Source organism: Amborella trichopoda, chromosome 3 (genome assembly GCF_054954075.1).
Source record: "Amborella trichopoda isolate Santa Cruz 75 chromosome 3, AtrichopodaSantaCruz75HAP2 v2.0, whole genome shotgun sequence".
In the NCBI taxonomy this organism is placed as follows: domain Eukaryota; kingdom Viridiplantae; phylum Streptophyta; class Magnoliopsida; order Amborellales; family Amborellaceae; genus Amborella; species Amborella trichopoda.
The window spans coordinates 16,362,223-16,424,919 of NC_142338.1; the positions used below are offsets into that span (position 1 = coordinate 16,362,223).

Genomic DNA, 62,697 nt, shown 5'->3' on the forward strand with positions numbered 1-62,697 from the left:
TGATTGAATTTTCCCAAGTAGCCTTAATTAAATCCACCACGTCAGATTCATCCAACCATCCCAACTCCATTCTGAAAGGCTTTTTCCCACCACAAATTACCTTCGTATTGAGCAAAAGGGGAATATGATAAGAAGATAATCTAGGTAAAGCCTTCACAGATGCTAGTGGAAAAGCTTCCATCCACTCTTGTGTAGCCATAAATCGATCCAACTTTGACATAACCAGATTGGTCGCACTATTATTGGACCAAGTAAACTTAGTTCCCGCAATGGACAAATCAAACACCTGGAATCGCTCAATAAAGAAATTAAACATTCTCATGGAGGAATTCAGTGAAATATTTGAAGAAGTATCATCTAGCCAACGAATAAAATTAAAATCTCCACACAAACAGAAAGGTATGTTGTGGGACAACACATCACCCAAAGAACTTAGAAACTCTTCTTTAAGTGCAGAAATAACATCACTATAAACATTAATAAGCCCCCAAGAAAATTTACTATTAGGCCCTTAAAAAAAGACTACCAGAAACCTATCAGTCCTCAAAACATCCACATGTTGAAGAGTTAGGGGGTCCCGCAAAACCCATAAACTCGTAGAAGCCCTATAGCATCAACACCGACAAACTTGACTGCACAATGACCCCACATATCCTTAACTAAAGCAAAAGAAAGAGCTACAAACTTTGTTTCTTGCAAAATAACAACCTCAGGCCTAAACTTCTGAATTAAAAGCTTAACATCATTCCTACATCTGGGATCACTCAGACCTCTAACATTCCATGAAAGTATAAATATTAAGTTTACTTTGGCAATTTTGTCAGCTTATCTTTCATTGTTTGCAAAACTATTGCCAAAGGAACCTCAATAGATAACCCCATATCATCCACCATAGCCTTTATTGGATCTATCTTGCCTCCATCTTCTTCACTACCACTACCATCGATCGCACGTGGGTTCTTTGGGTTTGAGGAAGCCCCCATAACCTCATCCATCACAGCATCAGATGGGTTATAGCCTGCATCAACTCGTTCGAAACAAAGGAAAAGAGGCATCACTTGAGGGACCATCTCAATAGGCTGCTCCCATCCAAACTCCACCATCGCCAAACCATCAACTGCAAATGGTTCGTCCACCACATCTCCCTCAGTCGGCACCTCCATCTCATCTCCAACCATTCCGGTTGCTTAACCTCATCAATGATCATCAAGGCAAGGGGATCAATGGAACCTTGACCCACAATCCGAAAATGCTTCTTCTTTGCTGCCCTGCGCAAGGGAGGGATTATCATCTTCGCTGCAACACTCCACCACAAAAACACCACTAGCAGTAATTGCTTCGTCTAGAGAGAGCTCCACTTTTTGGCTAAACATGGCTGAGCGTTCCACTTCTTGGCTAAAAATGGCTAGGCAAGATGAGGGTTATTTAACCAACCCACCACCAAATCCGCCTTTCTAGCTTCCCTGTCTTCATCCTCCAGCGAGAAAGATGGCATGTCCTTTTGTATAGCGTCCCTTTCACCACGTTTAACCTCAAGTCCACCCTTCCCAAAAAAGGTGGGATTTTCTGCCCCTTTCAAGATTTTACGATGAATATGGACAGGTGAGCCAGACAGATCACCAACAACCTCTAAAGACTCCAAAGTAAACCCTTGAGTGGCGGACCCTGATTTGATGAACATGAAGGATCATCATTGTTAAAAATAGGATGTTTTCCCCTACTCTTGGATAAATCAGGGGGTAGAAGATAATCAAAAGTGTTGCTAGGGAAACGGCTCACTTGGACCCAAATCTTTTTGAATTTCAACTGTTTTGATCCCAAAAAGTCTCCACGTATGTTCTTCAACCTCAAAACGTGGGGATGGAAATTCGAATTGGCCTTCTGAACCTTAGTCTCCCCACCATGATTCCAAATCTTCTTTTTGTTATGATTGACTACCCGTCCACCCATCACCATATATCGCCTGACTACACACGTCAACCACCTCTGACTTCATAGCTTTCTAGATTCCTTCTTCTACAATTACATCAATTAGAAAGCTATCAGGGCCCACTTGAAGAGAAATCTTAAAAGGAAGAGGATCATGTATCGTGCTACACCACAGCTTAACACGTATAAAATCTATAGAATCCCCTATGAGCATCTCCTAATCAATATCACAGTACGTGCCACACACATTTGCTACTTTTTGAAAGATGACCAAGTTCCAAGCATGTAATGGGATACCCCAAAATCTGACCCAAAAAACATTTCCTAACAACAAAGGACCCATGAACAGAAGTACTCCAAGAATCTAGAGAAAGGAGTTTCCCTCGAATTCTAACAAATCTATGAAGAGAAAGCACAAATCTAACTTCCTCCACTGATTTGAGAAATAAGATCACCTTATGTCCCCCTAGAGGGCGAACAACCGGCACATAGGGAAGGCCCCATCCCCTCTTAGCCCAGTCTTCCAAGCCAAAAACATCATTAGAAGGTGGCGAAACTGAACCTACGATCACCGACTTAGTTTTCAGGCTGGTATCCTCCACAAACTTACTCTCGACCTAAACTTTAGGAATGCTGGCCATTACCTACACAACATTCCTCTCTAGATTGTTGTTGGTTGCTCCTGGGTACATGTGCATGCCTCTTAGCGTCGTGGTCTGCCATGAAAGGCATCCAGAACATCCGCCATGTCCTCTGTGTCACCACAAAAAGAGCAATTTTGCAAAACAGTTTGGGATGGCTCTCTTCTCTCTTTCAAATGTGTATTCCCCACTTGTGAAGTAAGTAGCAAATCATTGCTTATCATTCGGCACAAGAGGGGATAGAGAGAGACAAAGAGCCCTTCTTTTCCACCCTTTCTTATGATCGAAACAAATTCTTGTTTACGATCAATAGTTGCAGCAAGAAAACATCGATAGAAGTGGGCAAAGAAAGAAGAAGAGTGGAGAGAAAGAAGAGTAGAGAGAGGAAGAGAGGGAGGATGAACACTTAGGTAGAGTAGAGGGTTGGGTAAAGAAACAAAGAAAGCCAAAGTTAGGGCAAAATCCAAAGATCACAATCAAGGAAGGCAAAAGCATTTGGTAGAGAGAAAGACGGTTCATGGATGAGGAGAAGGAGCCTGGGTGCTGCCGGCGAACGGACGGGAAGATGTGGCAGTGCTTGAGAGACTAATCTGCATTCAGCCCTAAATCTTCACCAGTTACAGGAAAGGTTCTAGCAGACAAAACAACCTAACCATTTCATTGTTATTCTGCATCTTCAAAGCTACGCCCAAAATTCAATTAGATGATCTCGAAAACCAAGAGACAACACAATTTTTATTTTCTCCTTTTTTATCAGAAATCACAGTGAAATCATGGGACTCCATGATTCTCTCCTCCACCCGCCATCTCTCTCTACTCGCCCTCTCTCCTCCACCTGCCATCTCTCTCATTCTCTCTCTCTCTACCCTCATCCCTCCTCTCTATCTGAAAGAGTTTCATGGGTAGAAAATGACAGGAAGTTCATAATGAAGGGGTTGAGGGGGTGCCAAATGGCTGGGAAATTGAACACGAAGGGCTTAAGCACATAGGAAAAGACCAGAAATTTGATTAGTAAGGGGTTGGTTGGGATGGGGCTGAACGGGTTCATTGGCCAGAAAATGGAAAAAGTTTGATTATAGAGGGGCTGGTTGGCTGCCAAATGGCCAGCAAATTGGTCGTTGAGGGGTTGTGTAGCTAGCAAATGCTCAGAAAGAGGGGTTGCATAGCCTAAAAGTTGCCATAGACTTGATCGTTGAGAGGCTCAGTGGTCGGAAACTGGCCATAAATTTGACTGGGAAGGGGTACAGTTGACATAATACCTTCGAGGCCTACCACATTTTGTCCTAGAGCAGCAGCTTGGATCTTTCTTTGGGCCACCCTTTGGCAGTTGGCCCAAGGTCCGCAGTGAAGCGGGTCAGGCTCTCTACATAGCTAGCCAGTGGTGGAGCACTCTGCAAATACAAAAGCAAAATTTTCGGTTCTTGAAGAACCGAAATTGGCCTATTTTTCATTGTTCAACAACCGAAAATCCTATGAATTCGTTTGTTCAACAACTAAAACAAGGTAAAGTTGTCTTTTTTTTTTGAAAAAAAAGGATAGACAGATAATAAGTAAAACTATTCGGTAGTTTCGTAATAACAACGGATATGTATGTAGTTTTCCCCTCTTTTTTCTGAGCAGGAAAATTTATCAAATTATTTACAAGAAATGATAAATTCAACAGGTTACCTTTATCTTTTAATTTAATTTTAAAATATGGATGCAATTTTTATAAGGGCCGGGCTTTATGAAAACAAGGTCAAGCCTCACCTTGAATCCTCGACTGAAATGTACTTTGAGCATAAAAAATCTTCATGATGGCTCTAAAATCAATGTCCAACACCAACTATAAAATTTTAAGCTAAAAAAATGGTACATATCCGTGGCAGATCTGTGAACAATTATTTTTGGGTAAACTTGACTGTTTAGATAATATGTAACAATATACACTACTTTTGAGCTTGAAATCCTAATTTTTTATTTTATTTTATTTTATAACCATTTGGTTGAGGTCGAGGTCGAGATGTGGTGCTGACCAAGTATAATACCCATTAGTAGGTGCGAGTTAGTTCAAGTGGAAAGACTTAAAAGGGCAAGGGGTATGACCAAAAAGATGTGGTTGGAAGTAATTCGAAAAGTTATAGAGACTTATGGCCCCAGTAAGGGTATGGCCTTTAATAGAATAAAATGATGAATCAGGATTTGTGTAGCTCCCCTATTAATTATGAAAAAACTATGATGATGATGGTCGAGGTTGAGAATATCGATTTGAAGTTTTTTCTATGCTTGAATTCTATTTATTGACCTATTTTGAAATGAGGCTTATTTTGATAAGGCTGCAACCTATAAACATTTTCCTTTGACAAATTTGCTTTTTAAACACCTAAACTAGACCTTACCTATGATAGGTGCTATGGAAAAAGAAAGGAGATATTCCAATTATGGAAAAAGTTTACATAGAGCCGGGGCTTTAAACAATCAAATTAGAGCCCACCTCAAAAATTTCACTAGAAGAGGTTGTTTTAATACTCAAATATCCTCAATTTGATCATTTCGACATCAAGATGCATGACCATGAGAAAAAAATGGATTTCAAGTTTTGGAACTAGTGCATCTTGTAACGCATTTTTGGACCGTCAATTTTCAAGATTTTCAAGTTTTCATAGATATGCTCGATCTACGCTATTTTTTAAGCTTTAAATTTTATAATTAAAGAAGAACATATATTTTAAAGCTATCACAAAGATTTCCAATATTGAAACCACATTTCTTGATACTATTTGAAGATGTGCTCTACTTTGATTGTTTAGAACCTCAGCTCTATACAAACCGCACCGTTCTATTATTGGCTACTAGGGTTATTTTCAAATCCGATATCTTGGAATATTAAGTCCCTATCATTTGAAAAGTGTACTAGACAAGAATGGAGGATTTTGAGGCTGGAAAAGGTGGACATCTTATCTAGTCCCATTGATAGTGATTGTGATTTCAAACCTTTTCTCTCTTTTTTTGACAAATATTTTTTTATTTATTTATAAAATCTACTCAAAAGAAATTACATCAGAGGAGATAGCTAGAGTGAACAAAGAGGCCCCCCCTTTAGCCAGAAAGTCAGCCAAGGAATTTGCCTAGTGAAAGACATGATAAAAAGAAATTGAAAGTGGAGCAACCAGATCCATAATCTGCAACCAACTAAACCTTAGTTCCCATAGGATATGCTACTCCTTCTTGCACCAATTAATTGTGTTCATTGAATCTACTTCAATAATGCAGCTATTCCCGATGTTTTTAGAGATAAAAAATTTTAACCCTTGAAACAAAGGCAACAATTCTAATCTGTTAACCATGGCTATACCAATAGGGCCAGCATATGAGAAGATGACCTCTCCAAAACAGTCTTGAACCATACCCCCCAAGGCCTGCCAAACCTGGATTGCCCAGAGAGCTCCCGTCAAAATTTAACTTAAATCCCCTACTCTGTGGTGCCACTCAAATACTCATTAGTCTAATTTTTACTCTACTCATAAAAAAAAAATTTGGCAAATTCAACAAAACATCTGGTTGTGAAATCTCCTTAGTAACTGAGAGCCAAGACCAAATAGATAGTTTGACTTTACTCAGTAGTCTATCAAAAAATAAACTTTCTCATTCAAAAGTCCATCTATTTCTTTTTTTCTATAATTCCCATAGAGTAGCCCCTCTCGCTATTTGCCACACCAAAATACCCTCGGAAGGTAAATGATTAAAGGCTAACTATCCCATCGCACTCAACTTCTCAAATTACTTCGTTTATTGCCCCTTGGGAAATATAAACCGAATCTAAGATACCCATCAAAACGTTCCATTGAAGATAAATATCTTCACTCAACCTACTATATGGAAAATTAATACTCCAAACAACACGATTACCTCTCACTTCAACCATATCAGAAACCTTACCATCAGGTTGCGAAACCTTAGCAAAAAGTTCCGGATAAATAAGCTTCAGAGGGGCATCACCTATCCACTTATGATGCTAGAAAGAGATGTTGTCACCACAACCAATATTCCAATGAAAATAACTCGCAATCATCGGCCTACATATGTAAATAGACGTCTACAGAAAAGACATCTCTCTATTTCTACCCGCTTCTAACCACATTCCCTGCCTCTACAGGTCATATTTCAAAGACATAACCCAAAACCAAAGCTGATCTGCATACCGAAACTTTTCCACCACCACTTACAAGGTAAAGCCTCATTCATATATTTTATCTTTCTAATGTCAAAACCACATTCACTCTTAGAGGTACAAACACTATCCCACTTAAGTAAGTGATACTTCCTTTCTTCCTTAAAAGATCTCCACATAAAATTATGCATCATTCATTCAATTTTCTTTATCACTGAGGCTGCCATTTGAATAAGAGACATCAAGTAGATTGGTAAATTAGCTAAACAAGAACTTGGCAATGTTACCTTAGGCAGGTATTTCGATTTCCAAATATCCAACTTCACTTGGACTCTCTTTAGCACCTTATCCCAAACTGTTATAGAGTGCCTAGAAACTTGTGAAAAACTTGTGAAGCAGATGAGACGTAAAATAGAAAGAGCAACCCAAAAGATTTGCCAAATATTGAATCGAGGTCGGAGAACAGTTAATACATATCATTGAGGTCTTATGAAAATTGACCTTCAAACCCAAAGCCACCTCACGACAATCTAAAAATCGAGCAATGTTTTTCACTTACGTCTCATCTGCTTCACAAAAAATAAGCGTATCATTCGCATATTGCAAATGAGAAACTCTTGGACCCATCTCAGCCACTTTAAAACCAAAGAAATTCCCACAACCTTCAACTTTATGAATCATCAAGCTAAAGCATTATGCATAGACAGAAAAAAGGAATGGTGACATGGGGTCCCCTTGGCGATGACCCATAGAAGCCTTAAAGAAACCAATAGGGCTTCCCTTAAAAAGTATTGAGAAATGGGCAGAGGATAAACATCCAAATATCCAATTCCTCCATTTAGACCCAAACCCCATATTCTTAAGAATTTCCATAAGCACTCCACATTCAACTCTGTCATAAGCTTTTTCCATACAGTGTTTAATAATGACTCTAAGAATTTGACTTCTCACTCTATAATGAATACACTCTTGAGCCACCAAAATACTATCAGTGATTTGACGATTCTGAATGAAAGCAGATTGAGTGTTAGAGATAAGAAAAGGTAAGACTGACTTCAATCTTTCAGTCAAGACCTTTGCCACAATCTTATAAAGACTAATCAGAAGACTGATGGGCCTAATATCTGATGACTTTGCTATCACTGATTTTTTAGGGATAAGAGCTATATAAGTGGCATTAACCCCTTTGAATATCTCACCCCTAGTCATAAAAGCTCTAACCGTCTCTAATAATTCATACTTAATCAAGCTCCAAAATCTATGAAAAAAGAAAGCAAAACCATCTAGGCCTGGAGCCTTATCACTAGGTAGAGCAAAAATAGCCCCCTTTAGTTCTTCTATAGAGATGTTATGCTCCAAATTAGAATTCATATCTATTGTCAAAACTTTAAAAGGTACCCTTTCTAGTTTTGGAGTGAACTTCACCGCTATCGAAAAAGCCTTCTTAATATGGCCAATAATAGCCCCTTTCATTGCCACACTATCATCTACCTCAATACCAAGAATAGTCAAACCAAAAATATCATTTTGCCTTTTTCTCACACTCACAATAAAATCAAAGAACTTAGTATTCAGATCACCCTCCTTTAACCATTTTATCCTTGATCTTTGTTTCCAATATAACTCCTCAGCTCTATAAAGATCATGAAGAGATTTCAACTTTGAACTCCTTTCACCCATCAACTCCTCAGTTAACACACTTATGGACTAAACGTGTTGGTCCAAAGCTTCAATTTCATATAAGACTTCATCAATTTTGGACTGAACATTGAAATTGTTCTCTTTCTTCTAGACGATGAGCTTATGTTTAATATTGAGCAGCTTTTTGTGTACTTGAAAATCTAAGGAACCAATAGAAATTGTGTTCTATCATGTGGTTTTAATGACTTCTACCACGTCCTTCTCTTCTAACCACCCAATATTTAGCCTATAAGGCTGTGACCCACCTCTCTCCATGCTAGTGTATAACAAAATGGGGATATGATCAGAAGATAGACGTGGAAGAGCTCTAACATAGACAAGAGGAAAGGCATCCACCTAATTTACAGATACAAAAAATCTATCCAATTTCGACATTGAAAGATTAATGGTAATATTATTCGACCAAGTAAATTTAGCCCCAACAATCGGGAGATCAAATAAATAATTACTTTCTATAATTCTATTAAACAACCTCATCGAAGAATTAATAGAAGATCATGCAGAACATTCATTTGGCCACCTGATAAGATTAAAATCCCTCCTATGCATAGAGGGAAATGAAATTGCTGAATCACTCCATCCATATCATTGATAAAACTTTCTTTAACAGCAGGGTCATTAGGACCATAAATACTCATAATTCCCCAAGAGAACCCCGAGATAGGACCATAAAAGCCAAGAAGTAACAATCTGTATCGAATAATAGTCTCAAAATTTTGTAGCACAAGAGGGTCCCACCATACCCACAAGCCACCAGATGCTCCAATAGTATCAATACCACAAAAAGAAACAACCCCTGAGCCCCAGACCTCCCTAGCCTCAGAAACACTAGGATTAGGAAGTTTGGTCTCTTGAAGAATTAAAATCTAAGGCTTAAACTTAGAAACCAAAAATAAAACATCCCTCTTATGCTTAGGGTCACCAAGACCCCTAACATTCTATGAGAGAATATTCATTAACAATGAGGGTTAGAGGTGGAACCTGGCCCATCAAGACTTGCTCCGAAATAGAGCTCCTCCATCATCAATGCTTCATTAAAAGCAACAGAATCCGACAGCTCAGAAGAGTCTGAAACATGAGAAGCAGAGGAGACCTCCAAGAGGTCAATGATTTTTGGTTCCTTACCCAAAGATGTTTTCAACTTCGCAGTGCTCTTGATGATGCCACAGGCCTCCAGTCGAGCCAAAAACCTCGACCTCAAAGAAGAAAACTTCTTATGCTTTGATGCCTTCGACGATTGGGGTTTTCTCATACCTCCCCACAATGCTCTAAGCAATATCTGCCCCTGAATCCATTGTCCTTCTAACCTTCTTAATTTGTTTCACCTCATCAAATAACACCCTAATGGGGATATTGAAATCCATACCCATATCAGATACCATAGCTTCAACCTTTGGTTCTTCAGTATCAACATTATCAGAATCAGACTCAAAAACCTCAACTTTTGATACAAAGGCATCAATTATAGAAGGTCCCCCCAAAAGCCGCAGAAGGGATGCCTCCAAATGGGGAATGACTCTACAATATTAGAAATAGCCAACGCAGTATTCGGGTCAAAAGAATCATCATCTTCCTGCTCCCCCTTTGTGTAGGCAACTTCTAGTCTCCAAAAGCCAAAGCCAAATCCTCTTCGTCAGAATCCACCACGAACACAACAAGAGGGTCAATGACAAGCGGATCAAACATCGCTCTAGCCTTGGGAGGTTAACCCTTAATAGTAGTACACCGATAAGGTAAGGGATAAATGGTTTTATTTTGCCAAAAAAGCCACACGACAACCCAGATTTTGAGAACCAGATCCAACAACACTCCTTTCTTTGCCAAGAAGAGAAAAATGACTCCAACCAAAAAACCTTTTCTCCTCCACTAGTTTCCAATAAGACTCTTTGTTAAATTTGGAAAAATACAGTTGCAGGAAATCCACTGCAAAATTCTTGCGATCACTTTCCAAATGCAGGTCATCATGGAGATATACCTTGGGACTCTGGGAAAGTGCCACATGCAAATAGGTGCCGCCTTCCATGGTATCCCCACCCATCCCATCTGGCAGGACAACACCGTCGTTCACGCCTTTAGATTTACAACTAACAACCCATGGAATTTGTGAACCGGTGAGACCACCCAAATTTGTAATCTCAGCTTTCATAATATCCAAATTTGAATTTTGCATGGGAACCGCCTTACCCTTAACATCCGTTGTTTCCTCCCCGAGAAGCGGTCCATCAAGCATCATGGAAATGGTACTAGCCACTACAATAGGTGGATTCAAGGCAGGTACCACTCCCGAAGTAATAGCACCCATAGTCTCAATGCATGGCAACTCCCTAGAATAATCAGCAATAAAATATGGAAAAAAATCCAACCGGCACCCATTTCCTTTTCAAATTTGAAATAGGCAAATTCAAAAACTTGTCACTCTTCTTCTTCTTTTTGGAGTGCTGCCTCCGGCGACGGTCATCGAGATTCCCAGCAACATGCAGATTTTGGGTAGTTTCCTTGTGCTGAGCATCTCCACCATTACAACTCAATCCTAACTTCACAACTTTTGCCACTAACCCTATCTTCAATCCCTCCACCAAAATCTCTGAAGGCAATGCATCTTTTCCAGGGTAAGACCGAACCGACCCATCATCAGCCACCACTTTAATAACAAAAGTGTCCTTCCCCACCTAGAACTGAACAGATAGTGGTAGAGGCTGACCTAACACCATTCAAACCTTAACCCTTACAGAGCGTCTGTCAGCCCCTACAAAGGACGTCCAATCCAAATCATAGTATTCACCACAACTATTAGCAATACTCTTGATAACAGATAGTTTCCACACATTAAAAGGAATACCCCAAAGTCTCACCCTTGTACAAACTCTCTGAGCAAAGGACGAATGATCAGAGGGTTTCCACTGATCCAAAGAAAGAAGTTTACCTCGGACTCTGGGAAATCTAGCACGAAAAACTCAACAAACGTCTCCCTCAGAATGAAGAATGAAAACCACTTTATCCGGAACATAGTTGAGAGACCACGCTCTTTTGGCTCAATCTTCAAGACCAAAAATGTCATTGCAAGGAGGCAAGAAAGAAACTACCTCACAGTTTTTGACCAACAAAATGCCCTCATTCCACACCTCTTGATCAATCGTAACTAAATAATGAGGCAGCTCTAACACCATGCTATAGATCCCCTACGATTTTCTCACCAATGAAATCCCTCTCTAGATTTCTCTCAAATTTTCTATCGTTCAGTACTATATTTTCTACTAGAATTGTACACTTAGAGAGAGAGTGAGAGAGGCTCGTTGCATTTGTCCCACTTCTGCAACTCTCTTCATGCCCCTGCTTCCCAGCTCTTCCCCTCTCCCTGCTGAATCTATCTCTCAAACTAGCCCCAACCAAAATCCAATCTCTCTCCGAGCCTCAAATATCTCCAAACTAAAACCCCATTCCCCAATTCTCTCTCAATCTTTCACTCCCCTCCTACCCCAAAGAAAAAAGGAATTTCTTCATCGAAGGAAAGAATTACTCTTCTTCTATTTTGTCTTGTAGTCACATTTTTTCAGTGGATCTTGCCTAAATTTCGTATACTTCTTTGGGAAAAAAGAGGTTAGACTTTAAGAGGTTTTTTTTTTTTCTTGGCCCCCACCCTTGGTAGGAATTAAACTTAGGATGCAGCGTTGCAGATTGTTAATCGCTAACCAATTAAGCCCAGGCTCTTTTCTTAATTCTAGGATCTGTTTTTAAAAGCATCACAAGAGTATTTTAAAGAAAAATTGAATTTTGAGATCTTAAATGCATGGATCAGATCATCTAAAAGCTAGACGGTCTCTATTCAATCTTAAACCCACATTTTTTTTAAGGGCAAATATAGAGTATTTTAATTTTCCTTTTTCTTTAGGTTGGTTGCTAGGCTGGGGACCCCTAGAACTAACTTCTAAATAGGGTTTTATAGGAGAGAGTGAATGGATGAAAAATCATAGAAACTTTTGGCTTTTATATCATGAAAAAGTGTCTTGTTGGTCAGCCGACACACTAGCCCGCACAATCATAAATGTCCATCTTTAAGATGAACATCCACAACTAAAGATTCCTATCCAATGGATAGGAAAATAATCTTATAAAAGTATTTAAAAATTTTATTTTTTATTTTATATTCATGATCATCATAGTGTAGATCATGGATCACTACAATTTTGGCTCCAAGATCGATATAAATAATGGGTGCTCAAGGGAGACTGCATGAATATAGTATGAGTCGGGGACTCATAAAAACTGGGTCCTTATCTGAGTGGCTCTTGTTTGAATGTTATTCGGGAATCTTTCTCCTTGTGTGCACGTGTTTATGTCTCCTGCCCTCATTAGGTGAGAGCATGATTACACGAATCAGGTAAGCCACAAAAGCTTGTTATTCACTTATAATCATAAATAAGCCCATATTATACATAATAAAAGATTTCCTCCTCCTTAGGAATGATACTATTCATTTCCTCCTTCAGGCAAAACACATGCTATGCACAACCTTTGGATCTTAAAATTTTGGGATATAATCTTTATACATAGAATAATCTTGGGCAAAAGATGAACAAAATTCCGAAATAAACTCTTTATGTACTAGAATAAACTTATGCATCAAGATTGAACAGAGACTGTCCAATTTTAAAGGGCTAGATCTTAGTGTCACAAAACTTAAATTCAAAAAATATTCTTTGAAAAATAATCATCTAGTAATTATTATGTGTTTTCCAGAATTTCAGACTAAAAAAATTCTACTAGGTAGGTGTTTTGAACACAGGAGTAGATGCCACGTATCCTCTCTAAGGAGCATAGTATATGCGCTCATTAGACATTCCAATGGGTCCCCGACTGAACCTGCTTGGAGCCACCTGAGCCACTTACCCATGTCTTTAGGGACTCAAAACCCTTGAGCCGCTTCGCTCAGATTTTTTTGAGTTCTTTTTATTGAAAATAAAAGAATAAAATAAAACTAATGAAATTGAGAATAAATCTGGGGATCTCATACCCTAACAGGTACCCATCGAGATAACTTGAAGAATCTCAAGCTGGCTGAAGATTCTTTTTGAAACACTGATATCTATCCATGAAACAAATGATGTTGCAGATGGGCTTACAAAGCAGAGGTAAATTGGCAAGAATTGTCTATTGCATATGATTTGACTTCTTTTATGTCAATGTAATTTTGTATTTGCTCGCTGAATCAATAAAATTCGCAATATTGAAAAAAAAAAAAAAAAATCCATGAATACATGTTGTCCAGGACCTCTCTAATCTCCTTTTCACTCACAAGTAGAGGACATGACGCACAAAGGCAAGCAGCTTTTCACCACCACCCAATTTCGGCTAACCTCTTATCCTTGAAAGAACATGATTGGCCCCTGACGCTCTTCGTACATTATAAGTGAACACAAACGCTTTTGTCCTACACTTATACGGTAATAATATTAAGACATGGAAATGTATAGGGTGAGACCAGTGGTTTAAAAAACGGATCGGTGACTTGAATCGGGCTTCCAAAAAATCGATTCGGATCGGCGAATCGGCGATTCGGATAAGGAATCAGGTGAATCGGTCAGAATAAAACTTAAAAAAAATTCGAAAAAATTATTAAAATTCATTATAAATATTGTTTTTTAGGAATTCAATAAAAAATGAGGGTATTCCATTAAGAATTTTTATGTTTTTGAATGAATATGCGAATATTGATATGTACTTTTCCTGCATGAACCGCCATTCAGCATTTAATTTACAGTATTTCGTGCTCATCCCTACACTGTTGCTGTTGGGACTCGATATGTGAATAATATGGCTGGGATAGGGTGGCCTCAGAATCATCGTATCTCTCATTTTCTCTTTGAATAATATGGATTAAAAAAAAAAATAACAAATTTTCAAAAAAATCGATCATGGATTAAAAAAAAAATCACAAATTTTCGAAAAATTCTATCATGGATTACAAAAAAAAATTCGATCATGGACTAAAAAAAAAAATCACAAATTTTCAAAAAATTCAATCATGGATTACATAAAATTCGATCATGGATTACATAAAATTCGATCATGGATTACATAAAATTCGATCATGGATTACAAAAAAAAACAAACCAAAAAAAACAAAAAATTCAATCGTGGATTACAAAAAAAGAAAAAAACAGTTCGATCATGGATTACAAAAAATTCAATCATGGATTACAAAAAACTCTATCATGGGTTATAAAAAAAACAAAAAACAAAAAATTAAATCATGGATTACAAAAAAAAAAACAAACATTTCGATCATGGATTACAAAAAAAAAACAAACATTTCGATCATGTATTACAAAACATTCGATCATGGATTACAAAGAATTCTATCATGGGTTACAAAAAAAAAAAAATCGATCATGGATTACAAGAAAAGAAAACAAACATTTCGATCATGGATTACAAAAAATTCTATTATGGGTTACAAAAAACCAAAAAATTCGATCATGGATTACAAAAAAACAAAAACAATTCGATCATGGATTACAAAAAAATCGATCAAGTATTACAAAAAAATCTATCATGGGTTACAAAAAAAAAAAAAAAAAAATCCGTACGGACTCGCCAATTCACTGTTCGGACTCGCCGATTCCGTACAGCGAATCGGCGATTCACTGTATAGAATCGTCTGGTTCTCTCTAGAACCGGACGATTTCCGATTTTTTAGGTGATCCGGTCCCCTTTTCACGATTTTCGAGTCGAACCGGGCGATTCCGGTTCGACTCGGCGTTTTTTAAAACACTGGGTGAGACCATTTATTTTTTATTATACCATAATAATATTAAGTGTATATAGTGAGACCATATATTTTTTATAAAAGGAGGTCACAATTTGAAATTGGATAGTTAAAAATGTGTTATTGTCTGGGCACAAAGTCAAAAATAAAAATTTTTAAATGTTGTGAGGCACTTTCATCCATTGAATTTCATATTCAATGGCTAAAAATAATTATGACATCCTTATACTAAAAATAAGTGGTCTCGTAGTATACAATCCCGACATGACGAACATGGCATACTCCTACTCGAGAGGACACTTATATTACCAATTCTTTTGAACTATGCTTCTAAATGAGCATATAGTAGGGCTGGATGTTGACTGGGTAGACCAGCCCCACTGGTAGGCCTGGCACTAAAAAAGGCGTATGCCACAAAATGTGGCATAAGGGATGCGCTGAGCTTGGGACAAGGCCGGCCTGATTCCGCCAGACCCAACACTTTTTTCCTTCTCTTTTTTTTTTTTTTTCTTTTCCTTTTTATTGTATTTGGCCCAGTTGGCCTAGCCCTAATAGGTCCAAGGTCTCTTCGACCTGCTCCGTGGCAAGACCGGCCTAGGCTTGACCTTTTCCAGCTCTAAGCATGTTGTAGACTTACTCCTCCAGTGAAAGAGCCACTAAAGAGGATTGTTTGCATATTAAATTTGGGATCCAAAATTACCTTACGATTATTTTCAAATTCTTCAACAGCCTCCCAAAATTAGATATTCCCTATTCATTCTTGGGACTAAATTTTTTTAGGCACATAAAGAGGGCATTTTGAAAATTGAGGCTACTCACTAGGTTGAAGAGCTTCATCATCATCCAAGTTTTATCTCAATTATTATGACATTATATTTTTAAAATTTAGAATTCTAAAATAATCTTAGGTGCTACGTGACAGAGCCAAATGGCAATATGCTCCCACAGGAGCACAAAATCTTTTGTCCAGCTCTATTTACAAAAGCGGTAATTTTTAAAGAAAAGTTTATATAGAGCTGAAGCTCTAAACAATTAAATTTGAGCTTACATCAAAAATTTCACTAGAAGAGGTTGTTTTTTGATGCCCAAATATCTTCAAATCGTTTAGCTCGACATCGATATATATGGACATGAGAAAAAAATGGATTTCAAGTTTTGCAAATAGTGTATTTTGTAACATATTTTTGGACCATCAATTTTCAAGATTTTTCAAATTTTCATAAATCTGTCGATCTATAGTATTTTCGAAGCTTTAAACTTTATCAATAAATATGAAAAATATTTTAAGACTATAAAAAATATTTCCAATACTAAAACCACATGTCTAGACACTATTTGAAGGTAGGCTCTAATTTGATTGTTTAGAGCCTAGGCTCTATACAAACTGCCCTCATTTCTAGATGAACTTCATTTTTTTGGGTAGATGACCTCTGCAAGAACATGGTGTTTCATTAATAAGTAGTTAAGGTGATGAGGGAGTAACCACATATCGGCTCTGCATAGTGTATGTATGGTACACCATGGGGCCATCACCATTACTTTTTACTGACAAACGATCGATATGAACCTTGTTCTGAAGACATTTTAGAAATGACACCCAACATTATAAGTGCCCCTAAATTGATATATGAGCGCTTTTATTGTGCTGCATTGGGAACAGAGTTTACTTCTAGTCCATCCTTCGGTCAAAAGACCTGCTTAGGAGGATTTTTTTCAATATGAAATTTTGGGAACTACTTAAGCATTATTAGATGATTATTGTCCAAAAAAAAAATTGAAATTTGAATTTTCTAACACTCAAATCTTGCCATCTAAAAATTGGATGGTCATCATTCCATCTCAGACATTATCTTTTCAAATGTATAGGGTAGAATCATGAAATTTTTTATTGAGGTTAATCAAGTGTTGTCAAATTCGCTTTACTTCAGCCGAAGAAGCCAAAGCATTTGGACTTTAGGCCTTGACCGAAGCGAACCTAAGTCTAGTGCATTTGTTTTAGGGAGATTCGGTATGCTACAAGCCGCTTCGGTTAGATTTGGGTATGCTTCGCGCCGATTCAGCCAAAGCTTCAACCTACGCAAAGAAATATAAAAGCAATTTGTTTATTTATTTTTGGCAATTTTATCATTATTTTTATATACAAAAATCTAATTTATTTATATTAAATTAAAAAAAAAATGTCTGAAGTCTTCTCCCAAATAAAAGAAGCACCGAATTGCTTCATTTTCTCACCAAATTAAAGAAGACTTTGAACCGAATCTAACAATATTGGGTTAATTTATAGGTTCAAGAGCGTAAATCTGCAAAATTTAGGTTATTAAAATTAATTCTAAATGATGTTTTACCCGAAAGAGTAATGCCCAGTCTACTCCCTGTTGAGAGAATCTCTTTTGCCTTGATTTGGTAGCTATGAGTAAAAGGACCTGGTTTTTAAGATGAAGGCTTTACTCTTTTGGGACCGCATATGTAGTAGTCATGCGGTCCAGCCCGTATGAAACAATTTTCCTTAGTAAAATAATGGATGCTAAAATGGGTCCCTAATATCTGCTTACTCCTAAGCTCGTTGCTAACCCTCTGTAATTGCATTTTGTCTTTCATTTATTATTTTCTCTTTCTAACGGGGCAGAATTCTGATAATACTGACAGTTTTGTACCGTTTAAATGCCTGTACAAGCTATTTAATTTCATTTTTATAATATTTCTTTATTATTTATGGATTTTTCTGGTTGAGAATGGGTTTCATATTCAATACCCATGTTACTCCTCCTGTCCTCGCACTCAGTCTCTCATGTGCTCTCTCTCTCTCATCATCATCAAAAAACACCACATCTCACCTGCCCCCAATCCTTCTCTCTCCTCCATTTAATCCATGGTGCAAAGCCCCAATCAGTGTAGATGAAGAGAACAAAGGGCCTAAAGCTACTGTAATTCGGTCTTGTTAGCTCACTAAAAGCCCTGAGCTCAAGCTCTGAGAAATGGGTTTGAAGTGGGGTTCATGGGTTTGCAGTATTTGGGTTTTCTCAGCACTGTGTTTCAAGGTCTGCACAGGAGATTCAGGAGCTTTGTCTGTTGTTTTCAAGAGGAGACCTCTAAGTGCAACAAGAGAGAGAAAGGCTGAGTTCTGGTTTGAGGTTTTGAATGGGAGGAATGGAAGCTCTTGTGGCAATTGCAGTGTACAATGCAAGGTCAGTGTGGCTTCTAAAATCATGTAACATGTGTCGGTTTTTTTCTTTTCTGTGAGTGAGAAAATGTGGTTAATACCTTCTTTCTGGTAATGGGTTTGCTTTAGAAACTGGTTTCTTTTTCTTTCTTTGCTAATGAATTTTTTTTTTTTTTTTTATAATTTTATTTTCTTGCAGTGCTTGTATGGTCCTTTCTTAGTACAACTATAAATAGATAAACCATGTTTTTAATTTTTAAAGTTTAAAACTCTGAATCTTTTTGGTATTAGCGTTTATGAGAGAACACCACATGTTTTTGCTTGCCTGTTTAGGAAACAAGACTGCTGTATCCAAACAATAAGAATTTGTCTGATTTTCTTTTCATTTTTTGAGGAAATTTCATACAGTATATTTCCATGATGCTAGAAATGCTATTCCTTTTTTAAACATTATTTTCCGGGAAGGAAAAAGGGAAAATAGGAAATTGAGTAATGATATTGCATTTTTTTTATAGTTCATCTCTATGCTATAATTTTATTTCAACCACTGATCAAAATTTCTGTAATCCTCAAGCCAACCATTTATTTTTTACTAATTGTGTATCTGTGTAATTGTTTTGATTAAGTTTATAGAGTGCAAAGCTGTATTTTTATTGATTTTCTTGCTAGTTTTAGTCTCATATTTTCTTTTGTTCTTCTTGTTTTCTTCAATCGACTGTGGTTGGTCTAGATTATATTAATTAATATAAAATTTTGGTCCGTTTTTTTTTTTCTAGCGAATTTAGCTAAATTTTCTCTGATGTTTTGGTTTGCTGTACCACAATTATTTTAAATAAATTTTCCTATCTTGAAGATATCTTTCCCAATTTCGTTTTGCTAAGTTATTTGGCCCATAATGTAGCTTGCCAAACTTTTCTCTCTTTATAGGCTTATCTTTCCAATTATTCACCATACTTAGGTTGATATTTATTATTCGTATTTTCTTTTTTGGTTTATTCATTCCTATAGTCCATACCATCCACCAATGAAATAAAATGTGAATGGGCTTGAGTGGTTAGCAGATGACCACCAGCAGCACAGCACTATCTCAAGTTCGATTCCTACTAAAAAAAAAAGGTAAAAATAATTTTAGACAATTCTAAAAATGGATTCTATTCACCGACCATGAGCAAAGATCAAAACCTCGTCCAATCGGTTGAACCGCTGGGTAGATTGGTTTTTAAAAGGACTAGCCCCTTACTAGATTGAGCTCCAATCCGGTCTTGTTAATTTTGAAGCTTATTCATAAGCTAAAAACAACGAACTCCATTAATGTTAAGGAAAAAGTTTATATAGAGCTGAGGCTCTAAACAATCAAATTAGAGCCCACCTCAAAAATTTCACTACAAGAGGTTATTTTGATGCCAAAATATCCTCAAATTTATCATCTCAACATCAAGATGTGTGGACATGTGAAAAAAATGGATTTCAAATTTTGGAAATACTACATCTTGTAATGCGTTTTCTTACTGTCAACTTTTCAAGATTTTTATAGATATACGCGATCTACATTAGTTTTGAAGCGATAAATTTTATAATTAAATATAAAAATATATTTTAAGGCTGTCACAAAGATTTCTACTATTGAAATCACATTTCTCCGTGCTATTTGAAAGTGCGTTTTACTTTTTATTGTTTAGAGCCTCAGTTCTATACAAACCGCACCCTTTTGTTAAACGTTCGACTTTGATAACTGACGGTTGAGATGAATACTTCTTCAGCCAAGATAATGCTTAACATCTCATATGTACAATTGCTGTACGAACACGCTATATTAGTTTTTAACTTTTTATATTCATCCTAAAACAATTCTTAGGAATCATAAGTATTGCCAAGAGAAAAAAGAATACATCATTTGCATCAATAAGTTTTTTTTTTTCTCTAGACATTGCTTCATGTTTAGCATGTATTTTCTTCTCTCTTCGAATGACCCGTAATTACGGGTGGCAATGGACTGGGTTTAAGGTTCAGACGAAAAAATTAGGGCTTGAGCTACAAAAATATAAAGGGCTAGGCCAAGACCGGCACGTTCGAGCCCATATTTTTTCATCTTTTTTGTATTGTTTTCTCTTAATTTTATCCAACACCGGACGGACTAGGGCTGGCAGTCAAGAGAATAGGGCCAGGCTAAGACCCGCCCAGGCCCCGACCCCTTGCAAACCCTAAATGTGATTTATGATTAACTACAACATAAGGCACGCCAGTGTCATTTCCCAAGTGAATGTTTGTCATTAATTCTTCTAGTACATCCATCGAAGGTTTAAAAACATGAATCAGTGACTCAAATTGCCCATCGAGATAATCTTTCTCGGTCAAGATCGGCCGATCAGAGGTCCAGATTGGCGATTTGGAAAGTGAACCAGCCAATAAAAAATTAAAAAATTTTAGAATAGTTAAAAAATTCAAAAATCAAAGTGGGATTGTTCTTTGAAAGAACCAGTATCAGAAAACCGGTTGGAACCTATTGGTTTCAAACGAGAACCAGTCAGCTCTCGACGTATTAGCGGAATCAAACCGGTCCTCTGGTTCTCAATCTAAACGGGCCGGTTCCGATCCGATTCAATTAGTCCTTTTTTTAAACGTTGCGTCTATAAAAAAAGGCAAGGACGGTGGAATGTGGATGTAATGGTGCACCATGAATCACACAGGTGTAAGATTTACTTCACCACAAGGATATGTAATTCTCAGGAGTCATTTTGGGTACGTGAAAGTTTGCTGCCCCTAACTTAATTTGCCTAGCGTTCAAAGCGTTCTCACAAAGTTCGGCCGAATTTGATCCGGATTGGTAGTAGTATCTCACACAAGGTTTTCATTCCCATTCCCACCACTACACCACCTCACTGATACTTTCTGAAAATTAACTCCTAATCTACAGGAGCAAACTGTACATTTACTACATCGGGAGAGAAGTGCCTAGGCGCATTTTTGTTTTTAAAATTGGTTCCCTCTAGTGGGACTGTAAATGCACTTAATTCTCTCCGATGGTGTAAAATTTGGGATCCATGTAAGAATCATCATATAATTGCTTTAAAAAAGCGATTAGAATTTAAAATTTTCAGCACTAAGGTCTCACACACAAACTATTGGAAGGTCTCTCTACTTTTTTTTTTCTTTTCAAATAAGTGATAGTTGAAATTTTCTGTTTTGTTTACCTATTAGATAGAGGTTAATTCAGGCCTAAAAGTACCGGATTGACTTCTAGGGTTTTAATAGTGGGAACAACAACAGTATGATCCTGTGGAAGCATAAGGAAAATTAATTTTGGATCTGTATCAGTGGAGCTACTCGGGCGGAGCCGAGTACCCGAGTACAACTCGGATATATTAAACAAAATAAAAAAATTGCAAATATGTTAATTTGTAGGATTGATCTATAAAAACTATATATGCACTTTAGATGTGTTTTACATCGACCTATGAGTTTTTATTGTCAAATGCAATACTTTTGTTAAAAAAAAATTTAATTTTTTTTTAAAATACCCTCAATTGTAAATCAATTTTTTAAAAAGAGATTTTATATGATGAGACTGTTTATCTTTGATACAAGAATGTCACAAGTGTTAATAGCTATTACACGTCAAATTGAATAGCTTGGGTGTGGCACAAAGTTTGAGATTTATTTTTATTTTTTTTGAAGTTGAGTTTAGTTAATGACACACTCACAACCACCATATTTAAAAACCTATGGACAAGAGTAATTATTACCTCTTTGTATACTCTTCCTTTTTAAAATCTATATTTTTATTTTTTTTTGGGTTACTTAGATTCATTGTTTAGTTTTAAGTTTTGTTTGACTTTTAATGTTTTTATTTGTAGTATTTTTAATTTTTAGTTATTTGGGGCCTTTTGGCCATGTGCATTACTCGACCAAACTATTAGGGACCGGACTGAGTTCAAGTCCCAAGACTAGTAGAAATGTAGTTTGTATAAAGATATAACCTTATTTCTACCTTATTTGTAGAAGGAAAATTGTTTCATGTGGGCTGGACTGCATTTTTATGGTCTAGAAAGTGTAAAGCATCTTTTTGAAGATGGATGCAAGTAAATGTTCCATATAAAAACAATGGAAACTAACGATCTAAATGTTTTCTCACTAGAATTATTATTTTTAAAATTTAAAATTTATTTATTTATTATAATTATGATCTTCATATTAGAGATTACATGTTCTTAAAAATTAAATCTTAAAATCTACCTCAAAAATAAATTTATTAAGAGACCCGCATTTCTACATATGCGGACTTGGCCGCATAGAAACCAAGTTCTTTATAAAAATAAGTAATTTATTCATCTAAACTTTTTCCCAATATAGAATTGGGATTTTGAGTTCCCATTCAATAAGGTGATATAGTATCTTTTCATGTTTTGGGATCGTTGAAATACGTCTCCATCAGGTTTTAGCATAGTAGGGCTGAGAATGGATCGGATTGGGTCTCCATTCACTAGGATCTAGATTCGGATCTGAAAGGTATACATGGAATTTAGATTTAGATCTAGACCTAGACCGGATCAGATATTTGGATCTAAAAAGTATATATAGGATCCGCATCAGGCCCAAAAAAATTATATGATACATAAAAAGACGCAGTTAGCATGCGGCCAAGCCCCCACATGTAGAAAGGTGGGCTTGGCAATAAATATTTCTTTTTAATATAATTTCTAATTGTTAGAGAATATATAATCTTTAACATGTATATCGCCCCCACATGTAGAAAGGTGGGCTTGGTAATAAATATTTATTTTTAATATAATTTCTAATCGTTAGAGAATATATAATCTTTAACATGGAGATTATGAATATGAATAAATAAATAAATTTAAAAAATTAAAAATAATAATTATATTAAAAAAAAATTTGAACCATTAATTACCATTATTAATTACAATTGGTTTTAGATGGACCATCTTTATCCTTCTGGATAGCATACTGTACAAATAAAGTACAACCCGCATGAAACAATTGAAAGAGAGAGGAGAGAGAGAGAATTGTACAATATTGCAGAGTTTGAGGAAACCATACTTGCAGTTGGCAGTGTTGATGTCTTATGTTTCAAATGAAATGCTAACCATCCAAAATATTGGATGGTTGATAAAGCTGCATCCCTAGCTATTCAAATAAAATGCAACCGTATATAAACTTTTCCCTTCATAAAATAGAGATGCTACTTTCTCATTCAGTTTTTTTCCTCTAATTTTCTTTTCCGCCAAATTTCACATTGGAAACTTAAAATTTGAAAAATTGGCGTGTATTGGTTTGTGGAGTACGGCCGCAACAAGGCCTACTCTCCCACTCTCTCTCCCTTTTCTTGACTGGGCATTTTATGTTGCTTGTTTAATCAGCTTGATGAGGGTAATTACAGCGTTTGCGATTCATGGAGAGCTTCCTACGAAGGTTTGGTTGATGGAGATCACAGCTTTGAGGTCTGCATCAATGGAGCCTCCTGCACGACCTTTAATTGGACTGTTGGTGAACACTCTCTCTCTTCCCCCCTCCCTCTCTAAGATTCCAGAGTTTAAGTTTGATTAAGGAGTTTATTTTGATGCAGATACCATTCCTCCTACTGCATCTGTTACGGGGGAGATGGCATTTACGAGCGGTTCACATGTTAGAGTCCAAATTGCTTTCAGCGAGGCGTGCTCTAGCCATGGAGGTTTTAAGTGCTCGTCCCCCAATTCTTGTAATGTGAGTAAGTACCCCTGATTTATCTATTTGTTTTATTTAACCCCGTTCCGTTGTTCATGTGTTGTTACTCTTCTTTCAATATTGACAATCTTTACGAAATTGGCTGAACGATTATCCCATTTTTGCAAAATGATTGTTGTGTCTCTGCTTCTAAACATCTAATCTTCCATTCATCACAAGCAACAAGCTTGTCACGAATGGTCTGTTACCGAGTGTATATCCTCTGTTGGCTTTCATCCGTAAAAGTTTAAGCAGGGCTGCCTCCTATAATAAGAGAGTGATAAGTTGATGATACTTGAGAGAGAGAGAGCTTCTTCGAGACAGTGGTGTTGTGAGGGAGGAGGTGTTCTATACACTGCAGTGTTCAATGACTCGACCTACGGCGGAGGCGAGTCCCGACTTCCCCTTGTTAACTTTTCTTGTCACAAATTTTATTATAAAATCAGCAGTATATAATTTTGAAAACTATTTTCATGATTTTGTTGTTGGTTTTTATGATGATTTGGGAATTTTTCTAGTTACATGCTCCAACTTTTTTTTTCCTTTTTTGATTTTTCTAAATATTTCAAGGTATAAATCAATTTTTTCAATAATCCATCATTTATACTTTTTTCATCTTTTATGGAATTTTTCATCATTTATACATTTTCCATCAATTATTCTTAACATATTTTTTAGCATATTTTGAGGCTTGTACAGTACTCAACGGGGTTACTCAGCTCAAGTGAGGGCTGAGTCCGATCTCCAAACAGAGTTTCAAAACATTGATACAGTGTGATGTGAGGGAGGTGACAGTTTGCTGTTAAGAATTTCTTAAGGAGCATTGAATTTCCCAGCAATTCTACCCGTGTTAGGTTTTTGTAACCAAGACGTTAATTGATGGTCAAGAAAACATCCTTTTCAGGGTTGTCCCTTTGGTAGCATTCCTTTTGCTACTTCACACAACCCTTTTGTGCTTAACCAAATGTTGTTTATAAGAAAAAGGGGGACAAAGTTAAATAGCATCAGCCAGCTAGGTTGGTGAATTATGAAGTGTCAGATACAAAGATGCAGGAATATAGACACATACTAGTAAATTATAGAAAATGAATCCCTGCTAATAAAAGCATAATGCAATTTGTATCATTGACGAGTGAAATGCTATTTGTATCACATATATCATGGTAAAGATAGGTGAGAGAAGTTTCACGATCTACTTACTGAGATCTCTGGACCCAACATGGATGGTATGAAATCCTTCAACCCACATTGTGGTGATTCAACATTTGTATGTGTCAAAACTCTATGCTAAGCGTAAAAATGCATCTGTAGGGGATGTTGTTTACATTCTAATTGATGTAGATTTTTTTTAATCTTAGTAAAATAAAAAAAAATATAGCTCGATGTTGAGAACTGTACCTAGTCTGTCATAGTAACATTCGCACGACAAAACGACTGAAAAAAATATACATAAGAAAAAAGAAACTCAGGTACAACTGAGTTTGTCAATTATCAAAGTCAGCAACTTGCCTTGGGTGAATTGACTTGGCAAGTTCTGGAAAATGAGTTTTTACTCGCATTTACATATTATATGCATCTGTTAGTGTATTGGTGTAGTTGGTTGCTTTTTATTTTATTTTATTGTTAAATAGAACTACTTTCTTAAATGATGACCGTTGATGATCCGTTAAAGATAAAAGAAATCCCATGCATTACTGAGTTTATACTAAGACCAGTATAGTAAACCAGATATTTTATATGTTTTCACCAAATGGAGAAAAATTTCAAAACATGCAAATTGATGTCATATGATTGGTGATCAAAGTCCTTGCTATCTATCTACAGATAAGATTATAGGCTTGGGTGGCATACACACTGTTATGGACGTCAGCATTGTATATGGTAGTCCTAAAGGTGGTTTCGATTATCCCAAAAAAATTATTATTTGGATAAAGACATTGAAAGATTCGGGATAATTGGTTGCAATCCCTTTGAAATTTTTGTAAATTATTATGAATGATTCCTCTTGGACATGATTCATAAGGCTGAAAATTAGATTTATTGACATGAAAAATATTTTTATGCTAGCATTGAACGTAGAGAAATGGATTCCTTATGCCCAAGACCACCTTTGTTTTGTAGTGGGACTTAGGATTGCAAATAAACCTTGACTTGAATCATTAGAAGTCCCTCAAAGAATATTGAGGTATATTGTGGAAAATTCAAATCAAGTGCATTTGGTATAATTGATTTGATATTGCAAGTTTTTCACCAGGGCAAATCTGTTGCCTAGATTTGGATGGTAGAACATCCATCTTGTATTTCTGTTTGGAAATGGATTGGTGTTCCAGTCAAGCAAATTACAAAAATCTTCCCCCCTTCGATATTATCATGGAGGTGGAATACTTTGCATGTTCAAATGCCCCATAAGAAGCAGATGTATGCTTACTTGACTAAGTAGATCAGTTAGGCATGATGGACGCCACGAAATGGCCTGTGGCCTTAGTATGTAATAAGTAACTACTCATTGCAATCATCAGAGTATCCAAGGTTTCAAAGTGCAATCAAACTGCAGAGATGGTATCACTTTTTTCATAAGACTAACAATTTACATCTACATTTATATATAACAATATGGGCTAAGAAGGGTGAGGACCTTGAGCTTGCCCTTAACCCATCCCAAGCCCCGTGTAAAGGAGGTGGGTTGTGTTAGGTAGACAAACAATGTAAAACTTTGCCAAAACTTTCCATAAATCTTGAATCTACCGGTCTAGGATTCGTGTTGCCGACCCCAAATAGTTGGGAAGAGGCTCTGATGATGATGATGATGAATTGATGATTTCTATATAAGAATATAGTAGGGATTGGGCATTTGACCAATATAAATGGCTTAGAGCAATGGGTAAACTGAACTTATTGATGTGGTTTCACACATTTTCCACCCGTATGATACTAGTGTCTTTTTTCCCAAATAACATGCAAATGAATTTGATAACGGGATCAAGTGGAATTTGAGGAAGTAACTCTCCATCAAGTTTATAATTTATCACCATATTACCTGATACCATGAGTCCTTTACAAAGTATTTTTTGGTTATTGTTAACATTGTATTGATGGAAGAGAGGGATAAAAAAGGGGCAACCGGACCAAAGAGACAAAAAGTCACCAAGAGAGGTGACCAAATGCAAGAAAACGACAAAAAAAGAAGAAAAAGCGGCCTAGCGCAATAGGGGCCAAAACAAAACTCAACCCAAGATGAAGCCATCTAGCACAGTAGGGGCCTAACAAAACCGAACCCAACCCAAGATCAAGACCAACGTGAACCATGAATTTTTCCATTTAGCTCGAGATTAGACCGGACGCTGCTAGATCATTGGCGACCTGGTTGGTTTCCCTTCAAGAATGCATCCAAGAGACCTGCATAGCCCTGCAAATATCATATATCTCGTCAAATATATGCCAAATTCTTCATGGGGGTTGTGCTGCGCCCAAAGCCCAAATAATGACATTCTGGGAATCCCCTTCAATGGAGAGGGGTTGTCCTCAGGAAGTGTCATAGCATTTTGGACCTTCGAGTAGGGCACTTGCTTCTGCCTCTGTGGAGTCGGCTCTTCCGATATATTGGGAAAAGGATAAGTGGGTGATACCATCAGAGTTTTTGAAGATTCATCTGATCCCTGCCGGGCCGGGGTTGCCCAGGGATGAGCCATTGAAGTTGAGTTTAATACTGCCTCTCTCGGGTGGTTGCCAATGACAAGTGGGGCAATCTTGTCGGCCTGTAATTGAGGATGTGACCCCAATGGGAGTAAAAGGCAGAAGCAGGGATAACTTGGAAAAGGTGATGATTGGTAGCCCAGAAGGTGATAGAGTCCTTGATGATGTCGATGATTTTGTGGAGCGGTGCCCTCTCACCCTAGAAGATTCTGTTGTTGCGTTCCTTCCAAATGGTGGCACCTATAGTGGGTTTCCAGAGGCAGGCATCCACGCATGGCCAGGGGAGAAAAGCTGATAGAGAGACAAGGTGGCACTTTGAGGAGTGACCCAAGTCTAGTTGAAGAGAGATAGGTTGTGGCTCCAAATAAAAGTTTCACAAGCGGACAGTGTAGGAAGAGGTGATCATTGGTTTCCTCATCCTCAAGGCACATAATGCAGCGATTGGGGATTTGGATATCCCTCGCTTGGATCTGGTCAATCATGAGGACCCTTCCCCATAGAGCAAGCTAGGAAAAGAACTGGAGGGGGAATGAGTATTCTAGGCTCTAGGGATAGAAGGATGACAAAACAAACTCCCCTGTGAAGCCCTAGAGAGAGAGCGGAAGAGGGAGTCAGCTGAGAAGGTACCACATGTGGAAGCAGACCAAAGAGATGGTCTTCCCCACTTGAGAGGTTGGGGTAAGAGGTGATAAGAAAAGTGAGCTCTTGAAAAGCAGGGATCTCAGAGTCATGGAGAGGACGTCAAAAACCAGGGTTCCAATTCCTTGTAGCATTTTCAGAGGGAAAAAGGAGCTGGATGGAGGCTGAAGGGTACTGGCTAGATGGAAGAGAGAGGGAAACAAAGCTGAAAGAGGTGAGGGGGTAACCCACGGATCGAGCCAGAAGTGGACTAAGGATAATCATATTTAGATTGATATGGGAGGCCTTAGTTTGAAATGTTTATGTGCAGATGAATGAGTAATATGAGTCAAGGATACGGTCTCAACTTCCCATGATACAATAAGTTCTATAAATATGGTGATGGAAATACATATTCATAAACATGCATGAAGAACAAGTGAAAATCGACAAGTATTGCTCCTTAGGATCCACATTCTCTTGGATGGTGGGACAGTGTCATCACTTGCCCGCTTGTTTATCCATAAGTACTGAAATTATCTTGATTTGAAATTCCTTTGGATATTGGAGACTATTAACTATGAGATGACTATTTATAATTTGATATTTTTTTCATTCAAATGAATTTAATTAAATGATGGATAAATTGAAACTATATCATTTGTATTCTTATTCCTTATAGTACCACAATACTAAGAATTAATTCAAGTTCATAGAAGTTTTATAACAGGTCTATGTATTTAAGTAAAACGTCTATGGGCTTCCATCCCTAGTGCTCAACTTTACTTGATTGTTTAATCCATTAAAAACCATCAATCATCCTCTAAGATACCCAAATGGCCTCCTATATGTTTACCTTAAAGTTATCCAAAAAGAGCCCCTTTTCTTAAGAAAACATACAATTAGACCTCCTCTTGTAAAAGTACAAATTATATTATGAAACCAGCTATTGTCCCCATATATGTACTTCCTAATCTTTTCAAAAACACAATGCATACACAAGTGGTTGCTATTTCTGATACAAATGTAAATTTTGGTGGCAGGTGCTTGTTTATGGTGCAGGCCATGTAATTCCATCCTCTTTAACAGTCCTCGAGCCAAACCTTAAATATAGTCTCATTGTAGAACTATCATCTGATGTTGATTATGGAAGAATAATACTGGTGATGGACAAGGATTTCTGCACAGACCTTGCTGGAAACACATTCACCCGTGCTGCAAATTCAAGCTTTTTCGTTCATTTTGGTATGTCTGCCCTGGTACTTCTGCTATTTCTTGTCTTTTTGAACGTGGGTATTTGAATTATTTTACTGCTGGTAGAGTAATGCATCATGTTTGCATTACTTTTCTTTGTTTGTGTTTATGTTCCTTGCAGGTTTCTCATTGTTGGTGAAGTACTGCATCATGTTTGCAATCCACTGCTTTCATTATTTGATACCCCTCTATTGTTTTTCATTTTCATTCTTTTGGAATAACAGATAGGAGGCCAGTGACTGTAAACTTGACAACCCATATACCTGAGAAGTTCTTGGAACTTGAGAATGAGACAAGGAGAGTTGATGCCACAAATGACAACAAAGATTTGAGAATTTATTTGGATTTTTCGGAACCCATTTTAAATTCTTCTTCGGAAATATTGAGTGTTCTTCACACTAGTAATGGTTTCCTTATACCTACTCGCCGAAGGAGCCTTGGAAACCGTCGCTTTGGCTATCTGGTGAGCTCTCTTCAAAATATTGCAAATTTTATTAATTCATATTTAACAGTGGAAATCATGATTTGTTGCTTTCAAGAATTTGTGAGTTTAAATTCTCAGAGTGACCAATCCTAGCCCAATGTTTATTTATGGGTTAAGTCATTTTAGTTTTTTAACTCTTACTGGTAGTTTTAATATTAAATAAAGAAGTCATCCCATGTTTTCCTTTCATGGTTAAGAGTGTGACGATTAAATCTTGCATATATCTTTCAAGAATTTGAAACTCAATTTCATGATGAACACTTCCATGCGTCCAATTTAAAATAGCATGCCATCTTCCTTCCTTTTTCTTCTTTTTCCTTTATTTCTCGAGAAAAGGGAGTCCATATCTCTCAATTAATTTTACTTTTAGTCATGTTATGTCTAATGTATGTAAAATTTCTCTTCAGGTGCAAAACATTTCAACTATTGCAGTGGTGACAATAAATCTAGAGTCAAGCTCTATAATTAGTAGACAGGGGACTCCTGTTTCTCCAATTGATCCTATCATCTTCTTATACGGTACTTATTTTATGGCAATTTACATAAATATCCCAATAATTTTGAAGTGTTTATAATGTTCTCAAGTATCCTATATGATTATAGTGGCTATTTGATCCCCAATGAAATACTTTAAGGGTATTCTCCTTGAATGCAGTCTGGAAGTTGGCTTTGCAGGAAGTATTCTTTCCTCTAGAAATTTTTATCAAATGACTAAATTCCCCTTTGGAATTTGGAACAAATTTAATTGAAATATTTTCATAGTAATTATCGAAGACTTTCTCTTAAATTTTACACCTGTGTATTCAAGTTATAATTTTCTATATTGATTTTCTTATGGTCCAAATTGAGTGAGTTTTATAAAATGAACTCAAATAACCTGGTTTTATCTTTCTCAAACAGATTCTCAAAGGCCTTCAGTAAGGCTTAGTACAACATCAAACATAAGAACTCGAGAGCAAAGCATGCCAGTAGTTATTAAATTCATGAAGCCAGTGTTTGATTTCAACTCCTCTTCCATATCCATAACAGGGGGCCACTTGCAAAGGCAAGCTGCGCTCCCTTCCTCCCTCCCTCTCTCTCTCTCTCTCTCTCTCTCTCTCTCTCTCTCTCTCTCTCTCTCTCTCTCCCCTCCCCCCTGCGTGAATATATAAATTACTTGACACAGTTTTAGTTGTGTTTTACTAATCAAAACTGCAATTTTTTGTTTTTTCCTCTCTTCTTTCCATGCAGTTTTGATGAAGTGAGCAGGAATTTGTACACTGCATATGTAAAAATTGATTCCAGTGCAGTAACAATTGAAATTCCTGAAAATATAACAGGTGATGTAGCGGGAAATAGAAATACTGCATCGAACCTTCTACAAGTGAGCCATTGTAAGCATGATTATGATCTATTTGTTCTTTGGTTTACAATAAGACAACTATTAGATGTCATGATAAAAAATGTGGTCCCCATCACAAGCATACTTCATATATATATAAAGCAACATTCTGCCCAAGGTTTATATTTAGAGCTCCATGTACATGCCACTAGAGTAAATACATGTACAGAAACATGCACACACAGTTGTTGAGATCAAGAGCTGAACCGGGAGTGGAATCAGATCAGGAGCTAGGGATGGTGAAAAACTAGAAGTTCCCTATGATTGGGAGTGTCGTTTGGACAATGCATATGTTGGGGATCGAGAACCCCAAATTTTAGGGATTATGATCACAACCTTTTGGAGATCTTGATCTGCACCTTTTGGGTACTCAGTCTCAACCTTTTGGGGATCTTGCTCCCAATCTTAAAGAGTGTACATGGTCTTGGACTAATCTATATATACTTTTTAAAGGATCTCTTATTTGTAGCCAACAAGCAATGCAATTATATTAAAAGTATGGTTGCGTTACTAGCTGACTATAAATAAAGAAAATCGTCAATTTGGTCATTATCTTGATCTTTAAGGTGGGGATTTGGATAACTTAAAAAACCCCTTCCAGAGCACCTAATCGAGATTCTGGAGTAAGATCGCCACTTAGGTTGGGAGATCTTAGCAACGATGTGCACATACTTAAATGCATACGCACATTACACATTACACATTACATATATATAGGAACCTGAAGAATAACATTTTCTGCAAAAATCCATGGAGCTGGTCTACAAGCAAAATATAATAAATGCATGCTAATACGGTGAAGCTCCAAAGTACGATGATGAAGAAAATAAAAGAAAGTTTGTTTGACAGTTTTTGGACTGCATTTTCTCTTTAGTTTTTGCAGGGGTATTTTGGGTATTTTTTTCTGTAATGGATATTTCTGGGGCTCCATTTAACTTTTGAGCATGGAAAAATTAGGAGGGAAAAAGCTAGAATTTGAATTTGAATTTTGCTTGGGAAGAGGTATTGTGCATGGGATAGTGTCCATTAATATTCCTAGAAACTTCAAGCATGGCTTGGAAAAGGTGTTTTGCATGACTTGGGAAGGGGTAGAGTCCATAAAAAATGTTCTTAGGAAAGTTAAGAGGGAGCTTTGACTTAGAAGCAAAGCCAAGTCTATTAAAAGTGGGAGACTTTACCCTACTAGAATCAATGTTTTTCCTGTAAAATATGAGAAATCAGGAACTCAGTTCTTATTTTGGGGTGTCTTTGGACCCTCTTACAAGCCATTGAAGTTAGGATTTGTTACCTTCAGCCCATTGTCTTTGTATCACAGTTGAAATCCATTAATTTCTAACTGGTAATGGGCTTTCTCTCTCTTCCTCTCTGCTCTACATCATGGAGCTATTGGTCCTTGTGACTTGTATGAAAAATGATTGTTAGAGTGCATGAAGATATTATGATATAGATTGGGGATAAGCTCCACTGGCTTGAATATGTAGTTGTGGGTCATAAACATTACAAGTCAATTACACTATTATACTGATTTCTTTCGAGCCAGAAATAATAATTGTTTTATGCATTTCCACCTGTGATATGTATATATGTATAGTATTGAAGATTGGAGCCCCTGGCAGCTGGCTTGATAAATTGAAAGCTTGTGCTTGAATCCATAACAACTTCCTTATCTAAGATAAATAGTCTCATCACCTCTAAATTTGGCATGAAATACTAATGCAGATTCGGTACCAATGGTCTCGATCGTGGCATATACCATTACAACTGCTATATTTGGTGTGACGTCTTTTGCAGCTGGATTGCTTACAATTTCTACTGCAAGCCTACAGGCTTCAGGGGTTCTCCAAAGGCCCTCATCTTCCTATTTGACTTCTGATCCCTCTCGAAATCTAATAGTATGGTTTCATATCTTCATTTTTCTTTGGCAATATTGTAGACATTTTCAAATACATTTCTTGTACTCGATATATCTGATCAATGATTTTAGGGAGATCTTATTCTCCGCTTAAGATTCTCACTTTGTTTTTTGAACATAGAAGTACGTATGTGCACACCTCCAATCATGAGATTGTATAAGAAATTGGAATAATATCCTTTATTTCATGAATAATATGTTAGGTATTTCCAGATTTCATTAGCCTTATCCCAATAGAAAATGGACACCAGGCACACATATTCAGCTCATTATAGTAATTGATATAAGAACCAACTTTTTATCCTGAAATCATGTACTTTTTGTTATGTTTCAGAGAATGGCTTTCCACATTCAAGTTTTTGCACTGTCAAGATGGCTGGCTTCTGCCATGCCTGTTGAATTCTACGAATTTTCAAGGGGTCTACAATGGAGCATTCCTTACATTAGGGTCCCATGGGAAAGTCACAATGTTCATTTCATCATGCTAGCTTCTAAGTTTCGTTCAAATAATGTGGGATCCCACATCCTGAACTATGGGAAAATGAAAAAAATCCTGACGGACTCATTGGGTTTTGGGCGACCGCTTACTGCTATGGAGTACAACATATTCTTTGAGGTAAGAACATCTCAAAAATAACAATGATGATTGATGGTGATGATGATAGCAACAAATACAACATGTGTTATTATTATTTCTACTATCATGATCATTATGATTAACATTACCCCAAAAACAAAATGGGAGGTATTAAGTGTGCCCATGGCTTTATTAAGTTGCACCTCAAAACTCTCCTCAAAACACAGGTTCGGCACCATAAAACCTGCAAATTGATCATCTCCACATTGACAGTCATGGAAGTCAAAAAGAAAATGGACGTCAAGCCCTAAAAGTGGTCCATCTTGCGGCACATTTTCTGGACTATTCATGTCCATTCTTTACAGATACAAGAAATTTCATGCTTCAGAACTGGAGCTTGAAATTCCCTAATCAGGGCAGAAATAGATTTGCAGGCCATCACAAGGGCTCTTGGCCCCAAATCTGTGTTTGCCAGTAGGGTTCGAGGTGCGGCTTCGCCAAATTTTGTAAAGCCATGACACTCCAAAACTACACTCATAAAAATTCATTATGGTTAACAGTATGATTTGTGTTATTCATGTTGTTATTGCTATAATTACTTCTGAACAATGGTTGTGATGAAAGGAGTGCTCATATTGTTTACATGATTTAACTTTAATTGTTTTTTTTTTTTGTCATTTGAAAGAGTTCATTTGATGTATTATTGATCAACATTAGGGTTTCAAGTTAAGGCTGATCTAAATATTCAATTTACAGAGTATGAATATGAAACCTGAAGCGGAGTTAGAATTAAATCCGAAGAGCCCTGATGGGTAAGTTTGTTTATTTGACAGAAATGTATGAAATGTCGGCTTACATGTGGATATTAAAATCTATGAGACTACTGAGATCTTGTGTTTATTATATTTATATCAAAATTACTAAATTACTTTAATGTACACTGCCATCATGTAATATCTTTCCTGTGATTTGTTTTTTAATATGATTTCCTTTGAAATATTTCATTGGTGGAAGGAAGCACACATAGAATCGACTTACCATTGATCTCCTTACAGATCATTAGGTACTAATAGGTAGTCAATACTTCTCTAGAATCAAATGTGAAGTACTCCTTAGGATGATGGGACAAATGTGAAAGATCCTATATTCTATCAAAGGTTAGTTGGCAGATTAGTATATATGTGACCATCATATATTCTGAACCACACAGAGTTCAGAATGGTGATCAGTTTGTCTCTGTCCTCGTCATCTGCAATTAGTTATTTGTTATGTATGAGAGAGTGAGGGATATTGGATGCTGCGCTTCTTTCCTTTTCTTGCCATGATGTTGCCGTTACATCTTTTTCCATGTTTGAATTTGATTTGTTTATATTACGAGCTCTTTCTAATATCCAAAGACGGACATAATTGTAAATATTACGTACCTAAGGGCATTGTGGTCATTGGATTTATATATTATGTTTTATATATGCCTCTATGAGAGGGCCCTTGAGATGGATATGAACATATTTCCACCACAAGAGTATTGCATTTTGTTGCATCTCCTTGCACTTTCCTTTCTCCTATCTCATTTGGTTCATTCATATCTTCTGACATTTTTAACTTTAAACCATGCATGATGCTTTTAATTCTTTCACACAAAATACTGAATCCCGAACTAGATTTTCTCAACTGTAGTAATTTATTCTCTTTTGCCATCTTCCAATTCATTAATATCCTTAGCATTATCTTGTGAAATAAATTCTAACTACTCAACAATATTGGACAATTGACAGTGAATTCCAGTGAAGTTAGATCAACCATAGGAGCCTTACCTCTACAGGTGCTGTACACCATGTAGACTTCCTCAACTTGGAAGTGGCCATGTTGGCCTTACCTTCAAGAATTGTTTTCCCCTCCTCTCCAATTGTCAACTTCTTATCTTTTGAGCTTCACTTTGAACTTCAAGAGTGTACACAAGTCCTTGGAGGACCTTCTTCCTTCTTAAAACAACTAGGATATGAAGATGGAGGTAATAGTGGGGATGCAAATCAGATGAAGTAGGGGATAGCTACCCAATCACTCACTAGTGTTCTTTATGAATGGATTGCTTCTAGCTTATAATCAAGATTAATATATGAATCAAGGAAAAGCATTGTCTCAGTTGAGGCCCACTGTGACAGCTCTTGTCAAATGTAAAATGCACCTGTATGAAGCAAACCTACTTGCAATCACAGAAATGTGCAACAAGTGTTCAGTTTCCATGTAACCTCTCAATTGGGAATCATCATGTATTAACCTGGAAGGTGTAATATTAATGATGCAAGATCCTATGTGTGCGTGTGTGTGCGTACTCATAGGGGTCCTTTTTTGTACTTAGTTACCATTTTCCTGTCTTTAAGAATAGAATTTTTTTCCTTCATATGTCGTGCTTGAAATTTTAAGATATGATCAGATTTATTGTATATGCACTATTTGAATTTGATATGGTGATGGCAGTTTTTGATGGTTTTGAATTTAGACAAAACAAATTACAATGAACATTTGACACCGAGTTATAGATTCAAACGATGCTTGCAGATATTAGAGCTCAAGGCACCATAGCCCACAATTAAGCTCTAGCGACCTTCAATCCAGTTCAAAATATGTTATACAAACCTTGCTTCATAGGATATTCAGTGCCCTTGAATCATCACTATCGTCATAATCCGAGTATTATCCCAACTATTTGGAGTCGGCTACATGAATCTTGTTTCGCCATTCTGCTTTATCAAGGGATTTTAATGCAAAAGATATAAACAATTGCCACTTATCTAATCCAGTTGGAAACCTCTTGAAATCCGAATCAGGGAGGGATTTTAAACTAATGATGGTTCAAGTCAATAAGGAATCTTGAATGAGACCATCAATGGAACCATCACACAAACTTTTGGCCGTAATAACTTAACATTCTAATTGTCATTTAAATTCTTGGCCAAAACTTACCAAAATTTGGACCAAAGTTATACTGGGTTTAACATTTCATTTTACTTTTTCTTTTGGTGTCTTTTCTTTAGGTTGAGATTCCATGGACATCCGGCCTTTTATGAAATAAAGACATATTCCGAAAAGATTAACTTTTCATTGAAATATCAAGAAACAAAACTTCAATGATGGCTCCAGCAAGAACCTCAGCAAAAGTTGAAAATTTTCTTGGTTTTGTTTGATTTATTTTTGTTTCCTTTTGTTAATTTTATGTCAAATTGAAAATACTCACATTGACTTGTTATTTCTATGCTTCGATTTATTATTGCCACAACTTGCAGTTGGAAGGAGTTTGGTTGGAACATGTTTTGGTTAGCCATAATTGGGGTTGGTTTGATGCTGCTTCATTTTTTACTCCTTTTGCTCCTTAAATGGAAAGGAAATTCCATGGTGGGAAAGCAAAAGGACTATGGAGCAGTTGTATTGTGGAGATTTGAAATTTTCTTGATTATGCTCGCATTACCATGTATGTGTCAAGCAGCAGCAGCACTAATGAAAGGTAAGTATTCTATCTCTCTCTCTCTCTCTCTCTCTCTCTCAAAAGCTAAATCTTCATAATTGTTGTTATTTTGCTTTACGAAACTGATTTAGATTGTGGTGCAGGAGGATCAACGGCAGGAGTCACAGTAGGAATCCTAGTACTTGGAATCCCAGCCTTCTTCCTCCTCTCTCTACTCATTTTTCTTTCACTGGGAATCACATTGGGTAAGCTTCTCCAGTACAAAGAAATACATCAAGAAGATCAAGACCTCCATTGTTACCATGACCTTATAAGAGTCTCTCTGGGCCCAGGCAAGAGAGGCCAATGGACATGGAAGAACAATCCAAACTCAACCCACCTCACAACCCTTGGCCCTCTCTTTGAAGACCTGAGGGGCCCACCAAAGTACATGCTCTCCCAATTTTCTGGGGAAACTTCCAGCAAAAGACATGGCCAAATTATCCCTTCCGATGATGAAACAGAAGATGCAGAGGCAACTGCCATTCAGAAACTCTTCGGTATTCTTCGTATATATTACACGCTCCTTGAATGCATTAAGAGAGCGGCACTTGGTTTGGCTGCTGGTGCTATTTCTGGCAAACTTCCGGTAAGAATTCCAGCCATTGCAGTGTTCTCAATTGCTGGATTCCAACTTGTCTTTCTCACTATAAAGAAGCCATTCATTAGAAAGAGAATGCAACTTGTTGAGATTGTATCAGTTGCCAGTGAGGCCATTATATTGGGTGCATGCATGACTGTGATTGTAAAGGCATACAAAGTCCAAGACCAAAAAGCAGTTGGTATATTCTTCATTTCTCTCGCTATGATTGCATTTCTTACACAAGTTATGAATGAGTGGTGGGCCCTGATTATGCAAATTCGTCGGTTAAGCCCCGATGAGAAGTCCTTTGGACGTGGACTGAAGATGGGTTTTGTAGGGTTGGTGAGTTTTGTAGTTCCTTTTGAGGTTTTGCAGAGTTGGTTTGGAGAAATAAAGTTGGATTATAGAGAGGGGGAGAGAGGAGTGAGTGAGAGTGGAGAGAGAGTGAGTGGGGTGAGGTCATCAAGGGGGTCAGGAGAGAAGCCATGGATGAGGCAACTGAGAGATTTGGCAAAGGCAAGCTTTGGCCATGGACGTGATGAGGCTGGCCCCTCAAACCCAAGGTGGTTTAGGAGCAGCAATAAGAGTAGGAGCAGTTCAGGGAGCAATAATCCTTTCTCCATGGATCAGAGGAGGTCTAGAGGACTATACAAAGATTTTGAGAGCCTTTTCTTCACAAGATAATAAGGTGAGAACTCTCTAGAGAGCTAAAGAGTTATTTAAGAGCACTTTGTCAGATAAATTATTAGATGAGGGCACTCGTGTCCTTTTGGAAATGTTGGAGCATCCTAATAATCCTTTCATAAAACAGTGATTTACGAGCATTTTGTCAGATAAATTATTAGGTGTGGACACATATGTCTTTATGGCAGAGTTCATGGGAAATAGATACTTTCCCATGGATGAGGAGTCATGTCTAGAGGGACTCTGCACTGCTTGCTGTATACAAGGAGTATCAGAGCATTTTCTCTGAAGATTAATTAGGTGAGGACCTGTGTCTCTCTGGATATTAAGGCCATTATCTATGATTTGGGTCATGGGTAGCCAACACATGTCAATTTAGGAGAGTTTGACATTGTCTATTTATTGTGTATATTGTTGGTATTATTTCGCCCCTGAATTTGAGATCTGATGGGCATTGGTTCATTTTTGTAATTGTAGTATTGTTATCAATACTCAAAAGGGCTGGAGTTTGGTGGTAACTCCCCCATTAACTGCTTAATATGATAGATATACATTCACTACCAAGAAAATTTGTGGCTTGTCCTCCTGTGGTAGAAAGATTTATACAATTCGTACCGATGCATGAGTCCAATGGCATTGTCTTTACAGAATTCGTGTTGGATATTTGAATTATGTTGACCTGCTTGTTCTCTATCTTATCTCTTGATTCTTAATGATTCGTTTCTTGTAGTGTCTTGACCTTTCAATGCACCATTGTTGCCTGGATTCATTATGTTTACTTGTTTTTTTTATTGTGGTTTCTCAGATACATATCGACGCTTTTAGATGCTTGCATGTATATGACACAGGTATTTGTTAGATGCAACGCATCTTTCATGACATTGATCAGTAACGAGTGTTATGACGATATTGATCTATATCGTCATTACTCCAACAAACCTGTTATTTGGCAGGTATTGAGCATTGACAATCGTTGATTCATGCGAACACCTTGACAAAAGTGCAACAGTTTGTTTGGTCCTGTTAGAGGGTCAAGGCTATGTTAAGGCGTGTCGACCCTCGATATCAAAGCAGAATCTCTAATAATCTGAAGTGATTTACCTCGTGTATAATGTTATTAAAAAATAATAATTGTTAACCTACAAACGATTCTGGAGAGGCTGAACATTTTACCACCATACATCATGTGACAATGTCTACATGTTGGAAATAAATACTTAGATATGTTTAAATAATTATCGCTTTGAAAAATAAAAGAACAAAAATAAATAAGCAACATGATCACTATCATGTCATTGTTTTACTCTCTCTCTTTCCATATATATATACACATTAGCTCATGGCACAGAAACACTTAAAATAGCTATTTAGCAGGATTTCTTTGACTTTGTTTTCACATGCATCTCAAAATTTAGTATCAAGTAGACCCCTCTATGGCGTTGATCTAACACTATTGTTTTTTCTTGCAGCATACACATTTCATTTCCTTACTCTGAAAAAAAAAAAAAAAAAAAATTGAACCCAATGAACAGTAAAAAAGAATCAAGATATCCTAGAAAATGGATTTCCTAAGGGACAAACACTTTGGTGAACTCCGAATGCCCATTTGAGCTACACACCTTCAAAGATTCAAAATTAGTTTTTTATCTTAATGTATTTTATTTCTATAATTCAAAACTCTGAATGCCCATTTTAGCTCCACACCTTCAAAGATTCAAAATTAGTTTTTTATCTTATTGTATTTTATTTCTAAAATTGTTATACTCGTTATGTTGAGGACATCTACAAAAGTTAAGGTCAAATAGGAGCCCCTATTTTGGGATATCATGCTCATCGTACCCATGCTAAAAAATCTAAAAGGTATTCTACTCCAATTTACTCCCTTCAGGTCAAATTCCATCTAGAATTAATTTTAAGACCTCAAATTTGGGGACGTACCCTTTTCAACTCATAGATTACAAATGGTACATTTAACTCCCCACCAAAATAATGTTTTATACCTTTAACTCCCCACCCATTTTCATGATCCTTTTCAACTCATATATTACAAATGGTACATTTAACTCCCCACCAAAATAATGTTTTATACCTTTAACTCCCCACCCATTTTCATGATTTTCATATGTTTATAGATCTACTTGATTATAACTATTTTTTAAATTTTAAATTTTATAATTAAATATAAAATTAGATTTTAAAATAATCTTAAAAACATTTTACATCAAAATTATATATCATGATAAAATTTGAAGGTGCACCTTACCTCTACGCATACAGTGCATCTGTATGTAAACTGCACCATAAATATAAACAGTGTTATTGTACAAAATCCTAGAAATAAATAATAGTGCTGTCATTTCACATTTACATTTTCTAGCAGGCTTCCTTTTGTTAATTTTTTATTTTTTATTCCTTTTGTGCTTTTTCTTTTTGTATTAAGGGATAGGTAATTCCACAAATACGAGTCAAAGGAGGTGCAAATGCGCCGTGGTCTACATTTTGACCCCTTCATAAACATCTTCTCTGTTTTTTTCTTGGTTTTTCCTCCTGGCTTAGATTAGATTAGTGGTTCACCAACTCTCCTGTCTGCTACAACGACAAGGGAAAAACCATGGAAACAAATAGTTGACAACACATACTAACAATCCATCTTACAAAAATCCAAGAATTAACGTATAAAATCCCTATCCCTCTATGAAACCCAAATTTAATATGAAAGTCACTTAAAAAATCTCATCATCATCTAAGCTTTATTTTTTCTCGTCATCATCATCTCCGCTTTATTTCAAAAACCTTGATCAAATCTTCGATTCCAACTGAAGAACAAGTAAAGACCCATGAATCCAATTCCATCCCTTCTCCTTCTAAATCCGATTTCTCTATCACTCCCCACTTGCAGCCTGCACCCGAAACATCACACGTGAGTATTTGCCCCCACATGCACGGATTATACACATAAATGAGACCGTTAGCTGCTATACAGTCAAATCCCATGGCCCCGGCCTCCGACGGAAAAGTTTCCCGGCAAATTTGTGGTGGAGATTCTCCGATCAATCTACACTCATTTCCCTCGCAATTCACTTCCCATATTCCCACACTCGACACATTTGTTGCCTCCCCCAAAAGTCCAACCAGAATTATCTTGTCGCCAACCCAGACGATCATGCTCTCGAAGACGGCGGGTTCGGAGAAGATCACGGCAAGCGTGCCCCATTTTTTAGTATCAGGATCGAACGAGCAAAATAGGCCTGAATTCTTGTCCAAAATGTGAATTTTGTGGCATATTGCTGCGGATAACCAAGAGGCAGAGGCCCTTCCCCTGAAAGTTTCAGGTAAGGAGTCACAGGTTTCCCAGCGCTGGATACTCGAGTCGAAAATCTCTACGGAGAGAGGGTCGTCTTCGAAGTCGTATGTGCCACCGATGACCACCACCTTTGTAGAGCTCTCACTCTCAAAGGTTGCGACCACCGGGTGCATACGCCACACTTGCATGCCCTCTCCACCAGTGTGGTGCCATTGTTGTTTGAGAGGATCGATGGAGAAGGCTATCCGAGAGGGAGAGAGAGTATAGAGAAGATTCGATTGAGAGGAGCGAAACCGGTACGAGTCAAGTGAGGGTTGTGAGTGAGGCAGGCGAATCCACGACCGTGAATACGGATCATAAGCGTGGACAGTAGATTCGTAGGGCCTACGGCGGCTGTGGCGGTGGAGGAGGAGCCATGGCTTGCAGTCTGCGAGGGCTTGGCCAAGGACCGAGATGGCAGCCTTGTTCCAAGCCCCGTTAACCAGCGCGAGCCGCAGGAGGTCCGGGATTCCGACGTGTGAGAGAATGGCCTCTAGTGTGTCTCCATGGAAGGGGGACACTTCTTCACTGTCCATCTCTCTTGCTCTCTGGTTTTTGGAGGGTTGGAAGCCCGTCTTTGTGATTGTATCTTGAATGTATTTATACATAGGAATTGGTTAGGGAGAATAATGAAAACTCATTACCTTGAATCCTTGGTAGGTTTTGATTCAGATGACCTGGCTTTTGGTGCTTATTTTATTGGAATTATTATAAATTCAAAAGCAGATTAATTTTCGTTTTTATTAAGGTAAATGTGAACATTAGACCCTTTCTAAAGAAGTTAAACGCACAAGCCAAGCAATATTTCAAAGAACTGACATTTCAAAATTGGTTGGCTTTCTATATTTTAATAATGGAAAAGATAAAAAAGAATGGAAGGAAAGAGAAATTCAATAACTGCCAAATTTGACTTGGTTGGATTAAAGCGACCGACTGATTTTTGTTAAGGAAAACATTTATATAAGGTGTCAACAAGTATGCATACCTCAAGAAATTATTTCAATGCTAGAAAACCATGATCATCTCCACCTCGAGATTTATGAATATATTATATAAAAAGAATTTGACTCACAAAAATAATGAGTCTTGTACTGCATCATCTGGACCATCAGATTTCCAAAAAAGTTTTATAGTTTATATATCCGCTCAAACAACATTAATTTTAGGAGTGACAATAAGTTTTTCATATGGCTTTCCGGCACCAAAAGTGCATCTCACTTTAACACACAGACCTCATCCTTTGGTAATTGTTTGTGGGGGTGCCAAAAAAAGGAACCGCCTTTACATGTATCATAAGAGACTGGGTCCAACCATGTGCCTTATGTACCTTATATATATGGATATTGATAGAAACGTTGATATAGAAAGTGAGAGATATCGCATATGCCTACTTTACTATCTATGGTACTTGATATAAAACAATAAAATATAAGTGGTAATTGATATCGGGATCTTTCCCATTATTGTCAATGAATTTATCTTGGGCTATTTGCAAGGTTTCGGGCATTATTTGGGTTCTGGATCCCCAAACCATAAACCAGTCTTTAAACCAGTTTGGGAATGTGTCAGTAACTGGTATTTTAAATTGGAGAAACTAAGTGTGAGAATTGTACTGGTTTTATACTGTTAAGATTTTATATCAGGCTTCAACATATTCAGAATACCTATAATGTTTATTTGGGAATTCAGGGGATATTAATCTTTTGGCTCTAGAAGGGTCTGATCCCCATTCACTGAAATGTAACACTTTTCGTATTTGCAATTTTGAATATGATATTATTTTTTAATTCTTTTGATAGTAATGAGCAATGGTAATAGAACCTGTTTCCATTAAAAGCATCTCAAACCATTCTCTGGTTTTTATACCATAAGAAGGGTTAAGATTGTTGCAAAGGTAAAATCTGGCTATTGTATTTGGGTCATCAACCATATGGATATCTTCTATTATGTTTTCAATAAAGGCGGTTGCTTCATACTGGGATCTTCCAGTATAAGTAGGTTTTTTGGGTATGGAGATTGTAAGAATATTGGTGTCTGTGGAGATGATAGAGGTTGGCTAGAATATGTAGGATAGACTGGACTATTTGGGTTGCTTGGAGAGTATGGTGTCAAATTTCTGATTGGTGATGGTGATGAAGTGGCTGGAACTAAATCCATGGTCATGTCCATTGGCAGTTTGCCTTTCTTATTAGTATTCATATTCTTATTATTATTGAATAATATTAAAGCTAGAGAGAGTTCTTCTGGGTCAGATTTGTCTGTTCTGCCCCCTCTACAAAAATTCACGGGTGAGAAAATCAGGAAGAGAATTATGAGAACCATGTAAATGCTCAATCGTAAAATCGAAAGCAGAGAGAATAGTTTGCCATCTGGCAAAGATTTGTTTAGAAACTAAGTTTTGCACATCCTTAAGAAGAATATCTTTAGCAGCTTTACAATCAGTACGAATTAGAAAAGTTGTATTAAGAATTTCACTTTGAAATTTAGTAATGCAATGAACGATTGCTAAAATTTCTTTTTTAACAGTAGAATAGTTTTGTTGAGTAGGGTTCCATGCTTGAGATGTATATTTGACTAGCAGTTCAGTGGAATTTATTCTTTGTTTAAGGATTCCTCCTAAACCTAATTTTGAAGCATCACATTCAAGTATTTTAAACGCTTCTGGATTTGGAAGTGAAAGGCAAGGTAATTCTTTGGATTTGAGTTTAAGTTTCTTAACTGCTTCAGTATGAATATTAGTCCACTTGGGAAGATTTTTTTTTAGTCGATCATATAAACATTTTGCATCTGTTGCTAAATTTTTATAGAAATCTACTATATAATAAAGACATCCTAAAAATTTTTGTAATTCTTTTTTGTCTAGAATAATATCTAGAAATTTATCAGCAAATGGAATAGATCTATCTATTGGTATGATTGTTCCTTGGGATATATTGTCTTAAGAACCTAATTTTTGTTTGGAATAAACTCATCTTTTTGGCGGAAACAACTAATCCAGCATGTTTAACAGCATTTTATAAATACATGTATGTGTTTTATATGTTGTGGTATATCTTCAGAAAAGATTAATACATCATCAATATAGACTATCATGAATTTCATGTAGGGATTAAATACATCATTCATGATCCTTTGAAATTCTGATGGAGCATTTTTTAGTCCAAAGGGCATGACATTCCATTCATATTGTCCAAAAGGGACATTAAAAGTTGTTTTGTATATATCTTCTTCTTTTATTTGGATTTGCCAGTATTCCGATTTTAAATCGAATTTTGAAAAGATAAAAGCATTTAACATTCTATCGAATAAATCTTTTTTATTAGATATAGGATATCTAATCCATTGAAGTGCCTTATTTAGGGGTTTATAATTTATTACAAGTCTTGGAACTCCTCGTTCTTGTTCTGCATTTTTATTGACATAAAACGCAGCACAGCTCCAAAGAGAACTACTTTGTCTAATTAATCCTTTGGTTAATAATCCATCTATTTCTTTTTTACAAAATTCTAATAATTTTGTATTCATTTGTAATTGTCTTGCTTTTGTATGAATCTTAGATTCATGAAAGGTAGATTCATATGGTAAACTTACCATATGCTTTCTTCTTTCCCAAAAAGCATTGGGTAATTCACTACATATTTCATTTTCTATTTGTTTTGTTATATTTTTAATTTGGTTTTTAACTTCATTAGATTGTAATTTTTCTTCTATCATTTTATATTTAATTTCTTCTTTTAATGCGCATAAAAATTTTTCTTTATTTTTGATGTTATCTTTAACTCTATTTATTTCTTTTAATTTTGGTTTATCTACAAATTCAAACTTAATTGTTTCTCCTACTATGGTTGTTTCTATTCCTGTATTATTGATTGTAATTGGATATAAAAGAGTAAGAAAAGGGACACTAAGTATTATTGCTTGGCTTAGTCCTTTTACCATTATAAATGGGGTAGGGAAACAATGTCCGTTATTGCACACAACAGCATTAGATAATTTATATTTAATAAATAATCTACTTCCATCAGCAATGTTCAATATTTGTGTTGTTTTATCAAAATATTTTGTAGGTATTAATCCTTCATTTATACAATTTAAATCTGCTCAGGAATCTATTAATGCTAAATATTGGAAATTATAATCATTATTGATTATGATCTTTACTAATACAAACCACTTCTGAGTAATAATTTTATTTATTAAATTTATAGATTTATTATTGTCTAATTCTTCTAATTTTATTCCTGATGATTCAGGTTGTTCTGTTTGACTTATTAAATGTTCAAACTCTATTTCATCTGTATCTGTAATACTTCCTGTTACTTCATTTTGCAATTCTATTATTTTTATTCTATTTTAAGTTGTTGTACTTCTAATTTTACTTCATTTATTTCCTTTTTTAATTCTATTATTGTTGGTTCTTTTTTAACTATATCTTTCTTATTTATTCTTTTAATTATTCAGCAAAATTGTATTCATCTGGGGTTTTTATCAAAGGAGTTGGTTTATTTTTTGCTTTAGTAATATTAATGAATTGAGTTATAGTTTCTCTTTTCTCATCCGGGTCTGTAATCTTTTCTATTAAATCTAGTATTAAATTATCTTCTTTTGATAACATATTACATGAACATTCTTGCATTTCTTTATCAGATTCTTCTGTACTAGTCCATATAAGATTTTCATCTTCAATGTTACCTATTAATGAGGTAACTTTCTGTATTACTTTTATCAGAACTATCATTATGATATATTTGTATAATATCATATATTTGATTTCTAATAGTTTCATCTAATATTAGTGAATCTATTTTCTTTTTGATTTTGCAATTACTTTTATAATGGCTTACTTTTCCACTTTTATAACACAGGCAATTTTTTCTTTCTTTTTTTATATTTTTGTTTTGGTGAAAATATTTTCATAAAATTTTCTCTTTTGTGTTTTTTATATGATTTTCTTTCTTTTTTCTCAAAGATTCACCTATTTTTTATGTACACATGTTCCAAATTTCAGATCAATCCGATTTGTGGAAAAAAAATTAAAATTCAAATACTATTGAACATTCGGGATCGTCAGATCGGCCCAAATTCAATCTGGGCCGTTGGCGTTTACTGCAGCAGTACGCCCTTGGGCTGACAAGATCTTTTCTATCTATATATATATATATATATATATATATATATATATATATATATATATATATATATATATATATATATATATATATATATATATATTGGAAAAAGTTGGGGATAGCCCACTAACTCAAATTGAATCTGGGTCGATCTGACGATCATGGATATACAGTAGTGCTTGAATTTTATTTTATTTCTATAAATCCAAATTACTTGAAATTTTGAGCGTCTATTCCTAAAAAATATTAGAATCTAATAAAAATATTAAAACAATAATTTGAAAAATAAAAATTGACCAAAATACCCTCGAAAATATTTTGGGGGTATTTTAATCAATTTATATTTTAGCAAATTAATTTTTTAAATATTTTTATTAGATGCCCTTTGATGAGTAGAATGTATGCCTAAATTTTCAAGTGATTTGGATTTGTAGAAAAAAATACAAAATTCAAATATGAAATAAAGTCGTGACCGTCAGATGGGCCCAGATTCAATCTGGGCCATTGGCTCACACTGTAGCAGTTAGCCCGTGGGCTGACAACATCCATTCCCATAGGAAAAGCTCCTATCAGCTCATGGGCTTATGGAACAGTGTAAGTCCAACGACCCAGATTGAATCTGGAGCGATCCAATGATCACAATCGTATTTCGTAATTGAATTTTAATTTGTTTCTACCTTTTTTTTTCTATCGAATCCAAATTACTTGAAATTTGAAACGTCAATTCTTCAATAATAGTAGAATCTAAAACACTTGAAAATCTTTAAAATTGGCGGCCCAGATAATGTATTACATGATGCATTGTTTCCAAGATTTGAAATCTATTTATTCTCATGTCCATACATCTTGAGGTTGAGATGCTTGATTTGAGGATTTTTAGGCATTGAGACATCCTCTTATAGTGAATTTTTGAGATGCGTCTTAATTTGATTGTTTAGGGCTTCACCCTTATATAAACTTTATCCTTTTTAAAAAATATATAAAAAAGTCAAAGAAGTAACTAAATTCACAATGGAAAGAAAAATAAGTGGTAGAAAAAGAAGGAAATTAGAGTTTGGGTTTTGTGATTTTCATGGTTATGGTTTTTTGGCTCAAAAGTAGTGGAATACGTTTCCAAGCTAACACAATATCATGGTTTTTAGCTCAATAATAGCATATCTTTTTTACCAAGGTTCAACAACTTCATTAAAACTTAAGGGAGATTACATCGTTAGAAACAGTAAAAGAAGAGAGAGAAAACACCCCTTTTTGCCAATACATCAGCGATGTCATTAGCTTCATGTAGAGTTAGGTGAAAGAGACAGAAAGACAATCCAGCACATCCAAAATTTGCAACCAAAGTGAACGCAATTCTCATGGAACCCTCTGCTCCTTTTTGCACCGCCGAATAACATTTAGGAAGTCCCCTTCAATTAAAAAATTACAACCTAAATTCTGCCCAATGAAAGTTAGAACACCCCTTAACAAAGCAGTGAGTTCCGCACAATTAGCCGTAGCAACACTAATAAGACCTGCATAAGAAAACACAATATTTCTATAGCAATCTCTAATAACTCCTCCAATACCTACAGGTCCTGGGTTTTCTATAGAGTTGCCATCAAAATTTAACTTAGAGCTTCCAAAAGGTAGGGCATACCATAAACCTTTGGGTCTGCTTGGTCTAAAACCTAAAGAAAAAAGATTGTGCAGATTGACCATGACATCAACCTTAGAGATACCCTACCATCCTTAGCCACCGATAAAAAAGACCAAATTGATAACTGGCAAGGTAAATAAGCTTGTCTACCGGCAACCACACACCCTCAAAACTCCGTCTATTTCGCTCCTTCCATACTTTCCAAAGGATCAGACCTTTAGCAATCTTCCAAATCGTAGCACCCACCTTAGGAAGGCATATGATACTAAATTGTGAAACTAACCCAATCACTTTCTGAGGCAGCGGAAGAAAAAAACCAACCTCTCCAATAAGCCAGTGCCAAATCTATAAAGAATAGGGATAATGGATTAAGAGATGGTCAACTGGTTCACTATCCTGTTTGCAGAGCAAACATATATTAGGTAACACTTTCCCCCTTTTTTGAATGTTGTCAATTGTTATTAATTTATCTTGCGAGGCTAGCCAAATGAAAATTTGAACTTTGTGTGGTATTGGCCATTTTCATATCTGCACAATTTTGGAGGACTACCATCTCCAACGATCATGGAAGAAAAGGTTATAGCATGATTTAACCGAGAAAGTATTGTCCCTTTCAATCTCCCATATGAAAATATCTTCTGCCCCCTGAGAAATATAAATTTTATCCAAAAGTTCTATCAAAGTACACCATTGGGACAACATGGTATTGTTAAGCCTTATATAAGGGGTACATTCCAAACCAACTGTTGACCCCTATTCTCCACTATGTCACAGATTTTATAATAAGGATTTGAAACTACCTTAAAGAGGTTAGGGAAAGTAACCTTCAGTAGGCACTCTCCAATCCACTTGTGCTGCCAAAACAAAATTTGATCACCACAACCCACATTCCATCTAAAATAGCCCGAGACCATATTCTTATAGTTGAAGATAGCCCTCCACATAAAAGACACCTCCTTCCCTCTACTTACCCCTATCTATAGATTTTGCCTATCTATCCCATACTTTCTCCTCAATCCTTGGGTCCACAGGTGATCTTTTAGGTGAGTGCTACACCAGCAAAAATAATCGCCAGACCGCTTATTCAAAATGCTGGACCGCGTGTTCAAAATGTCGGACTGCCCTCTCAAACGAAAATAATTTGTTATGTGAGGGAAGAGTATTTTCGTCCAAAATAAATAAATTTTTGTATTGGGGTATTTACTAAGAAAAGTTGGGTGGGAGGTAAAGTGCGTAAAAAGTCCATTTTTCCTTCTGAAAAATGAGGTGCAAAGACAATCAAGTGGAAAGTGGAACAAGGTAGGGTTGCAATGGGGTAATAATTTGGGTTAAAAATAGGTGAATTGGACCAAAATCAAGAAAAATTGAAAATATTGGGTTGCATGAGATAAAAGTAGAGAAAGAAACTGGGTTGAATTTAGTGATTATCAAGATTTACTGTCTAAATCTAACCATGTTATTGCAACATATGTTAGGTTGTTAGGGTGAAAAAAAAAAAACAAGTTGACAACTCATTTTGTTTGGTTCTATAGTACTTTGATTTGGCTACACGGCAGGACCAGATAGAGCCTGTTGGTGGTAGAGCCTAATTAGGTCTGATATTGGTGCCACTGCTTCATCAACACTTTAAAGGAAAATGGTTTGACAGGGCTGCAGCCCTATCAAAATAAATAAAGCCTTTACTCACAACTCATTTAAATTTACAATTTAAGTATCGGAAAACCTTTACATTGATCATATCTACTTGAACATTATGATTGTGAAAAAATTAGGATTTCAAGTACTAAAAATAGTGTATATTATATCAAATTATCTAGACCGTTCATTTCACTTTAAAAATAAGTCTTCATAGATCTCCAAGATCTATACTATTTTTTGAGTTTCAAATTCAATTGTCGATATTGGAAATTGATTTTAGAACCATCATGGAGATTTTTGTTGCTAAAAATACTTTCCGGACAAAGATTTTAGGTGTGGCTTTGTTTTACTTTTCATAAATCCTAGGTCTTAAAGAAACTTTAAATCTTGCAAATAGATATACATTAAAATCATGCGACCTATGCTTTCACTTCATTTGGGAACATTCAGTTAAGGACCTGGTTTCTATGCTGCTAAGCCCTCATATGTAGAAATTCGGGCCGCTTAATCAATCTACTTTTGAGATGGATTTCAAGACTTAATTTTTAAAGACATGTAATCTCTAACATGGAGATCATGAATATGAAAAAATAAATAATTTTTAAAAACTAAAAGTAATAATTATAGTAAAAAAACATTTGGGCCATTAGTTTCCATTGTTTTTAAATGGAACACCTACTTGCATCTATCTTTAAGATAGATGCTTTACACTTTCTAGACCGCATATGTAGAAATGAGGTCCAGCCCACATCAAACAATTTTCCTTGAGATAAATTTTAGATACCTTACCAACACAGGCTACGGACATGAAATTAATGCTGCCTACCTAGGTCACCTCTCATGCAGATGGGCTTCTTGTGGACTCAAGGGCCACCCACACTTGAATGCAGTAGAGCTTATCCATCCACTTGTTTTTTTTAAGAAGGTCAAGTTTTTTAGTCTATTGGATGGTGGATTTGATTCCTTTGTGGGGCCTATATCTTTCATGACAGGTTCAATATTCCATATCCTATTGCAATAAATTCATACATAATGAAGCGACACATGTGAGTCACAGTTGTATGAAGTAGGTGGCCGGCTCTTATCTGTGCAGCATTGCAAGAGGCCATTTCTTGGGTTGGCCACGAATAAGTAAGGCTTCCTCAGTCAATTCATAAGAAGTTGAGATTAAGAAAAGCGGTTGGTGAGTTTTGTTGACATTTATTGACGGGGAAAGCTTTCTATTTACCACATATATGACACCCTTGTTCTAGTGGTTTTGACTTAGACTATATAAGACAAGGGGTTGGTGAGTTATTCTTAGACATTTATTGTTGGGAAAGCTTTCTATTTACCACATATATGTCACTCTTCTCCTAGCCGTTTGATTTGAGTGGATGGTTGTGATAGCCCCACTCACAATGTCATGCCTAAACATTATTTTATTTTAATTTTTTGTCTACAAATCAGCGTTCAATCCTCTCAAAGGGCCCGAAAAATCTAAAAAAAACACATCTTTATAAAATAAAATGAACAAAATACCCTTGGTCACTTTATTTTTAGAAATATGTTTTATATATTTTTTAGGTTCTCCACATTGAGATGATCACACACACCAAATTTCATATTCATATGATTTGTAGAAAAAATTAAAAATAAAATACTCTAAGGCATCAGGTCTTAGATCAAACGGTCAGAGTCTCACTTGTGATATTATACAAAACTCTCATCTATCCATTCAAATCAGAAGGCTGAGAGGAAGTGACATAATGAATCCCCTATACGTAGTGGCATGTAGAAAGCTTAGCGCGTATAGGAGAATGTTGTATATATTATTATTTCAGGGCAAAGTCCTAATTAGGAGGATTATTTTATCAAAATATTTAGGATTCAAATTATAATTGATATTTAAGTAGTTTTAGTTAAAAATGAATTTAGAACTTCTAAACACTTAGATAAGTCCATTAAAAAACTTGAATAGTTTCCATTCAATCTGACATTATTTTTCAAGAACAACTTATGATATTTTATTTGGTCCAATATATGGGGTCCTAAAAATTGAATATACAATCTCTTGGCTTTGAAAAGTTAAACAACTATAGTATCCTCAAACTAACTCATATTGAATTTGAGTCAATCTAATGGTCATGATTGCATTTTGTATTTTAATTTTAATTTTAATATTTTGAAATCCAAATCACTTAAAATTTGAAGTGTCTTTTTCTTATAAATAGGTAAATCTAATAAAAATATTAAAAAAATCATTCACAAAAATTAAATAGATCAAACTATCTTAACACTTTTGGGGGTATTTTGGCCATTAAATTTTTTAAAAATAACTGTTTTAATATTTGTATTAGATGAGAATTGACAAGAACGGTGGATGTCTCAAGTTTTATGTAATTTGGATTTGTAAAAAAAAAATGAAAGTCAAATACGAAATGTAGTTGTAGCCGTTCGATCAACCCATATTGATTCTGAGCCGCTGGGCTTACACTTTTCCATCAACCTATAGGCTGACAAGATCTTTTTCCATATATATATATATTATTTTCTGGAATTCTGATGGAGCATTTTTCAAACCAAATGGCATAACATTCCATTCGTATTGTCCAAATGGGACATTAAATGCAGTTTTGTATTTATCTTGTTCTTGGATTTGTATTTGCCAATAACCAGATTTCATATCAAATTTGGAAAAGATACATGCTTGAGCAACTCTATCCAATAAATCTTTCTTATTAGGAATTGGATATCTTATCCATTGTAAGACTTTATTCAAAGGTTTATAATTAATGACAAGTCTAGGAACTCCTCTTTCTTTTTCAGCATTTTTATTGACATAAAAGGCTGCACAGCTCCAAGGTGAAGAGCTTGGTCTTATAAGCTTTTTGTTTTGGAGATCTTCAATCTCTTTTCGACACATATCTAATAGGATAGTATTCATTTGTATTGGTCTAGCTTTTGTAGGTATTTGTTTTTCATCAAATCCTGGTTCATAAGGTAGACTTATACTATGCTTTTTTCTTTCCCAAAAAGCATTAGGATGTTCACTACATATTGAAGTTTCTATATGTTGTTGTAATGTTTGAATCTTTTGTTGTATTGAAGTGTTGTTTTAGAATTCCACCGAGACCTTTATCGGATGCATCACATTCAATGATTTTGAAAGCAGTTGGATGTGGAAAAGAGAGACACTCTAGTATCTTTACCTTTCTTTTGATTACCTGTACTGCTCGGGTATGAGTATTTGTCCATGGTGGATGATTCTTTTTTAGTCTATCATATAAGGGCTTAGAATCTAATGCAAGGTTAGGATAAAAATCACTAACATAGTTTAAACAACCTAAAAATCTTTGAAGTTCCCTTTTATCAAGTATTTGATCGGGGAATTTATCAGCAAATTGTATCGATCTATCTATAGGAATGATAGTGCCATGATGAATCATATGTCCTAGAAAGCGTATATTGGTTTTGAAGAGTGTTATCTTTTTAGCTGAGACAACCAATCCAGCATTCCTTACTGCATGTATATATATATATATATATATATATATATATATATATATATATATATATATATATATATATATATATATATATATATATATATATACGCGGTATTTTAATGTGAGCCCAGATTGAACTTGGGCCGATCTGTCACAACCTCATTTCATATTTGAATTTTAATGTTTTTATATATAAATCCAAATAACTTTAAATTTTAGACTTCCATTCTTCTCATTAAGGTGCGCCTAATAAAAATATTTAAAAAATAATTCGTAATAAATAAATTGATTAAAATACCCCTGAAACTTATTAGGGATATTTTGGTCAATGTATTTCTTGTAAATTATTTTTTTGATATTTTTATTAAATTATCCTATTTTTTAAGAACACACGTTTAAAATTTCAAGATATTTAGAATTGTAGAAAAAATATTAAAATTAAAATATGAAATGAGGTCGTGACCGTCAGATCGACTCAGATTCAATCTGGGCTATTAGGCCCATATGAACTCATATGTTCATATGAGCTAGTGGGCTAATCTCAGCATTTTATATATATATATATATATATATATATATATATGGAAAACACTACGCAACGCTTATAGGCGAAAATGAACAGTGATTTCGCCTACCCCCATCGCCGTCCAAAGTTTATTGCGCGGTCATGATTGTCCGGTAGAGTTTTAATTTTTAATTTTTTATAAAAATAAGAATGACCTGAAATTCAGAGCGTGTATTCATAAAAAATAGGGGAATCTTCGAAAAATATATAAAAAAAATATTTTACATGAAAACAATTGACCAAAATCCCTCCGAAAAGTTTCAGGGGTATTTTGATCAAATGTTTTTTACAAATAAATTTTTTTTATATTTTTATTAGATGTGTTTAAGTAAGATGTACATACCCTCTAAATTTCAGGTCATTTAGATTTGTAGAGAATAAATGAAAAATAAAACACTATCAGACAATCGTGACCGCGCGATGAAATTTGGACAGTGATGGGAGAAATCACTATTCATTTTCGCCTATAGGTGTTGGGAAGAATTTTCCTATCTATATAGGAAAAAGCTGGGGTTAGCTCACTAGCTCATATGAATATATGAGCCCAATAGCCCAGATTGAATATGGGACGATCTGACAATCAAGGATGTCTGGTAGTATTTAAATTTTATTTTATTTTCTACAAATCCAAATTACTTGAAATTTTAGGCGTACGTTCATCAAAAATAGGTAAATCTTTGAAAAATATCAAAAAAATATTTTACATGAAATAAATTGACCAAAATAACTCCGAAAAGATTTGGGGGTATTTCGGTCATTTTTTCACAAATAAATTTTTTTATATTTTTATTAGGTGCGCCTTGATGAGAAGAACACACACATAAAATTTTAAGTGATTTGGGTTTTTAGAAAATAAAATAAAATTCAAGTACTACCGGACATTCGTGATCGTCAGATTGGCCCAGATTCAATCTGAGCCGTTGGGCTCATATGTTCATATGAACTAGTGGGCTAATCCCATATTTTCCCATAATATATATATATATATATATATATATATATATATATATATATATATATATATATATAGGGAAAAGATCATGTCAAGCCAAGGGCATACTGCTATAGTAAACGCCAACGATCCAGATTGAATCTGGGCCGATTTGACGATCCCTAATGTCTAGGAGTATTTGAATTTAAATTTTTTTTCTACAAATCGGATTGATCTGAAATTTGGAGAATGTCTACATAAAAAATAAGTGAATCTTCGAAAAATATAAAAAAAACTTTTGAAGTGTCTATAAAAACATTTCCCTATATATATATATATATATATATACTAGTTGAATTATATAAATATTTGCATAACTATGTAATGGAGAAAATCAATTTTCAAAATTTTGAAGTGAGTATAGATCTGCTTGATTTGCATTATTTTTTTATCATTAAATTTTATAAGTAGGGGTAAAAATATATTTTTTTGGCAACCGAAACATCCTTTTCAAGTGGATTCTTTAGGTGCACCTTACTTCTACAGTATAAGGTTGACGCCTTATACAAACAATACTCAAATGAAAATGTCAACTTTTCTCTCTTTTTTTTTTACAAATGTTAAAAGATTTATCGTTGAAAAGAGACTATTACAATAAATTTACATCATTTAGCTAAGGGATCCGCCCAAAAGTTAGCTTTCCTATATATATGGTGGAAAGAAACAGTAAGCAATTCTGCCAAGTCAAGAACTTCACACTATATAGTCTCTCTCCACTCTCCAAACAGCCTCTAACCATATCTAGTAGTTTCCCACCAATCAAAGACCAGAATATCTGAAAAAGAATAATGAGAAACCATCAGAATCAGATGCTTTATCTATAGGAAGATAACTTTTCTCGATCAAAAAAATACAGGATGGAAAGACAAATATAGTTAAGGTACAACAATTATTAGAATGTACGAGATCTCATGTCAATAACCATGAAAAAAATATACTTTGAATTCAAGATATGAAGGCTATAGAAAACATGTGTTTATGTAGCCCAAAGAAAATCACTATGTATCATCCCGAAGGGAAAGTGAGCATTAATCGAACTATTCTAGGACCAGTGACAAAACAATTTATAATTATGTCCCTAGCATAGACGTCAAGCTACTCTAGATCATCTACACACAGGCTTTCCCTTAAAAATTGATTCATTAATAAAATTTAAGAGCCTTAAAAATTCATAACTTTGACATTTAAAATTGATTTTACAATCTAAAATTATATTTTAGAAAAGAACGCATGAAGACATAGGAAAAGAAAAATTGACTGGATAATAATTCTTAATAAATTTGAAAATCCAAAATTTAAAATCTATTAATTAGTCATGAATTATTTCTAAAGCATAAATTTTGCATTTAAAAAATCATAAATCACTGAAAATAAAAAAGTTGACTTCCTTTTTACTAGTTAGCATAATTAGTTTCAAAAAAATAAAAATTGTAATATAAATTAATCATAAATACTTTTTAAGCACAACAATTCATAAATTAGAAATTAAGAATATCAAGAAAGTAGGTATGTTAGTTTGATCAATTTATATGTTCTCACTAAAAAATGAAAATTGTCATAAACAATTTTTTAAAATAGGAAAACATAGAAGTATATATTTTTTTTATTAATTTTCAAAGTTTAATTTTCCCTTAGCTATTTATTTCCAAAAATCTCTAACTCAATTTCTATCCATCTATTCCCACAAAAATCTCTAAAGATTTCCATCTATTCCCCCACTATCTCTACACGCATTATTTTTAGGAAGTGTTTCCCTCTATAGACATCTTAATATCTACATTCATTATTTTTGGGAAGTGTATACTACTTCTAATCTTGTAATTTTGTTTCTTATTTGCCTAGATAGACATCTCTATCTCTACCTGCATTATTTTTAGGAAGTATTTACTCTGTAGACATCTCTAATATGCATTATTTTTGGGAAGTGTTTCAGCCTTACGTTCTTAACAATACTACTAATCTTGTAATCATCTACCCACTAAAATCTCTAAAGATTTTCAAAGATATATATGTTTCAATTTTTTTAGGAAGTCTCTTCCAAGGTCCATCTCTCTCTTGTCCATTTCTATCCCCAAGTCTCTATTTCACTGTCTTACATTATTTTTAAGAAGTCATTATCTCAAAAAATTATTTTAATAATGTAATATAGATATTTTTAAAATTAAGGACATACTTCATCTCTCTTTTTTTCAAAAGATGGAAATGTGTCCTACAATCTCTATACAAGTAAGACCCTTCTAATTTTGCAACACGTGTCCACCCTAACTCATGCTTACTGGCTTAATAATGTAGTCTCTCAACTTCACTCTTTTCTACATTTCTATATAAGTAAGTGATTATCTCTAAAAATTATTTTAATAATATAGTATAGATATTGCTAAAATTAGGTGCATAATGTTATCTTTTCTCTCTTCTTCTAAACATATTTCAATTGTTTAGGAAGTCTCTTCCTAAATAAGGTCCTCTCTCTCTCTCTAGACATCTCTATCTCTATGCATTATTGTTAGGAAGTGTTTCAGCCTCACGTTATTAACAATACTACTTAATCATCTACCCACTAAAATATCAAAAAATTTCAAGGATATATATGTTTCAATACTTTAGGTAGTCTCTTCCTATATAAGGTCCATCTCTCTCTTGTCCATTTCTCTCTCCACGTCTCTATTTCACACTATACATTACTCTCTACGTACATTATTTTTAGAATGTGATTATATTTTAATAATGTAGTATAAATATTTTCTAAAATTAAGTGTTTTCCTAAAGATGGGAATGTGTCCTACAATCTCTATAAGGGGTTCACTCTCAACTCTGGCTTAATAATGTAGTATGGATAATTGAATATAATATAATATTTTATTTTATTAAATTATATACAATATGATATAAATATATACACATATTATATAGTGCTAGTAATATGCACATGTGTTGCACGAGATATTCATTTTTAAATAGTGAAACATATTTATCATTGAAAGATATTTAATAAAACATTTATAAAGTTAATATTATCTATTTTTCTTCATTTCATGTAGCAAGGTTTTTCGTTTTTCTTTTTTAAGGTTTTGAATTACTTTTTGGGGATCAAAATTAATTATAATTATAAGATTTGAACAAAAAATATATAATTTTTACCAATATCAAATTTTTATAATTATTATAGAAATATATATGTATAGAAATCGTACTTAACTTAAGAGAATCAAAGAGAAATTATAAATATAATAGAGCATGAGAAGTTAGTACAGAGGGAGAGAATTTAATAATCAGTAGAGAGAAATGAAGGAAGAGGAAAATTATGCTTATTAAAAAAGTAAGGGATTTGATATATGGAGAGAGAAAGTTAGAGAGAATGAAAGAGAGAAGTGTGGAGAGAGACAGGTAGAGAGAGACAGTTATAGAGAGAGGGCGAGAGATTTTAAGAAAGAGTTTATACTTTTTTATTTATCTTTATCTCTATCAATGCTTTCTCTCCCACTTACCACTTTTGTGAACCTTATTTCTCTCTCATATTTATATTTTTATTTATTTCATTCACTCTCACCAATTTTGAGAACTTTATCTCTCTCTTTCTATTTATCTCTCTATATCATTCTCTCACCAATTTTTGAAACATTATCTCTCTATTTCTATTTAGGGAGAGAATAGATTTTGGCATTGGAAAGTGGTAATTTTATGAACCTTATCTTGAGAAGTGAGAGAGAATGGATTTTGGCATCGGGAAGAGGGAGGGAGGGAGGGAGAATGGATATGTGATGGGAAGATGGAGAGAGAAAGAATGGAGAGAGGGCAATTATGGAATAAAAAAAGATGTATGGTGCAAAAATAACGAGGGTGTTCTCTTTTTATATATATATATATATATATATATATATATATATATATATATATATATATATATATATATATATATATATATATAAAAGATACTACAAAACACCAATAGGCGAAAATGAACAGTGATTCACCTACTCTCATCACTGTCTAAAGTTCATCGCACGGTCACAATTATCCGGTAATGTTTCATTTTTATTTTTCTTTTTTTACAATTTGGAATAATCTAAAATTTGGAGCGTCTGTTCATTAAAACTAGGCGAATCTATGAAAAAAATCAAAAAAAAATACCCCAAAACATTTCAAGGGTATTTTGGTCAATTTTGTTCACGAATTATTTTTTTATATTATCATTTTGATTTGTATAAAAAAAATGAAAAAATAAAATACTACCAAATAATCGTAACCGTGCAATAAACTTTGGACGGTGATGAGGGTAGGCGAAATCACTGTTCATTTTCGCCTATAGGCGTTGAAAAGACTTTTTCATATATATATATAAGAGTAGAATAGATATTTTTATAAGAAAATAGTGGCATTCTATTAGTAGTTAAAAACAATTAATGCTGTTGTAGGTGATGTCATTGTCCACTATTATTAATAAATGTTTTTGTTTCTATTAAGAATTTATAGCTTACCCTTAACTAATTACTTAAAATACCCATAAACAAAAAGTTACTATACTATAGGATAAGGGTATTTAAATGTCTAAAATGTTGAGCACTTTAATGGTATACACCACAAGTGGTGTAGCCTAACAACACCCTATATATATATATATATATATATATATATATATATATATATATATATATACATATATATATATAGGATTAGCCCACAAACTCATATGAACATATGAACCCAACGTTCCAGATTTAATCTGGGCCGATCTGACAATCACAGACGTCCGGTAGTGTTTGAATTTTTTTTTTGTCTACAAATCCAAATCACTTGAAATTTTAGATGTGTGTTAATAAAAAATAGATGAATCTTCGAAAAATATCAAAAAACTATTTTACATGAAATAAATTGACCAAAATACCCCCAAAACTTTCGGGGGGTATTTTGATCATTTTATTTTCATGAATAAATTTTTTTATATTTTTATTAGGTGCGCTTTAATGAGAAGAACACACACATAAAATTTCAAGTGATTTGGAATTGTAAAAAAATAAAATAAAATTTAAGTACTACCGGACATCTGTGATCGTCAGATCGACCTAGATTGGGCTCATATGTTTATATGAGCTAGTAGGCTAATCCCATCTTTTTTCTATAATATATATATATATATATATATATATATATATATATATATATGAGCAATGATTTAATGCAATGGTTGTATCATAGTATATTACAACGACACTTCTAGAAAATTATGTTTGTAGTATTTATATGACCCCAAATTTTGCACACACACTCTCTTTGTTTCAATAATAAATCCCAAAAAAAAAGTTCAATTTGAACCTTAAATATGGTCAAAATGATTCCCCACCAAAAACGAATTTAGACAATTCATTTTGTGAATTTCAAGATCTTAGCCTTTATAAACTCAAAATCATTTTCTTCTTTTTTAATATTGTTCATCTAATGATAATAAAGCCTTCCAAAAAAATTGGAAATGCAAAAAATCCTTCTAAGGCCTAGATCTAAGCATCTCACCAAAATGAACGGTCTATGTTAATTGGGCTAAAAAAATACTTTTTAAATTACGTTTTCAAAATTTTCTCTTTTTGTAATTGTTCATTAGAATAAAAAGAGTGTATATTTCAAAATTTGGCTCAACCAAATGGCCATAAGATGGGTTTTTAAGGTTGTTGCATCATAATACTATGCAACAGTTGCATGAAATCATTGCTCTATATATATATATATATAAGCGAAGTACTAGAGTGTTTCATCCCGTCACGGACATGCTATGTCCATGATGGTTTGCCTAAAAACCGCCATGGACCTACGGGAGCCGTGGCGGTCTCTTTATTTTTTTACTTCAAATTTGTGTGAAAAAAATCCCATCACGGACTTGCTATGTCCGTGACGAACCACCACAGACATGCTAAGTCCTTGACAATCTTTAATCCATGCCATTCGAAAAAATCGGACGGCGCTGAGCCTATAGGCGAAAATACTGTTTATTTTTTCCCATAGGCATTTTGTACTCTCTCTCTCTCCATATATATATATATATATATATATATATAAAATATTAAAATTAAAACACTATCAGATATTTGTGACATTGTGATAAACTTTGAACAGTGATAAAGCCGTGGGTGAAGTACGGTAGAACTTCACCTATAGGCATTTTGTAGTGTTTTCCTATATACATAGATAGAGAGAGTTTGTGTGTGTTTAAAAAAAAAAAAAACTCCAAATGGTTTTTGTCCAATTTGGGCGCTTAATTACAATTAGAAATCAATTTAAATTTGAAAATCAAACACCTCTTGTGCTCAAATCACAGCTAGCCAAATGACAAGTTCGTGCAAAACTGCATTTTGGCTTGAAAATCTAATGGCGCCCAAGGATTGTATATTTTCTAGCTTCATCTTTATTTCTTTTCAAGACTTCATGGCTATAGCATTATTACTATGCTTGCGGTTTCTGTTTTTTTTTTTTGTAATACCCATGAGAGGTTTTTGTTCTTTTTTTTTTTTTCTGCCAATAAAGGTCGTCTTGAGTGTTTTGGCGTTTCTTGAATTTTTATTTTTATTTTTATTTTGACAATAAAGGTTGTCTAGAGAGTTTTTTTTTGTTTTACAAAGTGCAATGATCTTTATTGATTACGGAAAGTACCACGAAGGCAAAATAACAATACGATCAACGCGAATCCCATTCTCTAGAAAGTTTTGGCGTTTATTGGAAAATCTTTTTTTTATAATAGAGGTTCTCTAGAGTGTTTTGGCGTTTTTTAGAAATTCCTTTTTTTTGTTTTCACAATACAGGTTCTCTAGAGGGTTTTGGCATTTCTTGGAAAATCTTTTTATTCTGTAGAGTATTTTGGCACTACTTTGGAAAATCTTTTCTTTTTGACAATAGAGGTTCTCTATAATGTTTTGGGGTTTATCGGAAAATCTCTTTTTTTTTACAATAGCGGTTCTCTAGAGTGTTTTGGCGTTTCTTGAAAAATATTTTCTCTTTTTAATTTTTTTTTGACAATTTTTACCCTTGAGCCTTTCCGGTTTCACCACATCTCTCTTTGGGATTATATACTACAAGATCATTTATCTTTGTTACAAGAAGATCACAATTACTCCTAGCAATTAGATGTCAAATTGGATCGTTTGGGCTGTGTCATGGAATTTGAAAAA

The 62,697-nt window shown here is 35.0% G+C and overlaps 2 protein-coding genes across 9 annotated transcripts; one reads left to right on the forward strand and one right to left on the reverse strand.

Moving 5' to 3' along the window:
- The first annotated feature begins 17,967 nt into the window (after positions 1–17,967).
- Positions 17,968–39,325, forward strand: LOC18430488 (uncharacterized). Of its 8 annotated transcripts, none has more exons than XR_016050810.1 (13): positions 17,968–18,372; positions 23,726–23,852; positions 23,932–24,068; positions 29,423–29,624; positions 29,858–30,096; positions 30,525–30,636; positions 31,018–31,162; positions 31,348–31,490; positions 33,218–33,390; positions 33,745–34,026; positions 34,744–34,799; positions 37,023–37,489; positions 37,594–39,325. XR_016050810.1 is itself a non-coding variant. In XM_020665073.2 (13 exons), exons 4-13 carry the CDS (start codon positions 29,546–29,548, stop codon positions 38,754–38,756), a joined length of 2,610 nt encoding a protein of 869 aa, XP_020520732.1. In that variant the 5' UTR covers positions 17,968–18,372; positions 23,726–23,852; positions 23,932–24,072; positions 29,423–29,545; the 3' UTR covers positions 38,757–39,325. The 8 variants fall into 8 exon arrangements, 6 of the variants coding, with proteins under 6 accessions (XP_020520732.1, XP_011621995.1, XP_088716359.1 ...); XM_020665073.2 differs by having other exon boundaries at positions 23,932–24,072; positions 37,272–37,489; XM_011623693.3 differs by having other exon boundaries at positions 37,272–37,489.
- Positions 39,326–41,370: 2,045 nt separating this feature from the next.
- LOC18430454 (Kelch repeat-containing F-box family protein) lies at positions 41,371–43,115 on the reverse strand. Its single transcript, XM_006840598.4, has one exon. The coding sequence runs from the start codon at positions 42,705–42,707 to the stop codon at positions 41,526–41,528; it is 1,182 nt and encodes a 393-aa protein (XP_006840661.2). The 5' UTR covers positions 42,708–43,115; the 3' UTR covers positions 41,371–41,525.
- Between the last annotated feature and the right edge of the window lie 19,582 nt (positions 43,116–62,697).

Bases quoted from the DNA above. Each gene is read 5' to 3' on its own strand.
- LOC18430488 (XM_011623693.3), top strand. From the start codon at position 18,163: ATGGGTTTGAAGTGGGGTTCATGGGTTTGCAGTATTTGGGTTTTCTCA. The intron at 23,853-23,931 runs GTGAACACTCTC...ATTTTGATGCAG, and splicing joins GACCTTTAATTGGACTGTTG to ATACCATTCCTCCTACTGCA. The intron at 34,800-37,271 runs GTAAGTTTGTTT...CACAACTTGCAG, and splicing joins AATCCGAAGAGCCCTGATGG to TTGGAAGGAGTTTGGTTGGA.
- LOC18430454 (XM_006840598.4), bottom strand. From the start codon at position 42,707: ATGTATAAATACATTCAAGATACAATCACAAAGACGGGCTTCCAACCC.